The following is a 72,089-nucleotide window of genomic DNA, read 5'->3' as shown; positions in this document are numbered from 1 at the left end:
AAAGTACTGCACAAAGATCTTCAGAAGTACTAAAAATATGAAAAGTTTTGGTTGAATGATTCTTTTAAAGTAATCATTATATTCAAAACTCGCCTCACCTACACGCTGCAGCTCACCTGAACTAGAGCACGGCTGTTCTGCAAAGTGGAACGGGACGTTTTACTCTACATTTGTAAAAAGTTTCCAACTTAAATCCACTTGTTAAAGTGGGAACATGAGCTTTTGACCCTGCAGTGAGCTGTCAGCGATTCAGTGGTATAAGCAGCCTTGCCTATAGCATAAAATTAGGCTCCACCTGCATGGCAAAGACTTACCATTGACACAGACTCCCAATCTCGTACATCTAGTTTAACCAAGCTCAACAAGGCATATTTTAATGCCAGAGTTTCTGCAAAAAATTCACCTTGTGCTGCTGAAGCATCCACTATTCATAGGACAGAACTTTCTTTAGCTCAGCTCTGCACTGGCTTGCATGACAAACACCATTCGCCTCCAGTACAGATGACATGGGTGTCTGGGTGGTGAGAAGTCCCTCTGAAACCAATGATTAATTATGTGGAACTAATCAGGAACCACACGAGCACTCTCCATATGGTGCACTTTCCCACATCACATTCTCAGATTGAATCTCAGTCTTGAGACACAAGGATTTCGAATTGCGAAGGATTTCCAGTCTCCGTGGAACAGATGCGTTCATTTCCGACAAAGGCCCTGAATATGTTGTCCTTTTGTTTTGTTATGAGCTTTGATGGAGTTCCTCTTTTTCAGCAACCTCCTGCAAATATTGAATGGGAAAACAAAGTCAACATGAAACCCTGTCAGTCCTCATTAAGGATGCCATATATATGGCCACACATGCACACACACACACACAAACACACACACACACACATACCACCATTCACAATTGGAACAGCTTCAGTCATGGAGTGCTGCCATAAGAGTGCAGAAGTGTGTGTGGTTGTGGAATATTGCGCCATTCTTCAAGAAAAAAAGCCTCCAGTTCTTTGAAGGATGGAGGGGGATGAAATCTACTTTGCACTCTGGGCTCCAGAATTACCCATAACGCTTCAGTGATGTTCAGATGGTGACTGGGGAAGCAACGCGAGACATTTGACTTGCAGAGCATTTGACTCACGACGATGCGGACATGCAATCATCAAACCTAATAACTCCCACAACATTGCTGCGCACGTCATTGTTTATCCGCTGGAAAACACATATCGTTTGTTTCAGCATTCTTTAGCTTTCTCCAGGCATAAACCTGATTTAAGATATGGGTGAAAAATGACACGTCAGACTGTATTTCGTTTCATGACGACAGTGGCGAGGCAGAAATTGCCAACTGGGAGGACCTAGGGATGGTCTTTCATTCTTTGCCAACTTTCTGGAATAATTTAATGGGTTCGGTTCCCAGGGAATGCATGAACTGATCGAATGTATAAAGTACTTTCAATGCAGTGGATAGAAGTGCCTATATCATGCATACATATAACTGTAAAACCTAATGCACAATTAAGTGTGATGCAATTTTGTTGCTAGCTTAAAATTATGTTAAAAGGCATCAGAGCTACAAACTGGTCAGTGTGACACGACTTCAATTAGGAGAAAAGCACTGCACGTTTTGGTCATAGATGCAAAAAAATGATGGCCAGTGCTGATAAGCTAATAAATATTTGTATGTTTTAACATAATTCAATATATATGTATATCAACATTACAACATTCAAAAGTTTGTTGAGCATTTTTTTCTACTGCAATAATGACACTTGGAAGTCAGCAACTCATCATAACGAATTAGCAACAAAAATACTATCCTTTAATATCTCCACAACACCTCTCAAATAAACCTGTGGATCCTGCATAACAGCAACATTGCTTCACAGCAGGCCATTTCGAGTCCAGCACTGATTGTCTTGAAATGTATTATTGAAGTGATGAATTTGTACACAATCTTTGCTTTGATGGCTGTAGCAGCTTGGAATGACTTGAATTAAGAGACGAAACTTCTCAGAAAAGGATTTACCATGCCAACAGTCAGTGCACTAAAGCATAGCATGCTAAATGCCAGATATGTAAAAGGGATGCATTGCATGTATTTGAGTTATTATTATGACAATATGCAGTTTATTTGTTTTGTTTATCTCTTGATCTTTCCAAACATTTATATTCTGACAGCTACGGTTGGGTGCACAAGTTTTGACTGGTTTGGTCTTGGACACAAGCAAATTCCTGATGCCAGCTCTGCCATTTACTTCAGCCTTCAGGTTGACATATAATTTTCAATTTCCATGACCAATGCACCTGCAATTCAGACTCCTGCTGTTTGGCCTCTTGGAGTTCTGTCTGTCGCCTCATAGTGCTTTGAAAACTCACATTTTAAAAAAGTGCTAATTGCCGGACCTCTTTTAAGCTGTTACATCAAAATGACTGGCAATCAGTCTATTGTATTTCTCACATGCAGCTACATTTGGATTCGGTGCCTTGCTCAAGGGCACCTCAGTCGTGGTATTGAGGGTGGATGAGAGAGCGCTGGACATTCACTCCTTCCACCTACAATCCCTGCCGGCCCGAGACTCGAACCCGCAACCTTTGGGTTACGAGTTCAACTCTCTAACCATTAGGTCACGACTTCTAAACATGCCTAAAGGTGCATATATGTACCATAAAATGCTTACATTTTAGTTGCTTTTCCATTTCAAGTTAAAAATATCTTAATGGAGGATTTTTTCCTAACAAAAAACAGCTTTTTTTTTTCTTTCTTTTCACAAGGCATTTATTTATTTTTTTATTATTGAAAATTGTATGTGCATGATGTGAAATGTTGCATGTACTCATGATTACGACATTCAGTGAGTGTGGAAAGTTACATCCAAACTCTTGAGAATAAAACCAAGCAGTAGCTTTCACAGAAAATGCCAGATTGTAACACAAAAATATGAGGAATGATTGTTCTATACATAATGAGCAATTGTTCTATACATAATGGCCATGATTGGTATTCAAAGTATAGAAATGTGCTCTTTTATGCAGTTATTTACTTATCACAAGTCTGGCATACCTGCCTTCACTGAACACGGCAGATGACAAATTAATTTCACAGAAGCCGTTGAGAGGCTGAGGAACATGCCTTTCTTTTTATGTTTGATTGTGTCTCATCTTTGCACAGCAGATATTAATGTGAGTCCAGAACGACTGCAGAGAAATGAATGCAAAAGAAAAGTGTGAAAAACAGTTCCACCAAAAGAGTTTATGTATTGTGGAAACATGTTGCTAGAAGTGAATACGTGAAGATGTAAATAAACATGAGGAGGCCAACGTCGCACGACTTGGCTCACAATTTCTAATAAGTGGGTGTCGGGAGCCACTCTTGCTTTCCAAGAGATAAAATAAGTTTATAAGAAGAATTCAAAGTGCTAAAAACATTACTCTTCATAAGAAAGAAAACATTCTGATAAAGTCATATGCTAATAATTATGGACTTTTTTGGTCCATGGTTTGGTCAGAATGAAATACTAGCTTTTTCATTACTGAATGCTGCATTTTGCCAACTATTTTAAAATAATAATAATAAATAAATAAATGTGAAACACTAGGCAATGAAAAATAAAAGCAAAACAGTAGGCATTATTCAAGTGGTACCTCAATCATCTTTTTAAAACAATAAATTACAAATTAAATGTTGTGTTAAAATGACTTGACTTTTTGCAGTATGATGACATATCAAGTCAACAAAGAGATGTTAAAAATAGTGGCTGATGTTCAATTTATTTTCCACTAAAACTGTCAATAGTTAATTAAGATCCAAACAGGTCAAATATGTGGATGACTGCCAGAAATGTTCTGTCCTCATTCATCTTATGTTTTATTTACTGGTAACGTGGAGTTAATATGAATTAATTATAATTAATACATACTTTGGATGTCCTTAAGATAATGCCTAAATTCAGTGAGGTTAAAATCAAAAGTGTTTTAACACATGTATCAATGTCAAGAATATCATATCAACAGGACAAAAAACAAAAAAAAGAACTTGATGTATTGCTTATAATTAGTGACTGTCTGGTTTGTGTATCTGCTCAAATGAATATGCACATTTGAACACAATAATCATCTTCATCTTTCATCTTCAAATCTAATTCAGTATGGTCTCATGTGGTTATCCAGATGTTGCTACGCTCTGTGTGAAACAAACCAATGAGAGGATAGAGACGTCAATGAGATTATGAAGAGCATGATTTCTTGTATACATTTTGTTAGCTTGACTTTATATAAATGCATATATATATATATATATATATATATATATATATATATATATATATATATATATATATATTTCTTGATGAATATAAGGTTAAAATTAAAACCTTTTATTAGAAGTAGCAAGCTTTTGTAACAATGTAAGGCCAATTAAAAGTCTTTACTGTCACTTTTCATCAATTGAATAAGTACAGTACAGTGGAAAGGTATAAAAAATATTTCAAAACAACTAAATTATTAATTTCTTAACTTTTAAGTTTAAGCTTATTTGTTGAAGTCTTTGGACTTCTGACCAGACAAGATTAATTAAAGAGTAAATTATAATACCAGAGGAAACAAGCAGGAAAGCACTTTGCCCTCAATTAGCATTTACAGCACCAGTTGCTAGGTCTGCATAAATAGAGACATGCGTCGACAGAATCTACAAACCCCACCAAATGCTCAAATCCACAATTATTAAAGGATAAAAGGCTATGTGAAAATGTGAATATGACTGACGATCATCCCTATGGCCCTTATTTCCTGCCTTAGACTTGCTTTCTGCTGGTAAAATGGCTCAGTCCTTTGAACTGCTGCCGTATCACATCCTGAATCTCTGGGAAGTCAGTTCACCCCCTACAGCTCAAAGAACATGTGCACAGTGAGTCCAGTCCTAATCTAGTGGCCGGACCTAATGATTGATTGCATACTGAGAAGTGCCGTCACCTTTACCAAGAAAAAGAGTGAAAGAAATGCTCATCAAGAAACCAACAGAGAAACTGAGAACCACTGATTGTAGAAGACTGGTGAACTCAGACTACCAATTTCCCAAGAAATGTGACCATCAATCAGTTTTATTTGTTATGCATTTTTAAGGAAATATATACCGTATTGACCCGAATATAAGACAAATTTTTTTTTCTAGGAAATATTTCTGAAAAAACGCAGTCGTCTTATATTCAGGGTCTAGACTTTGACATGTCAATAATACACCCACAACAATAGGTGGCACCAAAAAACACATAAAACAAGTGTGCCATGGAATATGCAATTTAATGTGTTTTGTAGAGATCACGAGTGAAAACAAAAGAAAAAGAAAAGCTTACAGCGGCATGAGTCGTGACTGTCATGTTAGCCTGATGCGACTGGACGTGATTTTAAAACATAAGACAGTACCCAGATTTGAAGACTACGATAATATTTCACTTCTACTGTTAATACAATTTTGTTAGGCTACTATGAGATGGGTGGACTGACCTGGATGACCTGAAATAAAAGCAAAATATAAACGTTCTTTCTCTGTTTTCTGAACTACGATCTAATTATTGTGATCCAACATTTGCCTCACATTTCAGGATGAAAAGACAAACATTTCAGGTGAAGGATAATCCGCTTCTTACCTCCGAGACTGTGTTATGATCTATATGACATTATTTTTTATTGTGAGTATTAGGCTTATCATTATCACTGTTGTTGTGCTGTGATAATGTAATATCTACTATTATATAATCAGAGGAGCATAGAAAAGTGTCACTTCACAATACAATAGCAAAATATGTATACTATTTTTATGTTACATTAATCAGTGTCTAACACACCTTCCTAAGGAAAGGATATGGACCAGAAGACATCGCAATGTCAACATGATATTTAGACAGACTTGAAGTTCCAGATCTAATGTGCTTTTATTATTTCAGTAATTTTAATGTAAATAAACAATTGCAAACAATATACTTGCTCTTGAGAATTTATTTTAAGGTTAATTACATTTACTTACAAATTCATCATCATCATGTTGATATGCTATGTTATGATAAAAATCTTACAAATGCATATCTTCTAATATCTTCAGTTGTTGCCTATACCGAGCTGCAGCGGACACATTTGTAAACGACTTCACTTGGACCAATTGTGCGAGCTGTCTCTTTAATACAGCATGGTTTATATACATGTTGCTGCTAACTTTTTTGACACATCCCCCAAACAAGAAAAAACGCACTGTTGCAACACACTGTTGCACACCGTTTCCAGGAAACATGTGGTCAAACCAGAAACCGGAGCAAAACGCTGGGCACTGGTCTGAGCTTGAACATGCCCCTGGTATTTGAATATTGAGCAGTGAGCTCATTAGCTACTGATACAGGAGAAAATCAATCAGCTGTGCCATGTGATAATGATGTCATTAGGTCAGATTGAGTTAGACCTATCGGACTGCGCCAACAAGAGTTTCATGAGAACTCTGTATATGTGTGTATATGTATATATATATATATATATATACACACCGGAAACAATCAATAAAACTTGTTCTCTATATACTGGTAAACACTGTAGGGTTGTATTGGCCCACACATATGTAAATTCAGCATGAAATGTTGTACAGTATGTTGGTGCAAAGTATCTTCTGAAAACTCCACAGTATTAATTTGGTCAAAGCATTATTGGGACAATACAGCTGTCAAACCATTTAAACGTCTCTTGAGCTTCACAACAACATCCACAAGATACAAGCTCATTTTAAACCTCTGAATAATTCACACTGTCATGCTGACCTTGTTTTGGGGTGTTTTAAGATAAATAATTAGCTCTGTTATAGGCTTGATTAGAAAGGCAGCAGTAAACTAGTCGATATTGGTTCTGAATGTATAATGCATCCAGCAGGCGACTCAATACATGAACGCTTGAGAGCTCATATAGTGTATGCAGTAAGTAACAATAAGGCAGATCAATCTTCTGGTGTTTTCTACAACAGAAACAAGAGATAGACAGGGGAGAAGACGGGAGAGGATATTAGACAGATAGAAAGATAGATATGGACTGCGAGTGAAAGAAACCCAAACGAACAATGGCTTTGTTTAGTTTTGAGTGGGCAGGAGAGGTGAATAGTGTGCACACTTCTTTGCCGCAAGGGTATTTATGAATCTGACGATAATTGCATAATTATCTACATAGGTTATATCCTTAAAAAATATATATATTGAGAAGGCAAACAATAGGTCATCCAAGTATGAATCATAATCATGATATTTATGCAATGTTGTGATGTGCAGTACTGCATAATGTTTCAATATAGCAACATGTAAGCATTTAAAACTACAAATATAAACTAAATTTCACATTATATATCATACTGTAGCAATAAAACAAGCTGTCCTGTTCTTGAGTAAAAAGCATTTTAAAGCATCACAAATATGTGGCCAAAAAAAGCTTCATTACATGCTTCATGGAGAAGGCGCTCGAATACCAGTGAGTGACAAGCTCAGTTGAGAAATCCCATCCATGACACTGGACAAAGCTCGTTAAATGTTGCATGCTGATTAATTCTATTCACTGAAAAGTCTTTAGGTATTAAGTGTGTGTTCAGTTCCGTTAAAATTGTTAAAATGTGTTTCTTTAAAAATTATAACGAATGAATGAATTAATAAACATAAACAATACATAAACAACATACATAATACACAAGGTGTTATTTTAATATTATGTATGTATATGTTATGTACAGTACTGTGAACTGAGCATAGCTAACAGTTAAAAACAAAACTTAATTTACTTAAAAATGCAATACTGCATAAAAAAATTAAAAATAAATAATAATAAAGAAAAAAAAAGAAATATATATATATATATATATATATATATATATATATATATATAAGACTTATTTTCATAAAGAGCAAAAGGTTACTGTATATTAAAATATCTTCAGCAAACAGGACTTGTTTACATCAATTTTATCTGGAACCAGTATATTTCACTTATTTTTGTTTATTGAATGCAGTACAACCAAATGTATATTAAAAAATAAAAAATATCTAAATACAAAGTTTAACTGAAAAATGTGACAATCTCTTGAAGAATTTTCAAATCCCTAAAATCCTTAAACTCATTATATATATATATATATATATATATATATATATATATATATATATAGCTTGTATTTATTTATTGTACTGAAATGAGAGTCAGGTCTCATGTGCTTCGACTGAGCTGTGCTATTTGTAAGAGTTGCTGCCTATGCAGTATTCCAAATTGGCCACTTACGAGCTTGAATTTCAGTTAAGAAGCTGCTTTAGAAGTTGTCATCTATGCAGCAGACTAAGTTTGCTCACAAGGTTTTGGAATAGAGCCGTTATGTAGCACCAAAACAGAGATGCGTTTCCATATCATCTTCTTATAAATGCCTCTAATTACAAGATCTTGTAGTCATCAATATTTCTTGATTTGTCTGGTTCCTTATACACTGCAATGCAATTCAACCCGCCCCTGTCCTTTATCTATAATAGAGCCCACCAGCTACAAATCAATATAGTGCTACAAGATAACAATGATTAAACTCACAGTGTTGACGTCTCTTAAAAAGACCTGCAATTCAGGAGCTGCAGAAAAGCTTTAGTCGGCGTCATGTTTCTTGAGTTGTTTGGTAAGGTCTTCGAGGCTAATTGCTTCTCAATCAGTAAGCTCGGTTTTATTTGGGAAGAAATGCAGAAAAATCGCATGCATACATCGGGTTTGTGAAACAACAGAGAAGCATATATTGAGAACTAAGAGGCTCTGCATTTGAACTTTGAAATTGTGCTCTAAAAATGTCAGCTGCGTGCCGAAAATGCATTGCACACACTGACGTCGAATATAGTCTTGAGAGTGGTGTGTTAAGAGCTCTAACCTTTTCCACAGCAATTTAAACAGCACAAACCCTCCGACTTCATCTCTCTCTAACACCCTGCTATCTTGGCTAGCTCTGGGAAGTCTCGTAATGCTTGCTGGATAAGTGTACTATAAGTTTCAAACAATTTTGTCGACGTTTACTTTATGACAACATCCAAAAATAGTCTAGATTTACGCTATCATACACAATCAAGAAGGTGACAACAAGTAATATACATTCATTTATGGTCTGGCCTGATAGCACGCTGCCAAAGCTGGAGATGTGCACTTGGGAGTAACTGCCTTTTCTGCATGGGTGAGCATCCGTAATCCAGCTTGACAAGCATATATCGCTGTCTTCGCATCAGGCCGGGCAAAGCAATCGGGTTAGGGCAGGTTTGTTCCTGTGACCTTGGCTGTCAGAGCGTGCATGCTGAAGTTGGCCCCACTGGGGTGAGCATTGTGTCGAGGTGGACTTGACCGTTTTGGGTCACTGTAGAAAATCTTGTGACATGCTGCAACATTATGCATACATAATATGTGCTATAATTATAATTTAAAGCAGCTTGTGTACTTCAGACAGTGATAAAGACTTTGGATCTAAAAGTTGGGTTGCCGGTCACCCCATATTAGGTGGGAAATACTGTGCATAGCATATTCATATGCATAGCATCTTATGCATTATCATTATCAAATGCATTAGCATTAGCCAGGACGTCATGCTTATGGTCTATAAACATGCACCATATGCCAAATATATCTAAGTTGAATTGCATATGAACTTGCCCACAAAAAAAAAAAAAAAAAACAGAATTACATTTTTATTAAGCTTGCAAACCATTTTCAAAAATGTAGTATTAATGTGTAAGATACGATTTTGTCATTGCAATTATTGTGTACATACAGTTTATATTTTATAAAGAGAAATAAAGGAAACAATAGTAATGCTGTAACAACTAATGGAAGTACATTTGAATTATTAAGGAAATCAAAGAACTTTCAAAATGTATTTAACATTGTCTTATTTGCTAATGTGTTTGTGTGTTTTTTGTGACAACTCATAAAATATACAAATATGCATTTGTCACAATGCATTCCTGTATAAAGTGCTGACCTGAATTTGGGTGGCGAGACCTTCCTTATAAGGAATAGAGGTGCTTGCTAGGACACAGTGATATTTCTAATAAAAGCAGCTGGTGAATATATGGTTCAACAAACAGATAAGTGAGACAGCTCAACATTTTATTTGAAATCTGCCAGCTTTGTTTGGAGCCCCACATAGTTGGTACAAGGCACTCAGGTGTCACACAGATATTGCAAGATTGGTCAAGACCAGAAATTCAATTCTTGGCAAAGACGCAACTCTATAAAGGAAATGATGCAATGTTAGCACTGAGTTGCCCTACAGAAAGAACCTTGACATTGTACTTTCACACCATCAGAAATTCACTACAAAGCTTGTAAAGTTTGCCTCGGCAAGCTGAATGCAGATGTTCCTGAAATCCACTGATAGTGATTGTGCGAGCAAACAAGCAATATGTGATAAAAACCAGTATTATCACCTTGCAAAGCTCAGCCTGAGAGTGGAGATGATTTCTTTTCACACCAGGTGATATGATTCGGTGAATGCAATAGGAAATGAAGAACACTAGCACCAGAACTGAAATAATCAGAGTATTGATTTACTTTACCTGGTGCTTTGAAAATGATTAATGCAGCATTAGTTGCACTAAAGCTATGACGACTGAGCCGAAATGAATCCAATTCTATTACAATTAGTTCAGTTGATAGATAGATCGATCTATCTATCTATCTATCTATCTATCTATCTATCTATCTATCTATCTATCTATCTATCTATCTATCTATCTATCTATCTATCTATCTATCTATCTATCTATCTATCTATCTATCTAAAGTCTTCCATATTTTGTTTTCTAAAAAAAATAAACATAATGAAAATGGTTTAGACTTTTCAGAAAAAAATGCTGAAAAGGAATGTGAATTTCAGTATGAATAATCACGACTTGTTTATTTTCACAATGACATGAAAAAAAGAATATAAATCAAGAATTAACTGTTTTTTTCATAAATGAAGTACATTAACTTCTGAGACAAGCCAACTAATACCAAAACACATAACACAATATGTCAAATTAATTGCTTACACTGAGGGCCTAAAACTAAGTTTTTGCTACACCTGCCAATGGCCGGTGACATGATAAAATTTACTGTCCAAAATATTTTTTTACCGGCCATGAAACTCTTTTTGCAAAAACAGGCAGTCATTACTACTACTTTACTTTCAAGAAATAAAAAAAAAAAATCCAAACAGATTTATTGATTTATATATATATATATATATATATATATATATATATATATATATATATATATATATATATATTGTTTTTCTATTTTTTTTTTTTTGCTCTAAAAAACATTGAGATTCTTGTCCTTTGCATGTTTTAGGCAAACTGAGCAGGCCATCGTGTTATGGCTGTTTCACACATACTCAGTTTGCTGTGCGTATGTGGTGCGTATTTTTTTCCGAACACACGTTAATGGATTAGAGCAGGGCTATTCAGTTAGCTTCATTTGAGGGCCCGATTATTGAACTGAAAATTTGAAGGGGGCCAAGAGGGTGGGGGCTGTCCCAATCTCTTTCTGGGGGGACCTATAAATTTAAATTGAAATCTAAAATCTATAAAAGGTTAACATTAGTGTTGTTTGTCAATCGATTAAAAAAAAAAAAATTATAAAAAAATATTAATCACACATTTTTCTGTAATTAAGCATGATTAATCACATATTTATATTGCCATAATTTCACATTGAACCTCCAAATTAATGTAACAACATAAATATAATATATTTTAAATATGTTTTTAATGGCATCGTTTTACTAAGTAGCCTATTATTAATGAAGTATGCTACTGGTGTCTCTATTAAATGCATTTTCCCTCAATTGTCCCTATTAATTATAGCCATTCAACATTACAGTATAATTGAAAGCCATTATTATCTAACATTTAATAAGCTCTGAAATATTAATTGATTTTAAAACAATCTTCACATAAACTATAAATTGTATATGCATAAACCACAGATGAATCTTTATTAATCATATCATTTATAAACCTGATGCACATGACCAGATCTGACACATAGCCTACCCTATTTTCTCCAAACTCTTTACCGTAATTTAAGACTTTATTACTCATTTAGGACTACGTTTACGAGGTATCTCGCCAAAACCACGTATTTTGACATAATTGTGTGTTTTCATCCGTTGAAGCGCTACTGGTGAGCTGTCTGAAGCGGCTCGGTGTATGTGTACAACCTTTCAAACTATACTTCACTGCACCGTTTAGATGGCGAAACCCCAGGTACGTGTCGCCACACTCTCAGGTTATGAAGAATAAAGATGGGAAAAGTTCATCTTCGGAAATGAAGCAGCAATATCTTTTCAGGTAAAAGTTACTAGAACCGTGTCTAGGGTCAAGCGGGCCATCGCACTGCTCTGACCTTATCAGCACGTTTGTATCCTATTATTGGATTCGCTCTTGTCGCTTATGACAGAACAGCTAATCACGATGAGCTCGCCTTCGGAAAATATTATTTTATTCGCTTACGTCAGAAACAGTGAATCCCTTTTAAAACTGGCTGCTGTTCTCACTACATTGCATTGTTATATTTCGGAAAAGTTTTACCCGCCAACTGGCGACTGACACTGTTACATATACTCGCTAACGCTGATTTTTACTTGCATTTGACGCTTGGCGAGTGTTAATTTTAGGCCCTGCTTTCTGCTGTTGTTTTCCCTCCAAGATGATGTCACTTCCTGAATGAGTGAAAGTGGCTTTTCTGTTACTAAAAAGAGGGATTTTACTAACAAGATGGAAAGTGAATTGGGGACAGGAACAGCCAATTAAATGACCACCATCAAACAGATAACACAAAATAGCTTGCAAAATTTTGAATAGTGAAAGGGGAGAAAATGAAGAAACATCCTTCATAATAAATTGATAGTTTTTCATTGTAGCAATCAGAGCACCTTGAGAACATGACAAAAATGACAACATCCACTCAAAACAAAGTAAGTAAAAGAAACTATTTAATAGTCACTCCTGTGTTTGCTTAATTATGATATTGTGATAAAAAAATGCAAATGTAGTATTTTATCTATTTTAAGATTAAGGGACAAGAAAATGCACTACTCTAGAAACATGCACGGAAAATAAATCAGTTCTCCTTGTAGAACAACATGTCGTGCATGTCTGAAATCTTTCTCTGTCATTACCTTCACAGGTCTGGAAGAGCGTCTTTCTAATGAAACCAATGACAGGCAAGACTAAGAAGTAGTGGTGTGGATACGGCAGCCTATAAAAATCCATGCATATGGATGCCTCATCGCCATATGGACGCAAAGACAAGGACATCATCAAGGTACACAACACCTGGCCACACGATTCTCCCTTATCCCTTAATATATTCTGTCACCAACTTCCGTGAACATGCGTGTCACTTTAGAACAATAATTAGACATCTGATGCACTGTAAGGGGTCTGGGGAACATGAACTCCACAAAGTCCTGAGAGGAAAATGAATGTTCATCATTATGCATTAGCTTGTTTCCAAAGGCCTCTTTCAGCGGGAACAATCTCCATTCGGATTGTAAAAATTACCAGCGCAAGTTCATCCAGCCTGCCTCCTGCCAGTAATGAGAAATGGACACACATAATGGGGCCTGAATGGGTTTAAGTGAAGGCTAGTGAGTCATATTATCAGAGAGCTCCCAGTCGACTGCCAATAACTTGAAGGATTCCTGTGCAGGTATCGATTCGTCTGTAGACACGTTCAACTTTTATCGCACTGAAGTTTTATGTGTTGCACGCTCGGTGGATAAATTCTGAGGGATTGAAATGACTGGAAATCAAATGCGTGCTGAAGAAGCACAGGAGCATTTTCTGAGACCGCGGCTCAGGCATGGGAACTGGAACGTTAACGTTTGTAGCATGAATGTTTCCCACACTGCTAAAACATCCTTGGTATTACTTCAGTTGAATAAAATCTGTTTATCCTGTGATCGTCAATAAAAGCAGGACTGTCTGTAGATTAACAAAAAGGTCAAATCAAATCAAATCATGTCCTGGAAGCATCTTTCAATATGGGATGATTGTGTATGTTTTGGGACAGATCTTAAAATTAATGGTACAGACCGATTTCCTTAGGCCACACACCAAGAAGCATTTTTACAAAAAATAAATAAATAAAAAATAGAATAACTGTATGCCAAAATTTTCCTAAATCATCTCCTTGTCTGAGTGCACAGTGTAAATTATTATGGAAATTATGTTAAGTGTCGAATAAGGTAAAAACATTAACCGTGTTAAAAACTTTAACAGCATTAAACAATTATGTAATTCTTCAATTTCCATTCTTCAAATTCAGTTGAATATTTAATATTAAGCCAAGACATCATGAAATAGGTCGAAACATGTATATCAGCATACTTCCCAAAGTTGAATGATTACAGTAAGAATGGCAAATTTTTCATCTATTTTATTAAATATGCACTAATTTGCATACATTGTATACATTTTTTGGACAAATCTGCTCAAATATCAGAACTATGATATCTAAACAACCCCTCTGAAAAACAAAAAACAAACTTAAAAGTATTTTTTTTCTCTCCTTTTCATCAGGACTTACACCACACTATACAGTTTTATTTAAGTAAACAGAATTTAAATATGTATTATAATTGATACAGAAACAAATAGATAAAGTGCAAATAAAATAAACTCTAAAATATGTATTTTGGATGTTTTCTTTTCACTAGTGTAATAGTGTAGTGCATGGAAAAAAATAGTGTTTTGCCTTAAAATTTAATATTATTAATAATAATAAAGAATTGGTTTGATCGATTCATTCAGAAAGAACTGCACTATCTGATTGATTTGTTAATTAGACTGGGCATTGTGTTGTTTTGTGTGTGTGTGTGTGTGTGTGTGTGTGTGTGTACACAGTCAACGAGGAACGATGCAATAGAAATATGCGTTGATTATGTATTATCAATGTTCATGCACTCACAGATTCACACTAAGGTCAAAGGTTTGATTGCATACATTATACCTACTGTATTCCTTGTATGCAGTTTAAGTCGTGTTAGATTAAAGCATCTGCCAAATGAGTCATTGTGATGTAAAAGCAAACTGTTCCACTATTTCCAGCTATTTTCGCATAACGATCATTGTCAGTGGTTCTTCTGAGAGTCACATTCATCAGAACTGTTGCTCGGAGGTTGAACCAGAGCAGTTGTGGCAAACTAATTAGAACACCTTGGTATTAATGTGAGGCACTTGGAGCTCAGCTTCTGATTATTCATTATTTGCCTGTGTACATCATCTCACAGCTGCTCGATCAGTGTGTTGTTGTCAGAGTATCCCATCTGTTTGGGATGTTTAAGACAGAGAGGGCTCTGAGATGGGGAAAGGGCACATCGTTCATATGTCCAAATAAGATGGACTGAGAGTCATTCGCAATTTAAACAAAAAAGTGAGGAAAAAAAATGGAAAGGCCAGTATTACTGATCTGAATTTTGCTATTTGCTCTTGTCATGTTCAGGCGGTCAAGATTTGGCTGGTTAGTTTTGGCAGTTAGTTCCGTCTGAGCTAAAAGCATTTTTCTACACTGACGTGCTTTCAAAAGTAGCCGTGTAATTTGACATCGTTATATTATAGTAGATGGTTCAGGGGTGGCTTATTTTTCAGAGGGCTCTTAACATTGTGAAATGGACTATGGCTGACAGATTTGACTCTCTGCGAGCACAAACTTTTAAGATGCAAAGTTTTATGCATGAAAACTCAGACATTAACCACTAAGTTTCCACCCCCACTGAGGATTTTTATAGAAATGTCAAAATATCTCACTTAATGGCGGCTGGATGACACACAACAGAAACTTATTTCAATGTATAATCTGATATTGAATTGTCAAAAAGAAAGATATATGTTCAATGTCCCTTGGTCTAGTTAGGGGATCTTTTCATTTCAATAAATTTGTACCCTTGAGAACAGCCCAGAAACTAGTGTGTTTATACAGATTCTGATAATAATAATGATAATAGTAATAATAATAATAATAATTCAGACCTGTGATTCAACACAAGGAGCTGTTCAATTTTATTTAATCATAATTAATTGTAATTGTAATTATAATCATTTAGAATAATAATCGAGAGAACATAAATATACATGAATAAGTAAAAATAATTTGTTCCTTTTTGACTGTAATATGAAATAAATGATGTAATATAACATTATTATAATTGTATTTGAAATTATAATCATTTATCACAGCAATTGGCAAAACAGAATGTTTACAATATGTTTTTGTCACTATCATACAGATCAAACAAATGATGATAATACTCAGAAAATACATTAAAAATCATGTATGCTCTACTTTTTTTAGTTGTAATATGATTTGTGGAATTGAAGCCTTGTGTGAAATAAATCAAATTACTAATAATGATATAAATAATGCAACCTTCATATATGCTATATGCTCACATGGATTGGCTTGTATTGGAAATTGCAGCAATCAATAGGTAATTAGACTAATCAGAATACCCAGAAACAATCTTATTTATGATTCATTTTAATCTTTTTCATAGCAAGTAATTCAAACTAGTGATGTATATGTGACAAACAAGAAGTGCACCACATCAATAGGTGTGTTTATTCCTATACCTTCATATATTTAAGGTCAAGGCTCAGTTTGCCTCAAGAGCCACTTCAGAGGGAAACAAGCATTATAAACATACGTCTCTAAACACAGAGTGAAAAAGCTCTCTGGAGAAAATCATGGCAGCTATATAATCATAAGTCACTGAGCTGGAAATATAAGCAACAGCTAACAGCCCCTAATCCATCATTCCACAAGAACACAGAGGGTCTTTTGACCTAATCGTCTTTGCCACTAATTAATCGCTGTTGGCCCTAGCACTTAGCAAACAAACACACCGATTTATCTAACGAATCCTGCGAGAACTTTCAGATCTTATTTCAGTGACAGTAAACATAATATATTTCAGGTCCAGCAGCAGCGTGAAAAAGTCAAATGTATCAAATATCAATAAAGCGCTGCAGTCAAAAGCTCATGACTAATTAATTGGCAAAAGGGATAGCTGTTTTTATTAAGATCATATATCTGCTTTGCTCTCATGCTGTGAAACTCGAGGCCTCACCATAAAACAAAAAATAAAACGCATTCATGCAGAGAATCTTGTTAAATTGCATTTTGTGATTAATCTTTATAAGCCTAAACATAAACCTCGCTGACCCATATTTATGATATGCACTTTGGACTGTGCAGGGTAGTGTGTAAAAAACGGCTAACAATACTGTATATATTTGGGAAGTAAATGTCTGCCTGAGGCAAGTGTGCAGAAATAGTTAGTACTTGTTCCTTTAATAGCTGTATTTGCTCAGTCGACCCTTGCTCAGTTTGTGCTCAGTGCTTCCGTCGAGTGTGTGATTGTCAACAGAGTTTAAACTGACATTTGAAGGCAAGCCATGCGAGATGTGATTCATCACAGCAGATTGAGGCCTTACATAAGAATGTCCTTCAAAAATATGTGATGCAAGTTTACCTTATTTTCCCTGGTTTGACAACATGAAGTTTAAAGTCAACAAGCAGAGGCGTTCTCAACCTGTTTTAGAGCTTTACAGTTTATTAAACATTGAAAACTTTGTAGGACTTCCACTGGGAAGTGACCGACTTTTGAAACATTTCCTTATTGTGGATCAGTGTTAGCTTAGGATAACTGAGACGCTACTATAGTTTGTATAAATCATTTGAAATATTTTAGTTTAATTTCTGTTTTTATTATTTTAGCACATCGAGTAAATGAAAATTGAAACTAAATAAAAAGGAGAAATGTTGCCTTGGCAACTAGCTGAAATAAAATATGTATTTTTTTTATTATTAATATATAATACTACTTTATATAATAATATGTTAATACAGAACAAGAACAAGATTTTATTTATTTTATCTATTAATATATTTATATCAATAAAATAAATGTTTGTATTGTTTTAGTTTTATTTTAAAGTTATTTATTTGTTTGTTTGTTGCTTTATTTAGTCAGATTTAACTATTTTAATATGAATTTTAATAATAATAATTTTTAGGTTGCATTTTAATTTAAGTAAAATATTTTAGTAGATAACTTTGTTGTGTGTTTTTGTTACCTTGTTTTTTTTGTTGTTGTTTAATTAATTGAATCTATTAATTTATTGTTTAAATATTAAAATGAAACGTATTGTTTTATATTATAAAATATATTGTTTAATAAATAAAAAACAGTTTTTGTTTTTTTGACTATAACAGTGAGTGGTTGAGAATGTATGTATAATGTCTTTTAAATGTAAGAGGCAAGCTGTGAACTGACGGGTAGCTGGGCAGGTTGTTGGTCACAGTGCGACTTGACTGATGTGTCTGGGGAAAAAAACTGTCATTGAAACTTCCACATTGAGTCAAGGACACCACAGGGTTGTATTTGCTGAAGGGGGAAGACAAGGGTGACAGCATGCCGCTGAGTGAGCCAGGTATTTATATATATGTATACCTGACAAGTGTAGTTTAGAATCTGACATACACCATAAAAAGCATCAACATGAGCATGTATACCGTGCGTGTGTGTGTGTGTGCGCGTGTGTATGTATACATGCATTGGAGTTTGTGTACTAGATCGTTGCACGCACCAGGCTGGTGGACGTCTCGAGGGCCAAGTATGTGACAGATCTTGATGGTACGCAGCACATGTGTGCCCTCGGAGACTCTGTGTACACTTGAATATAAGAGCCCTCATACTTAGTTGGCAGCAAATCAATTTTGAAGAAAAAAAAACTTAATCTAATTGTTGTTTATTAAAGCTCCCGCTGTGCAACCAATCACAGAGGGGAGGTGATTCATTGTCGACAGGAAGCACACACACACTGCTGAATTAAGGCTAGATGGTGTGACTTGATTAAAGATTAATTAAGCAATAGCTCACATTAATAGCATGCCAGCCAAAACACATCTGACAAGGTGTTATCGGCCCTCATCATTATCACCTTTTTTGTGACCATTAAAAAAAAGGGAAGTTTGATGTGATATGCTGTCTTGAAATGTGTTTTGAAGTTATTGTCACTTCTTTCTTTTGGTGAAGATTGTCACTTCTTTCTTTTGTTTGTTCGTTCATCCATCCATCCGTCCCTCCCTAACCTTTTACCTTTTGTTTCAAATATATCAGAGATTATCTTGAAACTTGATTAAAAATATCTTGACAGAAAAAACTAAAAAAGCCAAACTATTTGATGCATTTGAAAAAATAAAGATTTAAAAACAAACAAACAAAAATGTTTTAAAATACAAACAATTAAACTTCAAATTTGAAAACTGAAAAAAAAAAAAATAATAAGTTAAGAAATGAAATGTTTAGGCTCAGTGAGTTGCATCTACAGATGCTAATGAATGTTAAAAGCATTTCTAGTTGTATTAATCTGTATTTAGATACGATTTAAAGGGTTTTTTTTTTTTTTTTTGAGGCACAATAAAGATTAAATATATTTTTGAGTGTTTATGCATGGTGAATTCAAGGCCAATTTTGTGAAATTTGTCAGAAAGTTGATCAATGTACCTCAATTCACCTCATTTATTATACTTGAATGAGATTGCATAGCATTACATACGTGATGCATTTCATTCTTTACAGTCAAGCTTTATTTTTAGGAATATTGTCACGGTTCTTAAGGACTAGGCGACACTCTGCCATGCATTACATGCCTCTGTTTACTCCACACAAGCACAAATCAAAGAAACAAAGAGGAATACCTCAAAAGCTGGTTATTTACGGTCAATTAGAATTAAATGTGTCCATGTGCTGAGAAACAGGCAACAATGATCCAGCATGTGTAAGGCTTATCCCTGTTACTCTATCCAAACTTATTCAAGTCGAGGATTCAAGCATGAACATTTTGAGAACCTGATTTACAGCATTTCTGCAAAAGCCGTAAGCTGTTTCTAAGCCCAACCTTTCCAATTCCCCAGCTCACATGTATCGAGACACACAAACCCATCAATGACTATAGTGATCCTTTCAGAGCAGGAAATGGCTTTGCATGCTCCAGACCCGAAAGCACAAGCCATTCTGGTGGAGGAAAATGAAATATTTAAAACTTCCCAATAGCTTTTTCCTAACTGGATTGTTGTGGCCAAGCAGTTCCGTCTTATCATCACAAGCCACACTTTATTGCCTGGCCTACCTCAACGAAAATTAAAAGCACCTAGAGCCCTTTGATATTTTCATGGTTGTTTTGTGATATATATATATTGCTTACTAACCGTCTAAGATCTTAAACACACACACACACACACACACACACACACACACTTCCATGTCTCTACTGACATCATTCTGGTGATATATTGCCCAGCTCTTCTCTCTTGAAGCCTCTACATCTGTTTATTAATTCTAATTATGATTTCCCCACTCATTCTCATTTCTTTAGGAAATGCAGGTTTCAACTACACTTTGAAACCTTATGGTAACTAACTAACTATAAATAAATAAATACAAAAACAAACAAACAAACAAACAAACAAACTGAGACTACTGGAAACAAAAAAATAAAATAATAATAATAATTAAAAATATTAATTATTAATACAATTTTAATTAATTAATTAAAATAAAAAAATACAAGAATTTCAAAAATAATACAACATAATAGCCCATATTTATTTCCAGACAACAGCATAACGCAATGCTTATTTCATTAAATTGCATGGGGATAAAATAAAATATACAATAAAATATAAAAAAAAAAATAATAATTAAATTACATTTTAAATTAGATATTTTCAGAATGCATTTATTCAAACTTTTTTTGAATCAGCATAAATCTGTTCACTATGTTTTTTTTTATTATTATTTAATTAAAAGTATGAACATGGTATGAATATGGCTAGCTGTGAAAAAAAAAAAAAAAAAAAAAAATTATAAAAAGAAATAAACTATGTAATTTGCTAAAATATTGAAACAAATTGCATGTATTAATTATAATATTTAAACTCTGTATTTAAATAACATTAGTTTATTAGTACTATTAAATAAATCCTACCTGTCTCTTACTGGTTTAATTTATGAATGACTGACAAATATGCATCATATTAAGTTTATGATGTTAAAAAGGAGTAATCCAAATAGATGGACGTTTTATATGCAATTCATACAGTACATAAATCTTAAATGGTAGCCTAAATATATATTTTTGAGTGATACCATATGAATAATAATATTCCTGTGTGATGTCTTCTGCTTTAATTGGATATGGAAATATCTGTCTATACTACATACGTGAACTTTACATATTAAATACCACATACACCATTTTTGACTGTTGTGATACATTTATGACTCTCCAAAATATGGACCTTTCAAAGTAAATTATAGTATATTTTTTAACAGTTAAATAAACTTTTATGGTTTTCCAACCTGAGGGCTTGAGTAGTTGATCGTCACCTTAATTAGCCTTTCTCGAAGAGACTTACACTCATATAACACGACCATAAAGTACTTCACTAAGTGTTTTGAAGTTCAACTAATGACATCATTAATTTTCAGATTTACAACCCTTCCTGAAACATTTGCGCTGACACATATTACTTTCCCCAGTTTATGGTCTGGTGTAGTAGGTGGTGTGGATTTTATTTTTTTAACAGATATTGAATTTTGTGCGCCAAAGCAAATGTGTTTCATTTTGAGGTTTCAACCCTCGGTTCTGCTAGACACAATTCATTCAACCTGTCTAGTACATCTGCACACACTAAAACTCAGACAAACACACACACACCCACACACACACACATACACACATCACAAAGTAATATATACAAACGGAAAATCTGATGAGATGTTGAGTAATAATAAATCCCAAAACCATCTCTCTCTCTTTTTTAACTGCCTCCAATTTCGTCAAGATCATTATGATGAAATTTGAAGAAACATCAAGCAATAAGAATAAAGTTTCTAAATGCACTTGCAAACCAAATAATATTTTCAAAAACATAATTTTTGTATACTAACTTATCAACAATGAATACATAAATAACTGCATTTTGATTATTCAGTACAATGCCTATATTTATTATGTCTGAGTGGATTATTTAGACTAGAATAATTGGAAAAGTACAAAAGAAAAAAAATAATAAAATAAAATAATAACCAGCATCATAATTTTAAATAGTCATACATGAGAGAAATTATTCAGACTACATGCATTTTAAAAACTGTTTATGATCAACCATCATATTTGAAGTACAAACTGCCCAATTAATGTGCATAATTCTACAGTTTGAGTAGAAGGTGAAAAAACGAATGGAAACAAGTACATTTAATGTTAATCTGTCAAACAACGATCATCAATTTCCCTTACAAAACCCATAACAAAATACAAGCTAGATAAATATGCACACATACATGAATACAAGTAATATACACAATGTGTCTCATTATTATATCATCATTTGAAGCATATTTAAGAAATGAGGGGGTTAAAATGCATTTATAAATGTCTTTATTTCTGCCAGTGAGTTTCTCAACCACAGTGAAATATAATTAAAGTCAGGAATGTCACCCACATTCACAGTAAACCTTTGATAACTATATGTTTTCCTGAGAGGAACATTTAATATATTCTGTGCTGTAGGGACAAAGGGGTTCGAAAATTAGGATTTCACAGTTAATGACTTTGATTCAGATAAACTGTAATCCCTATATAAATCCTGCATAATGACTTCACTATTGCATTTTATTGTATTTATAGCTCATCCGCCACATGACTCTTATAAAACGAGTATTATTATTCTGAACTGTACCAAAGTGGTCTAACACAGCAGCAGCACCAGAGGCCTTTGGATCAGTGAACCAAAGCACAGGGATTGACACCGAGACGGTAATGAAGCTCACGCGTGCGGGAATACAGCAGCATCTGATTAATCCCGTATTGAGGGAGTGCAGACTTTGTCTACTTTTGTGTGTGGATGTATTTGTCTTAGGTTTCAGAAACAACATTAATTTCAACCAATCAGTCTTTAGGGTTAGTTTAGGCTTACAGTCTACGACAACATTTGCATCATTTGTCGTTCTCAGACTTGGCTTGTTAGATAACACCAAGCCTGAATTATATTTGATGAATGAGATCCAATACTTTTTTCTTACTAATTTTAGTGTACTGACTCCAACATTAGTGCCTGTTTTGCGTAAGCATGTCACACTTTCTCATAAAATATGATGCGTTTTGTAGCATTTTTGCTTTTGACAACCATTTATAAGGTCCATTTATAACTATATAACTATCTCTCTCTCTCTCTATATATATGTATATGTGCGTGTGTGTGTGTGTGTGTGTGTGTGTGTTTTAGATTATACTAAAAGGTATTTTATTTGCTATAAACAATCTATAAACAATCAATCAGACAGCAGAAAGTTTTTTTTTTTTTTTGCTTCAGGCAAAGTAATGATCATGCTGATCATTTAGAGGCCTTAGAAGTTTGTGCTCTAATATAGAATGGGCTATGGGGATAGAATGGGGACCGTTTCCAAATTGAACTCCTTCAACTCCAGAGAATAATGTATGCTAAAAAGATTAATATAGAACATTTTGACTCTTGGGTTCTTGAACCTGAATTGCTCTGAGAGAACATAGAGTTCATCGCAAAATCTCCACAGAGATGAAATGCGTAAGGTTCAGTAATAAAGTACTGGCTCTGAAATCATGCATTTTTTTTTTTTTTTTTTTTTACTCATTTCTTTCGGAGAACAATAAAAAGAAAGTGCAACGCTGTGCTCCCAGTTTGTCAGAGAGAAACTTGCTGAACACATCTCTAAGGTGTTTCAGTCTATATATTTTCTGCTGAAGAGGGCTATTGGTGTCACCTCCGCCTGCAAAACTGAAAGAGGAAAACAGATTGCTCAAGCCACTCCCATGCGTTTGATCATGAGCGCCCTATTCAGAAAAACAGAAAAGAAGACGCTTTGACAGTTTGGAGGACAACTTTCTCAGACTGTTGCATCTCATCTTTCAAAAGACACAACAATGCCTTTCAGGGTGGCTTTACTTCAACAGCTGGGGTTGTAAATTATTCTTCAGACTTACACCATGTACTGGCTTCTTTCCACTTTCTGTGCTCTCTTTTCTCACCATGTCTTTCTTTTCTTCGAACAAAACCCTACTCAGCAGCCTGGCAGAGATCACAGGTGGAGGGGTAATGAGATACATTTGCTTTCCTGTGCTCAGCTATACCTGGCGTGGAGAGAGATGTAATTCATTATTGAGTCGACCCTGGAGACTGTTGTTGAGGGGGAACTGTGCGGGTGAGCGACAGGATGAGAGACAGCGGCATCGTGGAGTTGGTGGAGAAGATCACTAGAGAGACAAACTGACTGGTCAATTTGCTCATTCATTGTCCTTTGTTTCTATACACAGAATCTGTCAGAGACATCAATGTAGATGACAAAGAATTCAAAGCCAGACATATAAAATAACCCTATCTAATAAGATTAGAAAAAGGCCCAGGTCATGTTATGTCTGCTATGAACAAACATTCTTCCGGTATCGTTAATAGAATGTTCGTTCAAAATTATCTGGTCTTCAATAATGTTCTCAAAATGTTAGCACAAAAATGGTATTCATACAGTATCGTTCATGGAATTTTTATTTTTTATTTTTTTTTTTTTTTCTGAAACAGTTTAATAGGGGTTATGCACAACAGACTTCTGTATTCTATTAAGCATGTATCGATGTTTCCGGTTCAAGCATTTTGCATATGCTTTGTTAAAAATTAAGCTGTTTTTCTCAATATGTCTTCAAAGTAGAGACAAAAATGATCATAAGTAATGTCCATCACATATAAGGATTGATATCTTTTTTTTTTTTTACAAAATTTTTTGATATAAAACAATTGATTAAAACATCAACAATAAAAACAGCTTGCTAGTTTAACTGGTTACCTTTAAAGTCCGATATTTCACCGATATTTAATACATTTGATAATACGTTTTCCATCAAGCGGAAGTGATGAGACCTGTTTTCCTGGTTTGGTCAGGTGACGTTCGACCCTATTGGATGTTTAACTTTTTTTTCTTTAATGCTAATACCAGTTTCAGGTGGTTCAGAGAATATTCAAAAGTAACTTCCCAGAAGTAACCAAAAAAATAAAAATAAACGAATTAAAAATAATAATAAATAAATATATATATATATATATATATATATATATATATATATATATATATATATATATATATATATATATATATATATATATATATATATATATATATTTCTAAAAACTGGCTGTTTTTGAATGTTCAGAGAACATTCAGAATTGTATTTATGTATTTATTTCTTTGTTTGCTTGTTTATCAAATGACCTAGAGATGCTATTTTCATGTTGATCTTGCATTTAATTTAAATTCCATTCATAGAATATTGTTTCAGATGGTTCAGAGAACAGTCAAGGGTAACTTTCACATTTAACGTTTGCAAAATGATAAGATAAAACATTCCCATAATTCACCAAATTTTGCAGGTAGCCATTGAAGAAAAAACAAATACTATGAAAGTCAATGGCTACCAGTAACTATTTGTTTACCAACATTCTTCAAAATATGTTCTTTTGTGTTCAACAGTAGTTGATGGTGAATAAATTATAACAGAATTGTTTGACATACAAGTAAATTTGAAACTGCATGCAAACTAGCAGTCATTAGATTATTAGTAGACTGTCTGTTAACACTTTACTTTGAGGGTCCCCAACACACATTCTACTGACTATAAGCAACTTTGCAAATACATGTCAATTTATTCTATTAATCCTAGCCTAACAGAGGTATAGAGACTGAGGTATAGAGACGTGTGTGTTTTCTAGTGAGACAGTGAGTGTTTATCAGTCAAAGAGAAGGTGAGTTGTTAAGTGGTTATGTATTCCAGACGGCCTCTGTCCCCTGGCCGTGCTGTATTCATGAGATAGCATGAGCACTTATAAATGGATCAAAGGACAAAATCAAAGGCATTGCTCATGAAACCCTGCAGAGAAGCTCCTGTTTACAGCCTGAGTGCCCCATCTCCACATTTACCTTGACCTGAATAAAGCTTGTCATGGCTCGGTACCAGCCGTACCATTGAAATGGCCCTTAAGAAAGAAAAATCTCAAATGACATCTATTTAGATTTCCTCTAGACAGTAATGAGATGAAAAACTGAGGCTTTTGCTCCCGCTTCTCAGATTTCTCTGAGAAAAAAATCCACCCTTTGTTTTGAAGGAGATATCAAAGAGTGCTCACGTTTGCCAAGACACCAAAAAGTGTAAGAGTTTTTAATATCAGCTCAAATATGTCTTATCAAAGTTATCAAAGTTGCCTAAAGTACCAATGTTTTTATTTGATTTTGTTTTATTTGATTTATTTTTTAGATGAAGTTTTATTGAAATTATTGTGTAAATATTTATGTATTCATTTATTTCCATGTCACTTTTGAGAGGCTGTGTAAAGTCCAACTTTTAAAAACCTTTAAAAAACTTATTTTCCATTCATTTCTTATGTTTTGTCTTGTGTTTATCCATGTAAAGCCTGACATGAAAAACTGTAGTTGTTTATTATTATTTATTTATTTTTTTTATTTTATTTTTTTTTTAATCTAACTAAATAAGTACAATAGTCTGCATATGTATTTTATGTTGAGTATTGTATGTGATGTATCCAACTTATGACTCATATAGTATAATATGGAGTTACTCCAAACTGAGCAAAAAATATGCAAATTATTTTTTCATGGACAAAGATTACTTTCTGATAGCTTTTAATGTAAATAATTATTTGTACTAGTATAGCACACTAACATAAAATTAATATAAATATCACTTGCCCCTCTATATGCCCTAATGATGTCTTATGATAATTAAATGCTTAGTTTTGTGAACAAAGCTCTGTAGTTTCAAAAATATATAATGCATTGATGATCGGGAGATGAGGTTTGATTTTAATGTTTTGCAATTTTATTTTTTTTATTTATTATTTTTTTAATAATTATGGGTAATCAAGTGAACCGGAGTTGTGTCAGTCCATCATTGTGTTTATAAAAGTTATGTAAGTTAGTATTATGTTGATTTGATTTATAATAATAATAATAATAATAAAATGTCATGGACATTTGTACAATTTGTACAATTAAACTAAATTCACTTTCAAAAAGTAGAAACTGTCAATCAAATGGAAGAAGACATGAAGAAGATAATGAACAACGAATTTCTCAGCAATATTTTAAGTTGATCATTTAGAGGCAAAAGAATTGTACCTATTAAATATGATACATGCAGTAGGCTTTATAGGGTTAAAACAACACTTGTAATGTAGCTCCATTATGTCCATTATGCTCCACTATGAAAGAGCACTAGACATTTCCTCTGGGGAGATGAAGAGGAAATTTACACGTGACGGACTTGATAAATTCTGTCCAATAAGAGTAAATAGTGGCTCCAAATGACAATACTTCAACAGCTGAATCACAGACACTTTGGATGGATGACTTGTGACTGTGTGGGCTCGTCTCTGCCAGTATGAATGACTTATAGGACTAGAGGAACAGATGGGTTGTGGGAGACATTCTCAAGAAGCCAGAGCGAGAAATAACGAGAAATGCAGAGAGAAAAGACTAAATGAGTGGGACACTAGCAAGACAAACCTCCCTTAAAGATACAGGAAACAAGCAGCATCTTGCCCACGATAAACCTTGTTCTCATTGTCACCGTGGGTAGAGAATATCTCGATCCCAGCAGCTCGCATCCATTTGACTGCACCAAAATACGATGGCTTTCTGTGGCAGGAAAGAATAATAGTGAAGAAATAAACGTACGCTGGGAGGACATGTCAAAAAGAGAAGTCAGAGGGGAGACGCATTGTGAGGAACACAGGAGAAGATCCGGGATGCTGACAGTCAAAGAAGAGAACAAACATCAGAGCATAAAGAGTAGCAGTTGAGCCAGTAGCAAAGTATCATGGGGATTGGCTGACAGGATGTAGAGGGAGATCATTAGAGATGATAGAGAAATAGAACAGGGGCGCTGAGAAGAAAGACAAGAGAGGAATGGAGACCAAGGGTGGACTCAAAGAGAATAGAAGATTGCGGAAGAGCAGATCAGTAGGGTTTGGATCGAGCTCTGATCACATTTCAGGGCTTTTCAGCTTCTGTGTTCCATTTCCATGCACGCTTATGAGTTTTTCTGGATGTAGATGTGTGCGGTGTCCGGTTACTGTCACAGAGGGTTCTTTACCGTGTCTAGGTAAACAAGATTCTTGCGAGAATCAATTGGAATCGGTCTCCTTGGCTCACATCAAAGAACTACCCTGGAGGAGGATTGCAGGCCAATACAGCGCTGAAAGATGTGGGAAATTCTTCAATCCTCAAAGTTGCTCACTTGTCCCTGATAAACAGAGGGGTGAAGTCCTTTTTTCTTTTCTTTTTTTTATGTCATGTCAAGAAATTCCAAATCTTTTGTCTTTAATAGGACAAAAACGGTTCAGATATTCCCATGTTGACTGTGCTAGTACAAGGCTGTTTAAATAGTAATAATTCCCAAACCTGGAGATTTACAATGCTGTGGTCCATTAGCACATTGTTAGGAAAGGCGATTTGCAAAGATTCATTAAAAACCCTTTAGATACTAATTTCTTCTGGAGGTGAAGCTGGATCACGAATGATTCGCGCAAACATAGATGCATTTTGATAGATCAGAAGGCACATTCCCTTCAAAAACAAATGGAAAACACTGCATCTTCAGCGGCTCAGATGTAGGGAGTAAATGACGGCTGCTATATTCATTATTACATCCAACAAGAGAACGCCTTAATTGCTTGATCTGAGACATCTTGTCTTCCCCTGCACCGGAGTCGACACAATGACGGACAGCTATTATCTCAGGGGGGGTCTGAGGTAAGACGCTCGTGGGAGCGGTCTGTGCAAAACTACGTCATTCTGACAGTAGTCTCAGAACATCTCAAAAACTCTGGGTGGATTTTTATCATTATAGGATGAATGTGTACACACACTTCCAACACACATTTATATTCAACAACTTGTAAAGTGAATTTTGCTGCCGATGACCCCTTTAAAGGTTGCACTTTCATAAAAAGCAGGTCAAATAATCTAGTCTTGAAAGATTTGGATTAGAAATGTTCACATTGAGAAATATTCAAATTGAGATCATTCATTCATTCATTAATTCATTCAGAGAAGAACAGATCAGAACACATTTGGAGAAATGTAGCATTCCATCACTTCAATGGGTGCCGTCAGAATGAGAGTCCAAACAGCTGATAAAAACATCACAATAATCCACACCACTCCAGTCCATCTATTATTGTCTTGTGAAGACAAAAGCTGCATGTTTGTAAGAAATAAATCTATCTTTAAAGATGTTTTTTAAGACTTTAAACCATCACTTCAGGCCAATAAAATACAAGTCCATAATAATAATAACGCTTCCTCCTGTGAAAATGTCCATTTCCTCACATCAAAATCCACCCATATATTTGTAAAGGACTGTTTTGGCTTGTAAACGGTGCTTGAGCTGTGCCTATTTCTCTCCTTATTCAGACCAGATGACTTTTTCACTGAAGAAAGTAATATTACAGATAGAGCCAGAGGCAATGGTTTGTAGCTAAAATTGTCTTAATGTTGGATTTGGTTCTCACAAACATGCAGCTTTTCACTTTTCAAGCTGTTAACTGATGGACTGGAGTGGTGTGGATGTCTTTAAAGGAAAAGGATGTGACGTGTGGCCATGTATGGTGACCCATACTCGGAATTTGTGCTTATTTAACCCATCCAAATGCACACACACAGCAGTGAGTAGTGAACAAACACACACACACACCATGAACACACACCCGGAGCAGTGGGCAGCCATTCATGCTGCGGCACCTGGGGAGCAGTTGGGGGTTCGGTGCCTTGCTCAACGGTCTCACCTCAGTCGTGGTATTGAGGGTGGAGAGAGCACTGGACATTCACTGCCCCCCACCTACAATCCATGCCGGACCTGAGACTCGAACCCGCGACCTTTGGGTTACAAGTCCGACTCTCTTTGTTTGGACTCTCATTCTGACGGCACCCATTCACTGCAGAGGATCCATTGCTGAGCAAGTGATGGAATGCTACATAATTTCTCCAAATCTGTTCCCATGAAGAAACAAACTAATTTTTGAATAGCCTGAGGGTGAGTACATTTTCAACAGATTTACATTTTGGGTGAACTATTCCTTTAAGACTCAGTTTGTCTCTGTCTTTAATCTTATTACAGTCAAGAAGAAAAATTGAGATATTAAAGAGATTTTGTCCATGGGTCGTCACAGTGCATGAAATATGTGCGTAATTATTTCAGATTTTCTCATATATTGTATACAATACTGTGGCGAGTAGCAGCACCAGAGTATTTTTGGTAGGAGAAAGAAAATAGAGGTGCGTCATCTGAAATGTTGATGACAATCAGCAAGTCCTGCATGACACCTCCCCGGAAAACTTTTGATTGCTTTCCAATTCCGGTTTGCATTCGGACTAATCATCCACATCCTTTGTTTTAGCAGGACAGCCTGTCATGCTGTGAAGATCCATGAGGGAAGTATTTTATTTCTCTCTCGCTCACTCTCTGTATCTCATATTAGAACCTGTGACTCATTAACATACAGAACTGCATTATGGATTTAGACAAGTGCAGCGAATAAATGTGAAGTTGAACACAACTCATAATCTGTGGCCTGCAGTTTAAGTGTCCATCTTCATTTTGCTCCAAGCATGTGACATGCTTATACGACTTTTATAAGTGCATTTGCATCAGTTGTGTGGATGCATTAAAACAGAGAATACAAATTAGATGCCACCATAAAAGAAATGTGGCAGAAATATGTGCCTGGGCATTACAAAGCCTTGCTTTGTGCATTTATAACTGCTTAAAGAATTCAAATAGGATTCAGATGAGTGAATCTAACAAAACACAAAAAAAAAAACTCACTATTTATCACATAATAATAATAATAACTTATTAATAATGATGCAATATCTTTATTAATAATTACTATAAAATAATAATAGATCCAACATACTTCAATGCCGTTGACACTATTTTCATGACAATTAAGGTAAATCTTATTTTACTATATATGTATATATATTATATTATTTATAATACGCTAACTTTAAAATTATTTGTTTTACGGAAAATAAATGCTGCACTAAAATGTGTTTTTAAATGTACTGTACATCAGTAAAAAATAGTGCAAACATTGCAACAAATACTTCAATTTGATTTATGTATTTGTCTGTTTGTTTGTAGAAGTCAACACTGGTAGTTTTATTCCATATTGATTTATAATCTTTTTTTTTTTCCCCACATCACTGCTATGAGAATATTTTTCTTGCATCACTACAGCAATGCAAATTATATTTATATATATATATATATATATATATATATATATATATATATATAAAAAGTCAATGCAAAACAAATATTTAATTTGATATTTTTAAAGTCTTATTTTATAAATTTAGTCTTTTTTATTAAATTTTTCAACTTAATTTTGATGCATAATATGACATTCTTGGTCAGTTTTCCAGTTCACGTTATGCACTGGACATATTGTAAAAGTAAACATTAGTATATTTCTCCCATCTTGCCCTAGATACACATCGAGGTATTTTCCTGTGTCACTATAGGCCTTATCTGCAGACTAGTTTACAGTGTCTGATGTATAGTTCTCTACAGGGACAAGGGCTCAAATGCGTGTAAATGAAATATGTGACATTTCTCAAGGGCCAGAGGAAGTTGTCTTAAAAGAGCAATCAATTTTTCCCTCAATCCAGAGAGGCCAAACACAATGAAAGTACTCACTCATTGTCTTTCAGCTTAATTAAGAAATCCATCATGTGACTGTCTGACAAAAAGGAAAGAAATAAAAAATAGAGTTTCAAAGAGGAAGAGGGAAGTTATTTAAACGGAATGTGCTGTGTAATGGTGCGGCAATAGTATAAATAAACCAGTGAACAAATGATCAAGGGATATGATATGTTAAATGTTGCCAATACACTTTATTTGTACTGTATTCAAGAGACATATGACTTGTGTACTATTTTCTCAGCCATGCAATACCTAAACAAAAAAAAAAAAACTCAGGTGTGAAACAATATATTTTTTTTTTGTTTAGAAATTGCTAGTCAATTTCACAATTAATTGCAAAGAAACAGCAAGGAATACACTGAACTGAACGTGATATTTTGAAGTTGAAAGACTGTACTAGCGTTTTTTTTTTTAAACCTACAATAATATTTGTTATATTACAACTTTCAAAAAAAAAAAAAAAAAACAATAAATACAGCCAATTGGCTCTCAAGAGTTTGTGAATAATTTGATAAATAAATATAATTTTAAACGGATATTGAAATAAGAATAGTCATATATGTTGTGAGCTCCATTCCAGTTACTTTACTTACTTTACTTTAGACGCTTTTATCCAAAGCGACTTACAAATAAGAAAAAGTAACTAAAACTAAAAGTTCAAACTCTGTAAATACTATCTACGCACACATTTAAGAAAATACAGAAATTAAATAAAATTGACAAATGCATACAACAACATTTCAATAGTAAACATATATATATAAAAAAAAAGTTGATTCTTTAATGTCAATTAATTAGATAATGTTAATTATTTAGCTAAATAATTATTAATTCATTTTGGGGGATTAATTTTCCATAAATGTACAGTTTAGGTAAATATGCAAGTACTGCAAAAAAAATCAAATAAATAAATAATTGAATTAAATGAGATTTGAATATAATTGTTCATGAAAATTATAAATACAAGATTTCATAAATGAAAGAGTTTTAATAATATTAATAATAATAATAATAATTAATATTATCATGTTTTTGTTTGTTTCTTCCTTTATTTTTTTAATGTTTGGATTATGTCAGATTGCTAAATTATATAGAACAGCCTTATTTATTGGCTTCAGAACAGGATCAGATTGTATATTTGACTAGGTCATTGTCGAGTCATTGCAATGTTAATTTGACCTTGTGTTTGCGGTCATTGCAACCGTCCCGAGCTTCAGTTCAAGCAGGTTTTCTTGCAGTATTTCCATCCAATTTTTCTCCTAAAGATGCTTCTCACAAATTAAAAGCAAGCTCACTAACCACCATCATACTTTAAAGTCAGATTGGTGTTCTTTGTCAGATGTGCCTCACACGTTTGGGTAATATAATCATATTATCGGTAAAATCTCTTTTATGAGTGATTTATTTATTTTGCATAAAATGCGCCAAGTTGAAGATGCATGTTGCATAATGCCTGCTTTTTCACACTCTATTATTACCATTCAGAGTGTACATCACAGTATGCAGTTAGCATGCTATTACTCCATTTCCAGCATAGCGCCAATCTCATCTGACAGCAGAAGCATCTCCTTCATTGCAACTGGGTCACCATTATGGTTTATGGCAAATCCAGATGGTTCTTTTTGATTAATGATTTCTTTTGTGCCACCCTCCAATACAAGCTGTTATGTGTTGCAGGGCTCTTTATGTGCGTGACTGGAGCACTTTCATTCCATTCTCACTCGCTGAACTCTGTAGCTCCTTCAAAGTGACTCTCCACGGCTCCTCTCGCAAGTCTCCTTCTCGATCATGCCGAGGGTTTGGAGACATGACCTTTTCTAGGCAGTGTCTGGGTGGTTTGATACAGCATCCTCTTCCTGATAACACAGCCAGCACTGACCATTGGGACATCTGAAGACACGGATGCCTTTTATTTTGGTAATTTATTGATATTTATTCATTTGGCAGACACTTTTATCAAGGTATACATGCTTTATCGGTATGCGTGACCTTGGAGGCTCTAGCAGTTGAGCTACAGGTACAGCGACAGGAACACAATTTATGTATTCATTTCACTGTATCCCGAACGTCTTTCGACTGCTCTTTAGTCTTCATTTTCACAGCTGTCCTTCAGTTTCACAACACGAATAACCATCCCTTAACTGTCATGTTCTTAAATGAAAAATGTGGGAGTTATGTTAATGGTTCACAGTCATAAGGCAACTGTGCACACACAGTTTCACAAGCACTGAATACTTTTATTAAAATACATATATACTTATTTCAGAACATAATTTAATATATACAGTAATTGAGCAGTAAATTAGCATATTAGATTGCTTTCTGAAGGATCACGTGACTGAAGACTGGAGTAATGATGCTGAAAATGCAGCTTTGATCACTAAATTACATTCTCAAATATATTCAAATACAAAGCAGTTTTATTAAATTGTAATAATATTTACAATATTACTTTTTATTGCATTTTTAAACAAATTAATTTGTCATTAGAGGATTGTAAACAAACAAATCTGTCTGTCTAACAGACCCCAGAGCTTTATGTATGTTATTGCATGCAATAACTGTAATATTGCATATTATGTACGTTACCATTTTTTAAATGTATAGTCCAACAGTTGTAATGCCTGCGTGCTGGCAATGTTTATTATTAATAACGCTGTTCACATTATGTTGCTTGGTTTGGCTTCATAGTCTGATATTAGCAAAGCCAACCAAGAAAAAATGACTGGTGTCAGATGTTATGTATAAAGAATAATACATGCATTTATACATAATGTATAAACTTTGCAACATACATATGAAATTTTGACATTAAATATGCCGTTTGTATCCCATTTTCTCCTCTTCAGCAAGATCTTTACTATGGAACTTTATGCTTATGTTGGTATTATAATATGCACAGATTATTTTAGGCTGTTGCATTTTGTTATGTTGATGTTTGCTGTCTGTTTTGACTTGGCATCTGGAGATCTGGCAGGATTTTACAAGAAATGTGAGACAACAATTTGAACAAACTGGCATCATCTTGTCACCCTGATGAGCTCCCAAGAGACCAGCGTCACACTTTGATCCCTTTTTCCGAGTCCAAATGGATGCTGAGAGTAGATGGCGGTGTTCTGAAATAGTCTGAGCTCAAAGTTTCCCACATCATCCAGCCTTTCAACCCCTAGCTGCTTTTATGCGAAAGGAAAGCTGGAGGGGGGCGATGATCTTGCATTTATTTTGGGCTACTATGTGTAACTCAAAAGGAACATTTCCAAAACACATGGGATCTCTTTTATTAAGAATGTGTATGCAAGAGCTTGTGCGTAAAACCTGCGTGTGAATGTTTTTGTGCAAAATTCATGATTCATCAGTAAGTTCGCACTTTTCTGGTGGAAATGTTACCTGACATTTATTTGTATTTTTTTTCGTCACACATACACTGAGTTAATAATAAATGAGACCCATCATGTGCATTGTCTATTTTCCCTCATATTTTATTTTATGAAAAATGTGGCCACAGCAGCAGCTTTCACATACAGTATATTCACTTTTTAAAGAACGGTGGTTGAGAACAGTGTTATTTTATTATTGCTATACTATTACAGTTTGTTTGATCTCATTTTGAATTATAATTTTTTTTATTTATATATTTTCCATTTTAATTTTAGCTAAAGTTGTAATAATCTAGTTGTTTGTTTTTGTCGTGTTTAGTTACTTTTTAAATGCCTATCTACAGTAGTATTTATTTATTTTAATTTCAGTTTTAGCATTATTGAGATACTATTAGTTTTTTATTATTATTTGTTATAATTTTAAATTTTAGTTTAAAATTTAAGTAAGTTTTATTTTTGTTTATTTTATGTATATATTATAGTATAATTTTGTATCTATTCGTTTTTATTTTTTATTTTTATTTTTTTTATAAAAAAAAATTTAACATTAATTTTAGTAATTTTGATGCATGTTTTTCATCCATCCAGCCGTATAGTTTTTATTTCAGTTTACAGTATTTATTTCAGTTCAGTTATTTCAGTATTTTAAACTCAACCTAGTCTCATGGCATTTACGTACCTGGGTGCACTTTTTAGCGAGACACAAAATACATACCAATAACTACATATTACTGCAGTTTCAGTTTCCTAAACAAACAAACACTAGAGGCAGTAAAACTCTGACACCTTTTACTCCTTTTCACACAAATTTACAGAGTTTTGATTAATAAAGTGTATTTTTCCCACAATTACTTTAAGAATATCATGTTACGACTTCAAGACAATATTAATATGCTGGGAGATTTGAAAACTGATGCTTTTGAATATTAGCATCGCACATATCCAGCCTCGTATCTATGGGTTTTCATAGACGGAAAGTTTGTTCGGTAGTTCACAGAGTACGGAGCCGTACTTAGAAGGTGAGGAGCTCCGGTTCAAACCCCGTGTAACTACGGTTGGACAAAACAGTTCAAATCTGCATAAAAGGAAGTTGAAATGGCACGGTTGCATCAACAAATACGTTTTTATATCAGTTTTACTATCGGGTAGGTTTAGGGTTGGGTTTGGTGTAGGGCATATTTCCAACACGATAGAGCATTGACTTTTAGGGACAGACCCCAGATATTTGAATTCTGAACCACCGCAGTACGTACCTGTAGCAACATAATAAAAACACAGCAATACGTACCTATATCAACATAATAAAAACGTGCCAGGGTTCACGTATATAACCTGTGTTAACCTAGTGCCACTCAGTGGACATTTCTCTTTAAAACTGCGGCGAAACGTGCAGGAAGGTATGTAAAACGGTGTCACACAGAAAGTGCACAGAGGTACGTATTTAAATGAAAACTGTTGCTTTGACAACTAGCTGAAATAAAATGTACATATAATATTATTTCAGTCTTGAATTTTTATTTCCTCTAAATGGTAGCACATGGTCAGTATGGATTCGCATGTGAAATTCACGTTTGTTTTTTTCAGTAAGAAAAATAACCGCTCAGGGTCTAGTGCAACTGTGATTGTTTTGCTTTAACCTTTTCATACATAACAACTTGACCTTGTGTTTATTTGTTCTATAGTTGTACATGTTCCAGTATAACATGAAACACTAGGACGACCAATAATTAAATTCAATGCAGCACTACCGGCATGATGCTTGACAGTCATGTGGGAAGTTAAAGCTGCAGTAAGACTCATCACCTTATTCCTTATTCAGTCACTAAAAGATTTAATACAGGGTGATTTTTCAGCAATCATCTATGGGGAGACAAAATCAATTAGGTGCAACAATAAGCCACCTTCATCTTCTAACAAAGAGTTGTATGATTGCATTTTTGACTTTCCCACCTATTCCCTTCCGTTGATTGTAGTGCACACAGCACATCAGTATCTGGCCACCCAACGCTGTATAAAAGCACTAGAGCTATCACTGCCTGTGAAAAGCAGCCATGTTCCTTCAGCCAAAAGCCTCCCCTCAGCAGAAAAGAGCAGGGTTACAGAAGCTCAGGGGTACAGTAATAACCATATAACCACTCAGCTGTGCCTAATATAGACAGAAGAAGGGCAGATAAACAAAAGGTCAGTAAGCATCATTCTTTCCAATTTACTTTACCCAGTGGGCGTATAGGTGGGTTAATAATTTAGAGATCCTTTATGCAATCTAAGGGTTTTTGGAAAGTTCTGGGACGGAGGGATTTCAGATGATTGATATGATTGATTGATTTATTGATTGATTAATTGACTGATCTGTACATCACTGCATCAGCTCTTGTACATATAGTAAACAGGCAATTGATAAGCTAATGAATGATAATCTATCAAATCAGAATGCATTAATCCTTGCTGAAGTTGATCAAAACACCTGAAGAAGGAGATTTAAGTAAAAGTCTCAATTAACGTTCTGCATTAAATTCAATACTAGAAGAAACAATTGCAAAATATTTATTCTGAGTGGACATCATGTCACCAGAATAATACATATACTGTACGAGGAGTCTTGTTGTTACCTTATTTATTGAACCATCCTCTGCTGAATATAGCACTGATGTAATGTGGTTTTTGAACTTTCCCCTCTGAGTCAGGAAGGTCTCAGCTCTGCAAGCTGCTAAGCTAGTGTGCCTCAAAGACATGAAAAGATTCTGGCCATAGATGTGGAGGGATGGAGAAGTCTATGGACTGCGGTAGATGGAGCTGTAGGAGGCTGCTGTGGTTTTCATCTGTCTGCACACTGCTGTTCACTGCCTGACTGGACTTCAGACTGCTTCACAACACCTGAATAAACCACTTATTTTTACCCTTGCACTTCACACTACATGACTGACACAGCATAGACACTGGACAATGCTCATGAGCTGAACTCACTTCCCTCATGTGCAAAAGTAATAAGTTGGCTCATTTTCTGAATATGAATAGAATCGGCCCCCATTATAGAACTATTAGCAGTAGTAGTGGTGGTAGTTGTTTGGGTTTCTGTAATTTAAATACAGCTGAATAAATAAATGAATAAAAACCGAAATAAAATAAATTTAATCTAAAGTACTAAAATTATTTAAACTAAAACAAAAAAATAAAAGATAAAGATAATTAAAAAAAGCAAATAAATAAATAAAACCTCAAAAGCATAAGAAAATTACTAAATGCTAAACGAAAATAAAAATGTAAAAATGAAAGCTAATTTCATTCTAATTCTATACTAATAAATAATACACTGAACATATTTGGTGTAGAAACAATTTTTTACAGCGCATAATAGTATGTTAATAATATTAAAATAGCACTGGTTCACTGAAAAAATATAAAATTTCTTTATGTTAAATTAAATTCTAGTATCTACTCAAAAATTTGTGTATCTGACAATTAAAAAAACAATAAATTACTCAGTATCTCACAGTTTAACAGCTATTAATAGCATCAAACATGCATGCACTTTTTTAACAAAAGAGCAAAGATCATTGCATTGTGATTGATTATTTTTAAATAACAAATACAGCATAAATATAGTATATTATTTTATAATAATACAGCATAAATACTACATAAATATTCTTAGGCAAACACTACATCTAAATACAACATTCAATTAATTAAATTCAAATGTTTAAGTTTAGTGGTTTAAGTGGTGGTGGTGATGGCGCAGTGGATAAGACACATGCCTTTGGTGTGAGAGACCCGGGTTCGAATCAAGACACTTAACCCCCTAGTTGCTCCAGAGGCGTGCGACCTCTGACATATATAGCAATTGTAAGTCGCTTTGGATAAAAGCGTCAGCTAAATGAATACATGTAAATGTAAGTATGTACAATATGTTCTGACACACAAAGTCAAAGAGTTTAACATCATTTAGCTTCATTAATATCTTTGCATTTCATTCTGTTTCAATTCTACTGAAAAGTAAAATTGAATGGTACACTATACTGGTCAGCACACTAATTGTAATGCTACGAAATTCCCTCTTTGACTTCTCAAACTCTCTCCACACAGTCCTGCGCTGACCTCTGAATGAGAGACTTCTCTCCATTATTGCGGGGAATGATCCGAATGGCCTTTTCTACAATGTGTGTCGAAAGGGGTTAGAAAATTGGAGGACATGGACTAAGTGTCCTCGACTGCTCACCGGAAGTTCAAGCAGTGAACGCCCGTTGCAATCTGAAATGACCGCATGGAATTATCATATTGTTCGCTGTGTGTTTCGGTGGAGGCGTTAAAAGTTAAACAAGTGCAATGAGAGGTTCGCAGAGAGCTTGTCCTTGCAGGCATTTGCCAATAAGTATGCTTCAGTGAGCCTTGAGTGCTTGACTGTGAATTGTGGGATTACCTTTATGTACAAAAAGAGAAGAAGGGGAAAAAAAGAAATGATTCAGGACAAAACATTGAAGATAAATCCGACTTTGGTAACTCATCTGGAATAAGAAGGTATTGTTGATAAGAATTGCCTCCCAACAGGCCAAACTGAGGAAACATGTACACAATGTACACCCTTGCTGTTTTCTGTTGAGACTAAGAGATTTGTATCAAGAAAAAAATACATAAAATAATAATAATATATAATATATAAGTACTGTAAATAATTAAGATTTGAATGTTATGCATGAAAATTATAAATACATCACGAGATTTCATACATAGCATAAATGAAAGAGCTTTAATTATAATAATTGCCTACTACTGCTACTACTACTAATAATAATAATAATTATTATTATTATTATGCAATTAAAGGAACAGTTTAAACTTTCTAATAAAATTATTATTATTATTATTATTTATTAATAGTATGATACTTGCAATTAAAGTAATAATTTGGACTTTCTAATAACAAGACAAAAGTATAATAATAATAATAATTATTATTATTATTAATTTAAGTAATATTTTTGCCTCTCTTAGCTGATTTTTAATAAAATGTGGCAGCCTTCCCAAGACATTATGAGTGGAACATTTCTTTCACAAACAAACAATAAATAAATTATATTAAAATTCTATAACACAAGTCTCATGTTATTATGTATAATGTTGTAGCAAAACTGTACTTGTACCTATAAACATTGTGTATGTTTAATGCTCCTTATTGCGTTAAAAAAAATGCAAAACAAACAAAATTGAGAAGAGTCAAGTGTATGTGTCTGTTACTCGCACAAATGTTGTTGAATGAGTCTAGCTCGTTTTGAATCTGTAACACTTTAATCTTCCATATTGAAGTTAACTGGCTTCATTTGCATAACCCATCACCTTCTCACTAAGGCTAATCTGATAAAATGATGAGTAAGTAGAAACAAGCTGGAGACAATTACCTTTACGAACAGCTGCAATTACTCGCCATGGGTGTATTTTTGTGTGCATGCACATAGATGACATATTTATGGCGCCTCCATGGAACACGTTTGCATCATGGGTCCTTGGGGCCAAAACACCTCTCAGCAGCTTTCCTCACATCTCTCCTACAGACCCAAAGCACAAAACAACAATGCTGAAGCAATGCTGGAGATGCATTATAAATGACCCTGTACAACCTCCCTTTTCAAAGAAATAGTAGCATACAATACAACGCAACTAGATACTTGTGTTGTATTCCTAGGGATAATTTCCCACAGTGTTTTCCATAATGTCGAATTAAAGTTAAAGTGGAAATCACAATTGAGATGTATTTGATTTCTCAATTGTCTCTTCTTGACAACAAAATAAAATAATAATAATAATAATAATAATAATAATTATTATTATTATTATTATTATTATTACTACAGATGTGTAAAAATGTGTTCAGTAACAGTGTAATTTATTATAAAAATAATAATAATATGCAATTCGTACTTGCACTTGCCAATAATAATAATAATAATAATAATAATAATAATAATAATAATAATAATAATAATAATAATAATAACAACAACAACAACAACAACAATAATATTAATAGTAATAATAATAACAAATAAATAAATAATTTGTAAAACATGTTCAATAAATTTTAACTTTTAGAGTGCATTTTATTATTAAAATAATAGTTTTCCATTAATACTTGCACTTATAAATAATAATAATAATAATAATAATAATAATTATTATTATTATTATAACTAATAAACAAATAAATTTATAATTTGTAAAACATCTTCAATAATGTTCAACTCTTTAGAGTGCATTTTATTATTAAAATAATTGTTTGCAATTAATACTTGCACTTGAAAATACATATAATAATAATAATAATAATAATAATAATAATAATAATAATAATAATAAATGTAGTGTAAAACATGTTCAATAAATTCTAACTCTTTATAGTGCATTTATATGTACATTTTATGTCATTAAGTTGTATTATGTACATATCTGCATTATATCAGCCATAAAATCTGAAAACTTTCAGTTTTAGGCATTATGCATTCTGATTTATAAGGGTCTTCCTAATAATGCTCTGTGGAAAATTAGATACATGTCATTGAGAAGAGCTATTTAATACAAAATTGTCCTTATGAAAAGAGGTCTTTGTAACCCTTACCCACCTCAAATGTGTCTTTTTCTGCTGATAACTTATATTGCATACTGTATGATAAGAAGATTACTACTGAAAGCCTTGTCTTCACCTGCCTGCTCAGAACATGTATTTTCATAAAGAACTGTCAATGCCCTTTCAGGTGTAACAGGACAAATATGATTTCACTTCTGTAATGTCTTCAGAATATATGCTAAAACATTAGGCTGATCTGTCTTATTATTTTGACGTTATTGCTCATACTGCATGCAAATAAACACAGAAGTACTTAGGAATAACCAACAACATCCCTGTTTATTTCTTATTTGAATTCATTTATTCATTTGAAGCAACAGGGGCCACAAAACCTATTTGCTAAATGCAGCAACATTCATAACTTTTTAATATGTCAAAAAAGATATATGATATACTGTATTAAAGCCATACAATCGGTTTCAGCTGATAAAACATTGAACCATTTTTCATTATTACTATTCTAAAAAGCATGAATGCACATGATGTCTAACCTAAATCAAACAAGCTGAAAATTTGCTTTCATGAAAAGAAAAGAACAAAAATGCGTCTTCCGTAATTATGTCACATGGTTGGGGCTCGCTTTGTACTCTAGTGGACTAAATGTGCCCCATTGGTAAGTAATCCATTTCATGGGCAGATTTCCGGGAACAAATTGTGCCTGCTAAATAAAGACACCTGTATGAAAAGAGCATATTCATAGATGTCTCTTTTTTCATTTGTTTGTGGGAGACTGTTGGGTGCTTCCATTTTGCCATGTCTTTATATCTTCAATAATGGAAAAATAAAATTGAAAAAAAAAGTATATAGATCTCCTATAAGATCATACTTTTTCCTTTATTCAGTCATAATATTTCAAGCAAAACATGGACATGTAGTTTTCTTTAACCTAAAGGTTAATATGCACTTTCCATCTTGTTAGTATTTCATAAAATCATTTTAGTTAATGAAAGGAATAGTTCACCCATAAATTAAAATTGCAGGCCATCTAAGATGTAGAGTGTGTTTCTTTATCAGAACAGGTTTGAAGAAATGTAGCATTGCATCACTTGCTCACCAATGGATCCTCTGCAGTGAATGGGTGCCGTCAGAATTAGAGTCCAAACAGCTGATAAAAACATCACTGTTCACTCCAAATCACTCCAAATCTGTTCCCACTGAAGAAACAAACTCATCTACTTCTTGGAACATGTTTCATTTTTGGTGAACTATGTCTTCAGTGACATCCTCCTCCAGGAAGTGACATCATATTTTGAAAGGGAAAACAACAGCAAGGCATCAGAATTTGGAATGAGTTGGTTTGTTCCACTCTAAAAAAACATCCCATTTGATACAATCACAGAAAACACTATACTACTATCAGCCTATCTTTTTGATTCATTTTTCCAAAGGTTCATTAGGTACTGCAGAAAAGGAATGACCACATACGCTCATGATTTATTCTGCAATATTGCTGGCTTTCTTGGCAAGCTCTACTGTATGGGTAGGAGCTTCTAAGGGAGTTCTTTTGTCCATGGTGACATTAAGCCCAGAACATGAGTGGTACATGCTCTTCCCACTGATCTCATCCTTTAAACCTGCCAGGATGCTGTGTTTCGCTTGTCATCCTTCGTGACAGCGTAAACAAGAGGAGTTTATTTTCGTAAAAGAGCATTATTTTGCTCTCTGTGTAGTACTATATGCAATCAGATACGAACAATCTTCTCTTGAAAATGGAATAAGTTATGCACGTCATATAAAACAGAGGCAATGAATGAATGTGACGGCATGACTCATACATTTCAACAATTGGCAAACAATCCGCATAACTCATTCCATTTTAATTCATTCACTCTCATTGTACTGTAATGGAGAAGGTTATTTCTGATGCACAACTGGAGTTCAAAACTACTAAAGAAAGGCTTGTGCAACACTGTAGGATTTAAATTAAATACGACACATACAAACACAAATAAGATTGCTAAATCGACATAAAATAACACAAATAAATAACTGCAATACAAGTGTCATCGTTGCAGCATGCAGCAATCAAATCCAATGGGAATTCTTATGCAATTTCAGTAAATCACATTCAGTAAATTCTTACATCTGTGGCCCAGTTTGTTCTTTCAATTTGGCCAGCTGCATTTCACTATCACAAATTTGTGTGTAAAGGTTTGATTCGTTTACCTTAATGGGTTGTTAACTCATCCAATAAATCAAATCTGTTGTATTTTCATATCAGTTATTTAAAGCCAAATTCCAAATTGTTTTCCAGATAATCACTCGGTGGCAAACACCTTAATTCATCATGCTCGTTTAGTAAAGCATCTCGACTCATTTTTATGATTCTACTGCTGTCAACATCAGTCACTGGAAAGGATACAATCAATCATTCCTTTGAGAGCGAATGATGGCCGTTTGACAGGGAGGGAACATTAGTCAGTCACTTTTTTGTTTACGCCACACAACGCCGCCTGCCAAGTCTTGGCCCGCGTGAGTGCCACTTGTTTTAGTTGGAATAGCTGGATGTGGAATTTCAATCCATTAGCAGGCTGGCTAGCATTCCCACCGGCTTTACTGAGAGTAGCGGCCATCAGATGTGCATTCATTAACACCGGTGGACATTTTCAGCAGCAGCTAACATACAGTCTCGTGTTCGTGGCTCATACTATAATTGCTACATGACTAAAGCTGATCTTCTTCAAATCAAAGGCATGAAATACAACCCAGAGAAAAATTGCACGTTTTCATAGCTCAGGAGATTTAGTTCTCATTAATGCTTGTTCCTCCCTCAGATGATCTCCTGAAATAAGAATAGATTGCATATAGCGTGGAGCTATAAAATTAATAGCAGCATATTTCCATATGTAAGGAAATCTCTTATATAGGCCTACGCAAATATGAAAGATGTGGTAGCTTGGTATATACAGTATGAAGACAGTTTGTGTGATTGTAAGTGTGATTAATTTTTTTTCTCTGGAGGCTCACAATCTTACGGCAGTCTAGGAGAAACAATTGAGATATCAAACGAGATCTCTTTTGTGATTTTTCTTTCCTACGGGAAAGCTGCTCATCTAAGGAGAGGCTGGTTGGCCAAATGTTGCACCAGATGGATTTTGTTAAGATTTTCTTTTTGTGTGCAAAAGAGAGTCGGTATGCTTTTGTAATCTGTTAAAGATTTATTGAGTGCCCACCTTACCAAATATCTCCTGTGAATTTCTCGATGGATCTGTAAATTGAAACATTATTTGCTAAATTAAAGAACAACCTATAGGCTCATTTGAAAAATGTACTGTGGAGATATTTCTGGAAGAGTTCCTGTGAGTTTAGTTTTATTCGAAACAGATGATCGTGACAGTCATAGCAACATTTTATGTCAATGGTTGTTGTATGTGTTGCGTTATCAAATGTGAGATAAAAACACATTTTTAGCTTGTTTTTACAAGTCTTCAGCTCTTTTATCATCACTCGTGTTTTGTAAGACTTATATCGGAGCCCAAAGTTCAATGCTGAAGCAGGTGAGTTACTAAACACTAAACAGAGTTACTACTGATTTTTTTAAACTCAGAAAAGCCATGCATACAGTATGCTGCTGGTTATATATTAGTTGTAAATCATGTGCTATGGTTTTGAGGTCATAACATAGAATTGTGCAAGGAAGCGTGCAAAAATAGTCTTTATTAATCCATAATGTTTATGTAATCATAATTTGCATGAAAAGGAATACAAGTAATTGGTGTTTTACTCTTACTAGTGTTGATTTTAGCTGGAAACTTGAGTGAGTTGTCTGATATTTATAGGTAGTATTTTTCCAGTGAGCCTCTAGTTGCATAGTAAATAAGTTTGTAAAATAAATCAAAAGTATCTAATGATGCTCAGTGAATAACTACATCCAGTTAGTAGCAAACGAGGGCCATCCATCAGGCTTGAATGAACATTCTGTAGTGCAGAAAAGGATGTGCAAAGACCTTCAGTAGGAAGAAGGGTAATTAAATGGACCAAAAACAAGTATGAATCAATCCTCGACCAGGAAGCCCTTGGGGATTGGAGCTAAGCTTCGTTCTGTCTGTGAAGTGCTGTAGAGATGGAATAATGACCGTAGCTATAACAAACACTGTCTGCATGTACTCTTGATGGATCACGTGAAAGAACCTTTAATGCCCCAACTCTTAATCCTCTTTCTTCTTTTTCCACGTGTTCATTTGTTTCTTCTCTTATCCTTCACTGTCTAATCAGCATCAACTTTGGCTTCTACTGGGTTTTTGGTTGTGAAGCTGCTGTCTTATACTGCTTTTAAAGTTTGCTCGACTACACAATGTGTCTGGATATGCCCAGTTGTATAGAGTGCAGGTTTTTGCAGTTAAATATTGAAAATTTAGTGCATTCTCTGGTTGAAACCAGATGTACCAGTCAAGACGAAAATAGACTCTTCAGTTTATCACAACAAATTTAGCATGAAAGAACCATGCTTTTTGGTTTGTAAGGAATTTTATAGCTGCATGGATACCATGATGAACAAATGATAAACTTGTTGAAGAATATCTACGATAACTGAATCATGTTCCTAGCACTGGGCCTGCTCAAGTGTGCTTACTGTGGAGGCCAGCACTTGTTGTACATACGAAAGGGTTGTGTGTTCTGCCAGCAATACACCCAAACGTTTTTTTGCAAAGATCACACCTTGAATTCATACTAAAGAAGATTTTAGCATTCTCAAACATTTGACAGAAATGAGACTAATACAGGTAATACAGAAAAGTTAAACCAACCTTCATGAAAGCAAACAGAAAAATCCTGTGAGGACAAGAACGATCACGGCACTCCGACGAGATCCGTTGTCCTCCTCAGCATATTTTTGATCTATTTACCATAAAACAGTCGCTATTAATGAGCTTTGTAAAATTCAGACCTCTCAAATAATTTAAAACAAGAGCTCTTACCGTTCCCCATCAAAATCTCAAAGTATTTATAATTACTCGTGCAGCAAGGAGTGAGGGTTACATAATGTTCTCGCATTTGGGAACACACAGATACGTGGGGGACCGACACAGATTGACTAAGAATTATGCAAGCGATGCCATGGAAAAAAACAGGCCACAGAGCTATATCTGTCTGCAAACCTGTGACCTTGCTTTTGCAATCAACTATGATGTACATGTAATTAGGTTAGCTCTCCGAGCGTAAAATGAGCGTTATTTGTAATTATTGTCATTCCAAAAAAAAGAGCGTATGCTGTTGTATTTTCCATGCAACACAAAGGAGCAACAAAAAGCATTGTGGTAGTATGGCATATGATCCTTTTTGAACTTATACATATGGAACGAAATGAGGATGAGTAAAGAGTAACATTATTTTGATTTTCGGCTGTAGTTGTCCTTCAGATTTGGATTTGAGCAGGGGAAGTTGGTCACGGATTGACGTAAAAAAAGCTAATTATTTGGGGAAGACTGGTGCTCGACGTCCTTTAAACTTGATCTGAAGGCCTTCCTAAGTCGTAGATGCTGACGGTACGATTTGAGCGGATGCAAGCCTGCGATCAGCTAAACAGGGTGAGTTCAGTGCTGTAGTTGTGATTGGCGGGATTAGGGTGAGGCGTCTGCGAAGCATCCATGTTGACAGACAAGCAGAGGAAGGACTTTAGCGCTTAGCGCGCTGAGGTTCAAGGAGGGGAAAAACATGATTGTCAGGCTTCAGAGAAGGCCTGGGGATCAGAGGCACTCTAAATGAGTATAATTATCCATTTATGTTGCCTCACATTCCCAGAGGACCAGAAGACAGTACATGAACTTGAGACCCTTCTGAAAACATTTTCAAGAAAACGGAAACGTGTGATGAGTGTAAAGAGCGGTTAATATACCCAACGTAATAATATTTGCTGCACACTGCGGGTTTTGAATAGTAATGCTTAAAAGCGTGCTGACAAACGCTGGACAAGCTCATCTCGTGCTTTATAGTGCTACTAGTAAACACTTTTATTAAAGCAGCTTGTACAAATTAATAGTATGATTCTGACTCACCATTTTGACTCCTAATTTACTAATTCAATATTCCTTCACCTGGGTGTTCCTAGAGGAAATTGAAATCATTAGTTCAAGGTAATTGCTCATGAATTATAAAATCACCATAATTTAAATGAAATGCTGCTGGAAGATTGAAAGTAAACATTTTAAAGCACATTGTGCACAGCATTTATGGTAACAGACAATATTAGTGGTACTGATCGAGCATTTTAGGCAATACATGTCAGTATACTTTTAATAGCACTTTAATATAAGGTTCCATTTATTAACATTAATTAACTATATTAGGTAACATGAACTAACAAATAAATAAATAATAAAACAATAATATATATATATATATATAAGTGAAAATCCTGCCATCATTTACTCACCCTCAAGTTGTTCCAAATTCATTGATGCAATATGCAATATATACACACATTATTTAAAATAACATAATAACATCTAAATATAAAGCTATACAATGTACTGTGAAACAATTCTCCATACTGATTTTTCACAGGTGTTTTACCTGTATTTAACATTACGTATTGCATTGTGTTACATTTTAGGGTTGAAGGAAATGTCCATAAATGCACTGATAATTCTGTAAGGACTTTTTCCACATAATTATTATTATTATTAATATTTTTTCTTTCAGGGGAAAACTAGAAAACCTTCTTTTCCGTTCCATTTGCACAAGCCAAACATGTTTTTGGATGATATATCTTTCACTTTGTCTTTCATGTAGCATCTTCATTAAGACAACATCAGTCTCACACGAGCAGGAAATTACAGTGACTCTTCACCAGCACTTCATTAGACATGCTATCTCATGTACCCTGTTTAGTTTTGAGAGCCTCAATTTGGATCATCGATGTAGCTCCTTGCTGCGCTTTTTGCTAGAGACAGCAAAACCAGGGCAAGACAAAACGACCGGAAGAACAAAATCACACAGCTGAGCTTCAGCTGAAACACACAAACAAAACACATTTCTTTTTGAGCACTGCAAAAGAAAGAAAGAAGAAATTACATCAGCTCTGTATCTGCCATAGGAAACCAACTCCATATAATGGGGATGAGTCATGCATGAAATCACATTGTTATGTACGGGAGATTATGTTTCAATCCAGCATGATATGTGCATATAACTGTGTGTATCTGCACATGTCTGTGCTGAATAGGAAATTGGAGCCAGAAGCAAATTTTAGGTAAAGTACATCCCATAAGCCTCCAGAAATTACAATTTATCAATCTACAGAGACTTGCACTTCATGAAATATCTTGACATAAATGCAGTGCAATAACAATAAATAAATACATAAATTGTGCTGCTGTTTTCCCTCCAAATAATAATGACACTTCCTTAAGAATGTTGTCATTAAGTAAAAATATATTACCAATTAAAATAATTACATTTATTCTAAAGAAAACTAATTTCCAACATTTTGTTTAATAAAGAAGCAGAAGAAGAACATTCAATTTTCTTTTTTTTCTTTCATTTTTTAGGTGAAAGTGATGTGACACATGACCAAGTATGGTGACCCATACTCGGAATTTGTGCTCTGCATTTACCCATGATGAGAGCATGAAAATGTAATGAATGGGAGGAAAAAAACAACAACAAAAACAACTATAGTTGTTTGCACTAAAGTTGCCCACAATCACTGATCAAGTACAAACTGCATGACACAGTGCAGTTGGATCCTTACAGTCTGTCTTTTTACATTACAGTATGGAAGCTTTTCCTCAAAGTGACTTACAGTGCATTTAAATGTAACATTTATGTGTTCCCGTGGAATAAACTCAAGACCTTAGCGTTACATGCACCGAAAATTGCAGATATAAGTTCATCAATCAACAATATACATACAGTACATGACATCAGAAAACATGTTTCGACATTATTCCCTGGCAAGTTCACCCAATGTGACTTTGGCTGCTCTGTGACTATGATGTAAGGCCTGTTGTTAAACGGCTTGAAACACTCAAGGAGTGATACATCAACCTGTTGTATTTTTATTCTTATTATTATTTTTTGGCCAGACATCACAAGGGCTGGGATGCAGGGAGTCGGTAATGCAACACTTGCCATTTATCAAACGGCAGGGTTACTGTGGCTGCCTATCACTAGGTGCATTTGTGTAAACATCAACAACAACAAAAAAAAGTAGTAATAAATATAGCATGAAGTCTAAACCAACACAAAACCCATCAGGGTGTCACAGGCACCGGTGCTGATAAGGAAGTACAATAGTGGTCTGTTGAACACTGAAAATATTTTATACAGGATCAAATCAAACATAAAAACATAGGGTTACATCAGACTCACAATATGAGGGTGATCTCATTTGTATTTGTATATATGTGTCAGCAAAGTGTACAGTGCTAAATAATTGTGCTAAAAATCTAATTTCATTTTAGGAATAGCATAACCCACCTATTAATTGCATAAATGTAATCTCAAAGGACGCATAAACATTGTACATCTATAACGTTTTATATGTGACTTTGGACCACAAAACCAGTCATAAGGAGAATTGTTTTTCGAAATTGAGATATATACATCATCTGAAAGTTGAATAAATAAGCTTTCCATTTATGTATGGCTTTCCATTGATGATGTATGTCCATTGATGATGTAGCTTTCCATTGATGATGTATGTCCATTGATGATGTAGCTTTCCATTGATGATGTATGTATTGTCATATCATTTGCTATGATATGACAATATTTGGCCGAGATACAACTATTTGAAAATCTGGAATCTCAGGGTGCAAACAAAATAAAAACATTGAGCAAATCGTCTTTAAAGTTGTCCAAATGACGTTCTTAGCAATGCATATTACTAATCAAAAATTAAGTTTTGATATATTTACAGTAAGACATTTACAAAATATTTTCATGGAACATGATCTTAATGTCCTAATGATTTTTGGCATAAAATAAAAATCAATAATTTTGACCCATACAATGTATTTTTGGCTATTGCTACAAATATACCTCAGCGAATAAAGACTGGTTTTGTGGTCCTGGGTCATATACACAGGGTTTTGGATGCTTACAATACTAATGAGATTTTTATTTTATTTACCACACATACAAGAGGAGATATTGTCATTACATGGGGCAGAACAGTAAATAACATGTTGGATTATTCACATAAGATGTTAAAATGACATATTAAGTAACAGGTAAATAACAGCAACATAATACGCCCTTGAGAAAACATTTAGGATAGTCAAAGTTTTGTGGTGTCCTTTTAAGAGAATTACACATTTGCATTCATTTAATCTGGTGTCTTTCGCTTTGACAGACAGAGGTGGATGGAGTTTCATGAAAGAAAACACTGCAGGTGAACAAACATTCATCCACAAGTTTTAGGTAGAATGCAAATCTCCAAACTCGCGCTGACCTACATTAAATTATATTTAGCTCTCGCGAAATGAGAACAGCAACGCTGCGTTGACGTCAACATCAGGCTTTCCTTTCTAATTCTCTTTGCTTCAGCTGTTAGTTTAGCCCGATGAAATCTAAAGGGAGTTGAGACGAAAACAAATTAGTCGTGTTTTCGCACATAAAACAGCCTGCAGCTCCTGAAGAGGGTGTCTCTTTCTTTTGCTCGTTCCTCTACCAGTTTAAAACTGCTAATTCACCAAAAATATACTAATTAAGACAATTTTCCACAACAATCCGGAAAGATGAAGCCACATCGGGTGCCATTTGAGGGATATGAATGCAGTTATATGAAGCACAGTTAGCATGTTTATGGTAATTTCCCTTGGATTAGCCAGTAACCAACAGGTGTCTAGTTGCTATGGCGACCGCTGGCAGTTACCAGCCCATAAGCATGGCTAACTGTGTTTCTCACAGCATCCGAGAACTTGGCCACGATCAGTGCGCTTTATTCGCTTGAATGGATGAAGTATGCAATCTGAATACTTTAGCTTTTTAGACCACTTTATTTGCTTCTAAGGGCCCATCGAGGCCCAAATTAGGCCTTGTCCACTGTCCAAATCGACTGGTTTCTACTGAACACTTGATTTTAAGGATAAACACGGGCAGGAACAAACCCCTAAACCATTCAATGCGTAATTATCTCCATTAGCTCTTGGCATAGCTTGCGCAAGTAAAGCAATATATTTCCAATTTTGCATTACGTAGCATATCCTACATGACCTCAGCTGCACAAAAGAAATAAGCGCAGCATAAGAATATAATATAGGAGTTCATAAAATAAAAGCACACTAAAAAAGGGCTAAATTTAGGATTTATGTGTTTGAACAGCAAATACAGTTCTCATGCATTTGGATTACACATTTTTAAAATAAAGCAATAAACAATGCGATTCTTATTTGTCAGTCATATATTACTGAAACAGATTTTTGTACTTCACAGTAACCCACTTTATATATGTATAATTAATAATTCACATTTGTTTCAGTCTTACACATTTTAACAAACCGAATGTTCCTTGCTCTATAGCTATAGCCATAATATTTTCTTATGCTGGTTCTATGTAATTTGAACAAATGCATTTTGAAAATAAGATTATGTAACTAAAATTAAATAGATGCAAATAGCTCATATCTGTTTTCATTTATGTATCATTACATTTATTAGTTTATGTGAAAATTGTGTAATACCTATGGATAGTCATTTTCTTTGCAATTTAAAATACTTCTTAAATTTAGGCATATATGTTTTTTTTTTTTTTGAGTGTAAAAGCAATACAAGAAAACAATTCAAAAGACACAAACAACACCATACAGCAGTGAGAGACCTGTGGAGATGCATGTAATGCAAAACATGTCATTAACCTGCTCAAAAAGATCCACATAGGGAGCCAAATAATTGCATAACAACATAAATAAAACTAAAAAATTAAATGCACAAATAAATAACTAAACCATTCAGAAAACTCATATGAAAAGGTGTGTAAACAAATTAGCAATAAATAGCAAACAAGACTTTGATCATCTCCAGGCCAGACGGCAAACTAGCATTGTTACAGAGTTATAAAATGACTCCCAACCTGCAAAATTATCGCACTTTAACGTTTCCCCACGGCTCAAGGAGTTCCATTAAATACCATGATTAAACTAATCAACAGACTCATTGGTGCCTGTCAGATATCATCGCTGCCTTCTCAATTAGCCAAACCTCCTTGAACTCAATTGCAAATGTCGTCAATCGCATGCCATGTCCCTCCCAGGTCCTCTCTGTTGCAGTGACCCCCCCCCCCCAAAAAAAAAAAAAAAAACGGGATAAGTGAAATAATCAGTGGGGAAATTAAACATCGTAGCCTCCCCTGATGGCCCCTCCCAAAGCCCATCATGCCGATTAAGAGGGATCATTTGTGATTTGTGGATTCGGAAGTGTGCAACTGATGTTTTTGCTTTACTTTTCTGCCACCAAATGGGTAATGCAGCCCTCGCTGTTGAAAATATCCTTTGCTTCAGAGCGCACATTAGCTCTGTGGCCAAAAACAATATCAGCTAATGGTACGAGGCATGCGTTAAAATTGAGATAATTTTGGTGATGGGGCCGGGAACATTCCGTTCCATATTGCACAATTGTGGAATGCATCCTAAATGTGCAAAGACTGCGGATTTTGTCGACAACCTTGGAAGAACGACACCCATGGCATTTGACCTTCTGATGCTGATATCCTTGACGCAGATGGACGCAAATTAAGTTTTCTTGCTGTAGAGCTTGAACCCAGGAGACAGATCCAGAAGACTTCAATTATGTTTTCTGAAGATGTTGTTTCAATTCAACGCTCAAAGTTTTATTAATGCCTGCTAATCCAGAGTTTCTTGAATTAAAAATGACAGAGAGAAACGCAACATACAATCCAAAACATCCAAAATAGGTTTACATGGTTAAACATGAAAAATAAATTAATTAATAAAATAAATAAAAATGCAGAGTCACCTGACAATCAACTCTTGCACGTTATTATGTTAACAACCCTCAGGAGCGCATCAGTGTGTAAGAGTATGTCAAGGTCGGTCCTCTCATAATAGTCCCTTTGTAGCTTTACAACGCTGCGACTCACCCTCCTCAGCTTATAAAGACAAGTTGTCAGGTTACCCAAATTATTGAAGCCCCTCATCCTCAGATGCAGCCTTCATTTTCTGCAGCTATAAAAAGATCCACATCATGCTCAAAGTGGAATAGGACCCTTGAGCCTAGTGAGGCACTGGGTACAAAGCAGACCTCTTTATCATTGAGTAGAGGGCCAGGTCAGCTTCCCCCCCAGCTTTCTCTCAACACTTAACACAGCAATTTAAAATCCACCAGCAGATACAGCTGTACCATTATTTTAGTCTGTCATGGTATAGAGGGCAAATGGTGAAGTTCTTTTAAAGCACCTCTAAAGATCAAAGTAGCATCGAAATAATCCATCGATCCAGCAGCTTCTAAACAACTAGCAATCTCCAAAAGGAGTTTGATGCAAACCCTCATTTTGAAGGCATCTGCTTGCATATTGCTAGAATGCTAAAATTTCACCCGTTCACAATAGTAGTTTACCTCTATTATTAGCATAAGGCAGAATCGCTGTTATCAATTTCTCATTGTTTCCCACACTGTAAGAACAGTTGACCCTATTTAGTGCCGTATTGTGTGCACCGCTTCCCTGCTTGAAGAATAAGGGGTTTGTGAGCAGAACCAATACATACAAACTACCTGAGTTGAGAGGTTCGCCAAGTAACAGGCTTGGTGGTATTGATCTGAGCTATTGAATTAACTGTCAACTTAAAATGGGCCTGTGATTGTTGGTTACCTGGTGAAAGCTATAATCAAGCTAGTTTTAATTTCCAAGAACATTCTTTAAGAACCGACATCATATTTATTGATGACATAAACATATTTTGGTCAATATAGTGCAATAAGTGCAAAGCAATCAAAACAATGAAAACGATAAGGGAAAGAGAATTGTGAATGCTTGTATAAAAATAGGTGTTACATTAAAATATCAGTATTACACAACATAATTATTACTTCAATTATTATTTATGAATTTTGATATAACATATTAAAAATACATATTAAGAATGAATACACATATTCATTTTTAATATATAATATTTCTTCTAACGTTAGCTGGGAAGACCCTGTGGCCTTCCATCTTCCAAAAAAGTGCAGACAGCATACAAAGACACTTTTCCTTTGAAATTGTTAAATGATGCAAAGTCTCTCTTCGACATTGGGGTGTGCCACCGCTGAAAAAAAGCCACTTGTACAATGCAAGCTACAGTAAGTGATCGGAAACTACAAACAAAATGTTCGTACAGAGAATCATGAGACATGACAGACATAATATTGATGAGCATTGAAAAAAAATGTTGAAAATACATGGCAAAGAGTATACCAATAAATACAGTATCTACTTACAGACTAAAGCAGAGAAATTGTCCTGCCAGATTGGATGCGCTGCTGTATAATGTTTCTGTCAGAAAGTTGTGTTTTTTTTTTTTACATTTGTTCTTGTATGCGAAACCCCTCCCCGACCCCCTTAAATTCACAATATTTGTATGATTATATTCCTGAAAATGTATTTGGGTGAGATTAACCTGTACACTTAGATTTATGCGTATTCAATCATCCACTTAAAAAAATAGATTTTGCATCGCCAGTTTATATCACAACTCGTGCTTTCATCCAAGTTCCACGAGATCTGTCTATTTATTTTCATAATTAATTATTTCTGTAATGCCATGTGGTTCTGAAATTAAAGTAACATAGTTCGGCACACCCCACTTAAGGTTTTGGATTCTTTTTTTCTTTACGTTGATGTATATTGTGCCAAGGCACCCTCCAGTTTGAGTCAGTACAAGGGGAAAAATGCTTCTACTGCATTTATAGATAGACACAGATTTAAAACTGGCTCTGTGTTGTCTGTTTCTCAAGAACTTCGAGGTAGTCCGGCTCTATTTGAAGTTTTGCCTTTAGTTCCAAATAGTCGTTTCTATTGGGCTCCACAAAGACAGTACTTGGCGCTGTACCATATAGCATAGTCTCTCGTATTCCTTCAGGATGTAAGAACTGGCGCCTAACATCGAAGTTTGGTTGGTATGTGTACGGGACGGGGCCAGTGTACTTATATTCAAACCTGCTGCCAGCAGTCGATGAGGATTTATCCGGCTCCAGGATCCCTCGGAAAAAATGTTCCACATCCTGGACAGGGGACGGCTGCTCACGAGGCTCGATGGTGCTCACTGTGTAATTGGGGCTCCTCAAGGTGACCTCCTGGTCCTCGTCTGCATTACTCCTGTAGGTGACCTTGAGCTCGTGTAGATCGGGGTAATCCTCCACAGTGTTCCCTTCCCTGGACCTGTAGATTGGGTTTTTGCACATGTGTCCTAACGGATGGGGGATGTATTCGTAGACGTGACCCGCTGGGGCCTTGACCTTGGGGACGGAGCGATTGCTATAGAGATTGTACTGCAGGTTGAAGGAACTCACGTCGGAGTTGTTTGTGCTTGTACGGTCACTCTGAGACTTTTTACGCCTCTTCATCACCACCACAAACAGGCCGGCTGCCACAAACACCGACATAATGAAAACAAGGAGGAGGCTGAGAATGAGGACAGACAAAGGAACATTACTGGAAGGGGTGTTAAACCTCTGGGGTGTCTCCGTGGTGGTGATCCTGTCTGCCGAAGGCTGCTCGGAAGGAACCACGGTGGAGACAATGACATCGGAGTAATCTGGACACAACTGCTCAGAAGGGATGACCCGCATATCCTGTCCTGCAAGCCGCTTGGGAGTCACGCATTTGACGTCATTGACCACTGTTCCCGTGTTGAGCTGCTCCAGCCAGATCTTCATGCCGACCACATCGCAGGAGCACTCCCAAGGGTTCTCAAACAGGTCAATCTGAACCAGTGCTTTCAGCTGGTCCAGAACTCCGCTCACAGGCAGGTTTTGAAAGTGGTTACTGCGAAGGTTGAGGCGGGAGAGAGACAGACTAGAAAAGATGCCTCCTGGCAACGTTTTTAAAAGATTGTTATTGAGGAAAAGTAGCTGAAGGTTAGGCACAAAGCGGAAGGTGCCACCTACAATCTCACGAATCTTATTATATTCTAAATACAAGTACTGCAGACTTTTTAGCCCAAAGAACATATCTGCTGTGAGTCTGTCAATCAAATTGCCATTCAAGTACAGCCTACGTAGGTTAATTAAATCCCCAAAGGCTCTGTCGTGTATGAGTGCTATCCGATTGTTTCCCAGGTGCAATAAATCCAGTCCCTCAGCCTCAACAAAGTCAGATCGACGCACGACAGCGATGTAGTTCCCTGTGAGATACATCTTTTTAGGATTGTATGGCTTGGGCTTCAGATCTGATATGTTCTCAATCTTCCTTTCCTGGCAGTTGACATTTAGCCCCAGGTCGGAGATTTGCAGATTGCATGTACAGGTGGTGGGGCAGTCCAAAGGCACGGGAGATTTGGTCTGAAAAGCAATGATGGGCCCGTAGTTGTAGGGGTTGGCTGGGATTCGAGAAGTGGGCTTGGACTTGGTTTTGCTGGATTGGCGGGTGCCCTTGGTCGGCCTGGACGAGGATCGCAGGACTGCTGAAGATGTGGCTGATGCCGTCACGGCTGCCGGCGTGGTCTGGAAATAGCCGCTGGTGCTGAGCGGGGGTGGGGGGCGCATCTCATACTCTGATATGGCTCTTCTGGGACACAGTTCCTGCTTTGAGACCTCATCCAGATCCCTGCCATGGAGCCTGAAAGGAGTCTCACATACCACCTCCCCCACCAGAGCTGTGTAGGCGATGCTCTCCAGCCAAGCCTTAAGCGCAATAAGCTCGCAAGAACAATTCCACGGATTCTCCTCGAGCTGTAATTCCACTACTTTGTCCATATGCTCTAAAAGGCCGATGTAAGGGAACATTTTTAAGCGGTTACCCCTAAGATCCAGGTGCGTCAAGGGCACGTTCCGGAAAATGTTCGTGGGCAGAGAGGACAACAGGTTGTCATTGAGAATCAGCACAGTCAGCTGTTGAAGCCTGCTCAGAGCATTAGGTTCAATAGTGCTAATGAAATTATAGTCTATCTGAAGGTATTCTAGGCTCTCGAGTCCGATGAAAGTGTCGTCCCTAAGAATGTCTATTTTGTTATTGTTCAAATGTAATCTCTTTAATCCCTGGAGTCCGTTGAATGCCCCGGTCTCCACCTCAGATATGTCATTATTACCCAAATGCAAAATGGTAACTCCGGTATAGTTGATGAAGTCATTGACAGACAGTCTTTTCAGCAAATTACCTGTCAGCAAAAGATGGTACATAGAAAACTGCACTGGGCTTATTTCCGACAGCCGGACAATGCCCCTGTTCTCACAACTGACCGTCAGAATGCCTTCCTTCTCCTCGCAAGTGCACAGATTCATACAGATCTCCCCATAACTGTCATACATCTCAACCAGACTCAGAGATGTGGCAACCAGCAATATTATTTTCAATATCCAGATATGCATTTTCTTGTGCAGGAATGGCCCAGCTCACTGTAGTGCAGTTGCAGTTTGGGGTGTCATCTAGAAAAGGAAAAGACGTGATGAATGTCTGTTAGATGAACATGCAATCTCAACATCTGAAAACTACATTAAACGGTGGACAATCCCAAAATGTTATAGGAATATGTCAAAGACAAATTTGCAGGATCCTTCCCAATAATGCAAAGCAAACTCCTCCTGCCTAATGCAAAAGCAGATTCTGATATTAAAAACCAATATGCACTGTTCTTTAGCCTAAACTTTGCAATGCAAGAGGTCTTGAATTGATTCAATATTATTTTTAGGCTATATGTGTTTAATAATATGAGAATAGTATCATACCAAACTCTATCAACGAGATCTATGCAAATGCATTGATTTATTCAATACAATACAACATGCATATTATGCAATGCTCATGATATTGCAAATACAACCACATTTCTTTTCATCACGGCATTCAGGCACATTTACAAAGACATAGAAGGCGAGAATTAAGGGGGGGGGGGCACTATTGCTTCTTTGAAATGTAAAGTAACATCGACTGGCAGAATTACTCTCCAATGCGCAATTTGGGAATGCATTTCCAACATATTATCCGGCGGCATCTCAACTCAAAGATGCAAAACGTAAAGCCAGTTGCTCGTGCACTGAACAAATCGACATCTTCGTGGTTTCCAACTTGAACATCTGCCGCTGAACGAGACAGAGGAGCAAATCTACATATCATTGTCACTATACAAAATGCTTTAAAACATATCATGTAAGTTTTTTTTTTTTTGTCTTAAACCAGCCACCCTTGCCATACCCCAATGCAAATAATATTTCCCGTACTCACCCCACATATCCGACGACTTCAGGTTTTGTCAACTCTCAACCAGTATCGAAGTTAAACCTCGGAGTGCACATAGGTGCCTATGTTGAATTTCTCCCTTTGATGCTATATGTGACAGTCATATCTCATCCCTCAGGCGACAAAGACCCGAGTTGATTAAAAGCAAAAGCGACGTCATTGATTATAGCCCGATTCCATCTTGATGGGGAGCAAACAATTCTATATTAAACCATTTTGTTGTGCAGAAGCATTTGTATTCATGCTAATCAACCCCTCTCTCTCTCACACACTCTCTTTCGCCCCCCTCTCTCCCACATAAACACACACTTGGACGCACAAAGACACTCACACACACATACACACACACACATTCAAAGATACAGCACATCATTCCAAGGCGCTACAACACGATCCAAAAGTCTACACTGGTCATGGTGATCTTCCAGAAATTGAATAATAATAATAATAATAATAAAAAAAAACGATTAAGAAGTAAACAGCAATATAACTAAGCCGTTCATCACAAAACGGCTCATTCATCGCGCACCTAAAGCCGGGCTTTCCAAAGCAACGCGTAATGCCTCATAATTGAGGCTCCTAAATCTAACGCCCGAAGCTTGTGAAGCACATATGAAGTTGTGTAACGCATACATGACTGAATATTTCACAAGCCGACACAAGTGTTCAAGAGGCAGTTTTCTATGCCAGCGCGATAACTGCGTTTCAGCACCACGGACAGCTTCAGCCTCAGCAAAACGGGGCTTCGTATGAGATGGCTTGCTTTGCTTTGGAAGAAAATCCATGTTTCTTACCCGCTTAAACGTGGTAAATTCGAAAACATCATGAGCACGGCCAATCCATAACCTTGAAGACACCGGTGCCTCTTTAGCCCGACTGTATAATAATCCGTGAAGTGGTTCGTGATCAGCCTGGGTATCGCAAGCTCTCCCTGGAAACGTGACGGTCAGCTGGCTGAAAATAGGAAAAACGCAAGTTTAGGAATTTCTCTTGATGTGCATTGCCGTTCCCTGGCAAAATCCAAGCAGTGCAATGTCCATTTTAAACGAAATGTATCCACAAGCGAGGCAGTCGATCCCTTTTTCTAAGAAACGGACGCGCAAAGTACGCATCCCCGAGACGCTTGTGAGTGGTACGGCTAGTATCGCGTTGTATATTGCCGGATGTACATGTGATTTCTTCCCTGATCTCTGGTTCCTCCAATGCAGTGCTGTCTGTTTTCATTTTCTGTATTTTCTATTCTTGTTGTGGCAAGAGGTTTCCATAAATCCGTCTTTGGAGATGTGTTGCCATCTTAACTAATGTTTCAACTAGTGGAACTTGGATTTCCATTGGCTCACTGTTGCTGTACTGTCGTCAGATCAATTGTAAATTTGGGGCAGGGTGGAATATTTATGAGATGACTTAAAATAAGAGCTTCGTGCACAATATGTTGCTCGCACATTGCCCTCTCTATCTTATTTTACGCAACAGCATAATTGAAGGGTGATGGCGATGGAAAGACAATCGGAGAGAGAAAGAAAAGGCAGAAAAAAGGCACTGTGTGTGTGTGTGTGAGAGAGAGAGAGAGAGAGAGAGAGAAAGAGAGAGAGAGGGAGGGAGATGCCCATAGAGGGCAGTGTCATTCGGTAAAATAATATTTTGCCATTTGTATGCAGTACACGACACATTTAACTTGTTATATCCTATAGTTTAATTTCATTTTGTATAATGGACGCAAGGCATATGCCAATCAAAATTGCAGTCAATTTACTTTGCACAAAAGAAAGACATAGCAATGCAGAAGACTGGCAATGCAAACTTTTATGAGGTGTGAGAGAAAGACCTCAAACAATGCTCCATCAACCACATCGCCCTTGAGGCAGAGATCAGCAATGCTTCTAGTTTACATGGAGCAAGATTTTACTTCTAATCCCCAATCTTTGGGAGACAGATAAGCTAAATGACAGGCATGCTTCAACCTTGGATTACTAATGCATTATTTGCCACCTGCAGGCTGATAGTGTACTGTGGGGGTGGGGGACCTATAATGTGACCCCTGTAACTAAAGTCACACCTACAGATGTATATGGATGTCACTGTTTTAGTATATATATAGACTTACTGTTGGAGTACATTTGCAATGTAATACCAAATGCCAATTGTTAATGGTAGCAAAAATCACACTTTTTATGCAAAACGTTTGACAAAGCAAAGGTTGTTAGGCTTTAAAATAAAAAAATAAAAAAATGCAATATTGTGCCACTTTTTAGTTGTGAAATCGCCCATAGTTGATGGGATGAACTACACCTGTTGTTAAAATCGCTGCCAGAGCAGCTGATTAAACATCATTAAGCGGAATGCCTCCCTCACATCTGGGAAAATAAGCTCATGCAGCATTTGCTGTTTGGTTTGATGTTTTGTCAGTCATCTACTGCAAACAAAAACATTTTAGCATGGTTAACCCACACCATATAAGTATCCAAATACATACTTTCTAGGCCTGCAGTCCAGTGCGAGATGTTTTTTTCTGAAACACATTACCCTCCTTAACTGCCGGCCTTAGAGTTATAAGGGCTCAGCTCCAATTACACCTCAAGAGCCACTGAGCACTCAGAGTGTAAATAGAATTAACTCTAGCATGCTAAAGCTCACATGTCCTAAGGAATCTCATCCTTTGTCCACTTGTGTATGCTAATTCGTAATGTCCACCTCCCTTCCCATTCCATTGAGGACAGTAAGCGAGTGTAACATCTACAACACCTTTAGCGTGGTATCGAAATTAAGCACTAAGATGCATTAAATTATTTAAGTCACAGGCTGTGGCTAATCGCATTAAATGGCTAAAGTTATAGGATATTTCCTGTTGTGAAGGACAAATCTCCAGAACTGAAATACCATTAACGTAATCTTTCAGAAAGTCCCACTCAGCATACAGTTACAGCCAAAATACATTACAGTCACTGTTCCGCAAACCATACTGCTTCACAATGTATCTAGTGCAGACTTTCCACAAATAGGCCACTACTTTTTCACAAATCAAAAAAGACTTGCCTGGGCTGTGTTTAAGCAAAATTCATTAAAGTAATTCTACCCACAGGGGTGTTTTAGTAAAGAAAATGTGGTAACCATTTTTTTTAAATATCATTCATGAGTGCATATGTGTTGAGATACTCAAATAATTAAAACAGTTGTTGAAGATAAGCAATTTTATAGATTATAAAATTGGTAATTTTATAATGACCTTGCAATAATATGACAAAGTCAACTGATTCTTCACTGTTGGAGAAAAAGTCCACAACAAGAAAAATAAAGCTATATTTAATCAAAACATCTGTAAATACTTATGTAGATCACTGGAAGGGAATTTAATTTTAAACATGCTGTCTTTACTCCTAGAAGAAGGGCTTCCAGTCTTTTTGTTCAGATATTCATAATACACTCTCATAAAAATTAAGGTTTTCCACCTAATAGACAATACTATAAATTAAAACACAGAGTTACCTTTTTTTAAGGTTAGGTATGCACGTTCAATTAAATGGAGTAGAAATGTATTACTTTGGATAATGAAGTTGGCTTCATAAAGTATTTTCTGGTTCCAGAATACAAACAAATATGCTATTTTCCAGAAAAAAATAAAGTAATATACCTATGCTATTTTCCCAGAAATGCCAGGATAAACCACACTTTTTATGTATGTAAAAGCCTTTCCCACAAAGCACACCACAACCCCCCGGCCAAATGTCTCTAGACCTAACTTTACCGCAATAAAACGAGAGCTCACATATATGTTTCATTTATCAGCCGGTCATAAATCATATAAAGAGGTACTGAGGCATAACAAACACATCACTCCTGGATATTACAGCCAGTGTGAGAGTGCACATTCCATCTTGGCTTCTGCTCATAATGTGGGTCTTTGAGGGGGTTGTAATCAAAAGTTTCAAAGTTAAACCGTTGCATTTATCAGCCAGTGCTCTGATGTAAAATGTCGACTATAGGATTCCGACTGAGGGGAGACAAGATTACCTGTTTGACAGGTAAGACGGATTGTTGAAACACAGGGAGGCTTACCTTTGTCACTGAACACTGGTAAAGCACAAGCAGGAAACAAGAGCACAAGAGAAAGGAAATATTCTCACTTGACACTTGAATCAGTAATTCAAGTAGATTTTTAGATCAAGTAGTGGCCCAAAACAAACAAACAAACAAACAAATAATAATAATAAAAAAGGTTAAGGGCTTGTTTAAGCAAGAAATGTATTTAAATATAAGCAATTATATAATTTATATTCTGAATTATATTCTGCAATTTAATACAATTAATCAAAGTTTAAAAATATGTATTTATTTGTTTGCTTGCTTCTTTATTTGACTGAATCTCAATTAATAACCCCCGTCCCCTCTCTGTTTAAACAGATACATTTTTAATTATTATCCAATAAATGAGCTCATTTCAAATTTCAGCACTGACAAGCTGACCTTCTGCTTCTGCAACCTCTAAAGAAATGCTGGCAGCACTCATGCATCTGTTTTTTGAAGCCAGCTTCTGCACCTGAAGCACAGCACGAGGACCTAACTTCTTTGATCCACCCTTGCGAGGCCTGTTCCGAGTGGAACCCATCTTGGAAAACCTCTGTACGACACTGGCCACTGGACTCTAACTCAGTTCCAGGCTGTTACCAAACGTCTTATACCCTAGGCCATCTTTGTGGAGAACAACAATTCTAATTCTCAAATCCTCAGAGAGTTCTTTGCCATGAGGTGCCATGTTGAACATCCAGTGGTCAGTATGAAATAATTGTTCTCAAAGCACCAAATTTTAACTGCTGTAATACAAGATACACACATTTGTATGGTCCTGTCAAGCAGACAAAAACATGAACATGATGAATTGGACATGTGGCTTTGCATGGTTAAACTTTTGTTGCCAGCTTTTTTGACAATACTGGCTGTATGTTGAGTTATTTTCTGAGGACAGTAAATATTTATTGCTATGCAAGTTGCACATTGACTACTCTAAATATATAAAATATATCCAAGTTTCATTTCTATAGTATTGTCCCTTAAGAAGATATACTAAAATGGTTGCCAAAATGTGAGGGGTATATATATATATATATATATATATATATATGTATATATATATATATATATATATATATATGTATATATGTATATATATGTATATATATATATATATATATATATATATATATATGTATATATATGTATATATATATATATGTATATATATATATATATATATATATATATATATATATATATATACATATATATACATATATATATATATATATATATATATATATATATATATATATATATATATATATACACATATACATATATACACATATACATATATACATATATACATATATATATATACACATACATATATATATATATATATATATATATATATATATATATATATATATATATATATATATATATATATATATACACATATGTATATATACATACATACATACGTACGTACGTATATATATATATATATACACATATGTATATATACATACATACATACGTACGTACGTACATATATATATATATATATATATATATATATATATATACACATACATATATTACAATTTGAAATAGCTGTTTTCTATGTGCATATATAGTAAAACGATCCTTCTGAAATCATTCTAATATGCTGATTTGCTGCTTAAAAAATATTTCCCATTATCATCAGTTGAAAACAGTTTCATATTTTTTGGTGAAACTTTGTGAAACTTTTTTTTTGTCTTTTATTAATAGTAAAGTAAAAAGAACAGCATTTTTTTTAAATATTTGTAACACCATAAAAGTGTTCAGCATCCCTGCTGAATAAAAGTATTTACTTATTTTAAAAAAACTACTGATTATTCATTCTTTCATTCATTCATTCATCTCTCATATGTATCCTTTTACATATTTTTTAAAATATGAATATATTGTTTAAATACTCCATTTTTTTCTCTTTATTTTAGAAGGAAGCACTACTTTGTCAGCACTTTGATACTGCAAAATGGAAGCTAGTTGCATACGGCTTGAAAACGTAAAAAAGAAGTACACAAGCAACATACAGCCAGTATTGTGACAGGTTTGGGTTTGAACTGTCTCTCGGAGCAGACGCATCAGTGCAGCTTCTGTCGTTTTTACAGTACATTACCCTGCAATGAAAAGTACAAAATTTACACTTCTACTGTAGAAATTCAATCCTTCAGGACGAACGGCAGAATCAAAATGCATGATAATATAAACAAACAGCAAGCTGCTCCTCTGCTGGATACTAAAGTTCAAGAAGTTTATTTATTTATATGCTCGTTTGTTTCTTTTCAGGCATCTTCAGTTCAGTGGCAGTGATATTTTCTACGCGCTTTAAATAGCTGCTTGTTTCTTGTTCTGCTTCGAGTCTCGTAACAAATGGAAGCAAAACTATTTAGCATATGCGAAATTGCAGATGAACCATAATGGCTCTTTAATGACCTGATCATTACTCTACACCTCTTATTGAGAGTATCGCATTTGTTTGCCATTAGATTGAAATCCAGAGAAAGAGGAGGTTACTTCTGCCTATTACACTGCAGCGAAATGAATAGATTTCTTAACTCACAAGAGGAACTATTTGTCCTCCATTTTAAATTGGCCGCTTAATTAAAACCACTTTCAGAAAACCAGAATATCATCATGCACAAATCAATTTTGTTCAGAGCAAGCATTAACCGCATTTTCCTATTTTCAATTATCAGTTGATGAGAACATTTGGATTCATCTAAGTACATCTGTTATTTTCATTCATCCCTGACTGGCATAAATATGTAGAACACAAATATATATATATTTTTTGAACCTTATCACAAATTATACACCCATCTCTCCATACAAAAGTAATACAGACAACAATTTAGAGAAGATGACTGACAACAACCAAAGCAAATTATCCGGTTTGGACTGCATTATTCATGGTCGAAGCTTATAGAAAAGCAAATGCAAATATTTGTCTGTCACTTCAGAGCTGAAAGCCCTACGCAGGATTCAATGGACACCAACGAGTATTTACTTACCATGGAAAATCACTGTAGAGACCCTGCTGGGACGACTTTCCATGCAAAGACTGTGTTACTCTGCTGTGTAGATCATTGATTTCTTTGCCTGTGAATCCTGCTGCTCGGGTTCATGGGAATGAACGCTGAAGGACTGGAGATGTCTTTCTCAATGGGATAAATCATATTTGGAGCCTGCATTCAGTTTACAGCATTGTTTTTGACAAAAAAAAAAGATCAGTGTCAAAATCATCTAGTAGCAGTATACTGTCAAACTATATTTACTGTTTTAAAGAATGAAATTCCATATTGAATGAATACTGTATGTTAGGCTTGAATGGCTTGAAATGCCCTCATTGCAACAATTACCTCTTGAGATGCAGCATCTCTTAATAGCAGAAAATGTACTTGGTTTTAAACTGTGCAATATTATGCGCTTCCCCTCGTTTTTTTGTTTTGTTTTTTTCCATCACATGGAAGAAAAAAAAAAAACTTCTGAGAGGTAAGTTCACTGATGAAACGCAGAGGCTTACAATCACAATCATTTAATAGAAGAACAAATTAATACTGGTATCACAAGCAAACACGTGCTAGCAAAATCAACAAATGCATTACTATTCTAGCAAACAATGTAACTGTGTTAATTATTCATGCCCCAGTGCATGCAAGGAAAAGGGCAAATGAGACTGATGCACAGCACTATTTAGTGCAAGTCTTTTTTTTTTTGGTTAGCATTTCTCATTTTCATTAAGTTTACACTGATGCACTGACATAACTAAAACTGAAATAAAAACAAATAAATGTATATAAAAAATACATATATAATAAAAATGGCAAAAACACAAAATTACTAAATTTATATATATATATATATATATATATATATAGTATCTCAGTGATAGCAAAATAACTTTGGCTTGCTGGTTAAATCGGAGTACAATATATTGCATCTGAACAAGTAAGTAACAAGTCTGCCATGTTTGTTCTGCCCAAATGAGGAAGAAAGCATTACAATAAATTGCGCTACCAATGGTGATTAAATCTAACGATCGGCTAGCTCATATCACATCAAACCGTGCTCTAAAATATGAGACGTCATTGTTTCAGGAGTTTAGGACACAGAATAGGACACATGCTTATTCAATAACTCCTATTTGGATTAATGTATTTGCTTTATTTTTTAAGATTAACTTGTTTTTTTCTAAGCTACTGTTAGATGCCAGTCTTTCCTATCATAGCTATGCAAAGATTTGATTTCAAAAACTGTATCATAGGTATTAAACTATTTCTTGTTATGGTTTTAAATCTGTATTTAACCTCAGAATGATCTCAAAGTCAGTCAGATTTTTTGGTGGCTGTGCTTTAAAATTAAATTATTATAATGTGAATGCAAGTGATGAAGGATTTCGAAAGTCTGACAGTGTTGAGTACTGCTGTAAGGTTAACCCTGCCTGGTTTACATGTTTTAAAAATAACATTAGAAATTTTGAAAAGTAAAGTAGTCAAATGTAATCAGTTACATTACTTTATTAAAGTAATTGAAAAGTTAAACTACTTATTACATTTTAAATAGGATAACTTGTAATCTGTATTACCTATTACATTTCCAAAGTAACCTTCCCAACACTGCTGGTTATGTACTTGCTGAAATGTTGATTTTGGATCATTTTTAACCAAAAAAAAAAGTAACGGCTGCAGCTTTAAACAAAATGCTTTCAAATGTGGAGTGTCACGCAGGGAATTCTGGGAATATCACTTTACAGTTTTTGACTGTAAATTATACATTGATTTGTTATTTTTTACTTTTAAAAACTGTACAATTAACAGCATTTTACTGTAATATTACATGAAATGTCTGGTTAGATCTTTTACAGTTTTTCCCTGTATATAGTACGGTAACTTACTGTTAACCTATTAACAGTTTTTTTCTGTAGTGTTTTTACAAAATTTTACAGTTAAAATTACACTTTTTTTTTTTTACAGTGTACATGAGGGAAAATAAGCAAAATGGCTTTGTCAAATATAATCCCAAAAAAGACAGTTAGGAGAATAAAAGTTGTTTTTCTAATTCCAAACCCCCTTTTTTTTGGATCCAACATACTGTACATTACCAGTAGAAAGTTTTGAATAATATTTTTAAATGTTTTTGAAAGAAGCCTCTTATGCTCACCAAGGCTGCACATTTTATCAGCACGTGTTCCCTGTGAAGCGGCTGAGATACAGATTCATGTTTAGTGTGTATTTATGTGGCTGTTAGTGAAATGACCGGCTACAAATTGCATCTCAGATCAGTTACTTAAGTTTTACTTTAGTTAGATGCTGCTCATATAGACAGCCATACACACATTAAACAACACATTTACATTTATCAGATGCTTTTATCCAAAGCAACTTACATTGCATTCAAGTTACCGTTTTCTTTTACATTTTATCAGCTCTTGCTTTCCCTGGGAGTCGAACCCATGACCTTGGCGTTGCTAGCGCCATGCTCTACTATTTGAGGTACAGGAAAGCTATGTCTACACATACAGTATGTGTCCCATATAGGATTTCAATGACATGCAAGATTAACAAAGAATTGTTTAACCAAGACTTTTGACTATCAGAGTAAAATTGCAGTTTATTTTGATAAAAAAAAATAAAAAAACACTATTTTGGATATAAAGGGCCCAGTAGTTTCTCGTTTTTAGTCCAGGTAAATCTGAAATTGAATGTGCATGATGCTAACATCACATCTTAGCACTTTCACAGTCTCGGTTGTTTGAATTCAAATTGATAAAGCGCAGCTTCAAACACAAAACCTCTCCCTTCCCTCGAGCCTCACTGCCAGCCATATCTAACAGTCACCAGTCCTCATTTTCTTTTCATTCACAGCCAGTGTTTCAAACCGGACAGGTCATGCATTGCTAGAAGTATCTGATGAAATTGGCCCTTCTCAGAGCTCCTGGGCAGAAGATCACAAAGCAGACTGACGGGGATGAGTTCTCCCAGGATGCTTTCAGCCCACTGAAACTTGCCTTTTCTCGTGTCCTCAGAGAGCCAGCACTGCCAGGCCACATCAACAGTCCAAAGAAACAGAACAGAAACAGGCTGGGCTCCACTAGGTTGCTCGTGTAATGAAGGAAGATACGGTTAATGCTACAGCAAAGGACATTCTGCTGAGTTAATAAGCGAGGTTGAGGAGAGCAAGTAGAGAGATAGAAAGTATTTGGACACTTGAGTTGCACTTAAAATTGAATTTTGTTTAATTAGATCTGTAAACGAATGCTGTTAGAGATTTTCTCAAAACTAACTTCACTTCCCCCATACACATGAAAATGATATCTCTGAAATGGTTTCTCAGCATTTTGGTCTATAAACTGCTGTGAATGAATGAATTAATGAATCAATCAATCAATCAATCAATTAATGAATGAATGAATTAATCAATCAATCAATCAATCAATCAATCAATCAATCAATCAATTTCTGAGACAATTTATTTCCATCTGAAGTTATGCACCGTGATGTTTTGCTATTTGCTCTGATTTGGGTCTATCACACAAAAACGAAGCATTAGTCAAAGGAAACTTAGACCGAATGCATTGCTCATGACTTGAGTTAAATGAAATGACTTCAATCTGAAAGTATTTGGTAATGAAACAGTGAAATAAAATATGCCAGGGCTGTTTATCTAATTACGTGACGATACAGAGGTAAAGCACCTTCATTTATGTCTCTAATCTCCACCATTAGTTATGTCTCTTTTTATTATCTCTCGAACATAACGACGATCGCTCCAAATTAGACAAGAGCAGTTGCATATCATGAGCTTATAAATTAAATCAATTAACCGCATACTGCGACGAAAACGGGTGAATATTGTCAGACAACCCAATTAGGTGACAGTAAAGCATGAAATAAGCACTGCTTGATGCGAGGCCTGCAACCTGACGGCTTCAAATGCACTCGGATTGGGAAAATGTCATGAACTCAATCAAACGCGGCAATCTGAAGATAATTGTTTTTCTTGTTTCTGAATGGCTCTTTTGTGTTAACTCACACTGGTTGGGACGGAAACCCAAAACACTGTCAACTAGCTGACATCCCCAGCCGCCGAGTGTCGCGTGATTGCCTTTATAGTCGAGTTGGATTCTGACAAATTCATTTTTCTATACCTTGCTAGCCTTTCACACGTTCGCGAGCAACAAACCCCGGAGAAACATCCTTCTGCTTATTCGACACATTTTAAGGACGTGCCTTAGGAAATAAAGGAGGAGAAAAAAGAGCCGGAAGGCCTTTCTTTGATAAAGGTAATTAATCAAGCACGCAATAAATCGCCCAGCAGGGGAATTCACCTCAAGCTATCGCAATTACCTCGCAGGATAGCACAGACATATGTTTAAATTTGCATAGTCTCTTCATTTTGCAGGATGAAACCGTGCAGAATCTCTTCAGTAACACTGAGGTTGTGTGACTTGACTCTTCGGTAACACAGAGGTTGTGTGACGTGGGGACGTACATTTAAAATGTGGATAAAACAAATTATAAATGCATTTAGGTGCAAAACCATGGCCTTGGCACATGCAGCTTTGTGCAGGCACCGAATATATTTTTGGCATCTTAAGTGGAGGAAAGTGTCTTTTTATTGGTGAGTCGCTTGTTCATTGTTCTCGGTACTGATTTTTTTTTTTTTTAGGGGCTTGTCATGTTGTCCCCTTAAGAGCTGATTTGCATAACATCATATCCATCCGCTGACTTGTTTGTACTGGGAAAAAGGGAGAAAGTTGGTGAGGGGAAATAAATAAATAAATGAAACAAAGAAACGCATGAAGGCATCGCAAATCACAGTTTCCCACCCGGTCTTCAGTGATGTTTCTCACTACAGACCTTTGAAATGTCATACGGTTTGACAACATCTAAAGAGAATATTAAAAGGAGGTAAACTGTGGGAAACTTTCAAAAACAGCACGACAATGTGTATAGGGTCATGCCATAGGTGGAGAAAACAAACACGTGAAGACGAGTCTGTCTTTCATCAGAAAACTCCCTTTGTATCAGAGGAATTTACTAATGCTGAAATAGAGATGAAAACGTGTTTTTTTATTACTACTTAACTAAAGAGATCTTGGGTCATATCAAGTGTAATTCAGCATTAAAACTAGACAAGTTTTCCCTCTGAGCAATGTGAAAAACATATCGCTGTACTGAAAGCACCAGCTTCTTTGCACTATAAACCATTTCAGGAGCAAGTTTTTTTTTTTATACACAGGGCTTTCAAATGAGTAATATTTGTATAAATCCATAGAAAAGTCTCATTAATTATTTTTTTTTTTTGAAAATTTAAATGCAATAATAAAGTCAATTTACTTATTTTTAACAGGTGCATGTGTATAAATTAATCACACTGATACTTGGTGTAAATAAATGCATACATACAAATACACCACTATAACACAACATATGAAGTTACAGCCATCATATAAAGCCTTTGGTTAGTTTACAATGTTAAACCTCCCAGTTCAGTTTAATTTATGAGAAGGACCTTCATGCATCTGCACTGCAGGAAACCTTCTGAGAAAGCATTATTTATTCCAAGTTTGCAAAACACCTCTGGAGAACATTCATGCAGAAACAATTTAAAATAAAAAAACAGGTGCACCCTGAAAGGCTTTAGAGCACATTATGCCCAAAAAAAACTATAAACACACTATAAAGGTGAGTCAGATATTTAAATCAGTCAAAGCCACTAGCAACACCGTATTCATTTCGCAACAGACGTTAGTGTCATTTCACATCATTTAAAGTAACACTCTATTTGCCTGC

The 72,089-nt window shown here is 35.3% G+C and overlaps 1 protein-coding gene across 1 annotated transcript; it reads right to left on the bottom strand.

Moving 5' to 3' along the window:
* Positions 1-55,754: 55,754 nt before the first annotated feature.
* Positions 55,755-58,358, bottom strand: LOC306873879 (SLIT and NTRK-like protein 5; the record flags this gene model as incomplete). The annotated part of the gene is made up of 1 exon (XM_079423405.1): positions 55,755-58,358. One exon carries the CDS (start codon positions 58,356-58,358, stop codon positions 55,755-55,757), a length of 2,604 nt encoding a protein of 867 aa, XP_079279531.1.
* Positions 58,359-72,089: the final 13,731 nt, after the last annotated feature.

Source organism: Barbus barbus (assembly GCF_936440315.1).
Source record: "Barbus barbus genome assembly, chromosome: 8".
Classification (NCBI taxonomy): Eukaryota; Metazoa; Chordata; class Actinopteri; order Cypriniformes; family Cyprinidae; genus Barbus; species Barbus barbus.
Note: the sequence above shows the minus strand (reverse complement) of the source record. Positions and strands in the feature narration are given on the sequence as shown.